Below are 72,089 nucleotides of genomic sequence, written 5' to 3'. Positions count from 1 at the left end.
TATTTATTAAGAAAACAAAGTATTCTTGTTCTTCCATTGTTCATAAGATTGATTCTAATTCATGACTATATGGTGCTCAAAAATTTATTTCCTAATGTTTAGTCCTATAAGTTAGAGGATGCTTTCCGACCTTAATTTGTGAGTGGATATGTTACTTAAGATTATTAAATAAATACAATGAGGACCACAAGCGTCATATATATCAACGAAATGAAAACAATTGAGATGGCATTTATAGGTCGTGGGTACTTATCACGAAATAAAATTAAAAGAAACGTATCACTTTTGCTGAAAGATTAGGAAATTTCAAAGTGAGTATGTTTGTTTATTTATTTATTCAGTAATCCTAATCATGATGTGAAAAGGATATTTTATGTTCTGTAAACCCAATAACCATGTGCAATATCATTCTTTATATGAATCCCAATAATTCAACATACATCATAACCTGTCCATTGAAAACGATATTTGACACTGTAGTTACGTGCTAGTATCCATGGAATACTTACATAATCAAGTCTTCATTATACATATAAAATTATATCTTTCACTATCAAAATATAAAAGTTCCAGAAAGTTTAAAATTAAAACTTATCATAATTCAATGCAACGTAAAGATTTCCTGTTTGATATATGTGTTCTGTTTCGTGGTTTAGATACTCCTTTTTCCCCCTCAAAAACTTGTGATTGGTAAAGTTGAATAGAGAGATAAATTGAGCCAGACATAAAACTGAAACAAATTAAGGAAGTTCCTATATATTATGATGTCCTTCAGGTTAAAAGGTACACATAAGAGGCTTCAAGTTCAACAAACGTACTTTTCCTAGCACCAACTTCACAGCTTTTCATCCAACAGTACTCTCACAACATTAATTTGGGTTTGCTTATAAAAGTATAATTAAAGCAAATAAAATCACCGGCATAATATTATTGGAGATAATGTAGTGGGAAATTATGCTTTCAAACCGAAATAATTAGCTATGCAGAATTAGGTGCCTAAACAAATTCGATGGTGACAACATGCTTTAGGCAAACTGCACGCACATTGGTTATTGACATAGCCATTGACTTGCTAACAATACTTTATTAGGTATTAGTTAAAGAATTGAACTTTGAACCAACATTAAACTTGTCTCTTTTCTAGTAGCTATTGCCTCCTCCAAGTCTTAATAATTAGTGTTATCAATACTAGAGGATTAGTTAAGAACCGTCCTTTGTTTTTATTTTGGTAAGTTGTATTCAACAAATGGCATTTGTTATCCTTGTTCAAGGGCCTCATTCACACACTAACAAAAATTGAAGTCCCCAACCAATCTTGACTAAAAGTTTTCCCACAATTTTTTTGTTGCATTTTTTTATACATGTTGCAAACCTACCATATCATATCTTACCAAAATATGAATAATTTTCCTTGTGAGAGAAGTTGAGTGGTCCAAAGCTGAAAAAATGCAAAGAATTTGGCTGAATTGGGACCATGCCCTTGCCTTACAATTTCATCAATGACCTCTAGGAAACACCTAGAAAATTCTTGGGGGTTTGTGCATCTAGGTGTTGTTGCGTAAAGAACTCACACAACTTAGCCTTGTTGGTAATTGTGGCTCAAGTTCGGAGTCCTTGTGATGATGCCTATAACAACCGTGTATGAGACAAGTCACTACTTTCAACCAATTTCTGAGATAACAAGTTAGCCTTCTAGTTTGGTTAATAGATTCAAAGCAATAATATTAGGACTAATTTAACTCTTACAAACTCAAAATTGTAATTGAGAGTTGAGACTAGAGTATTGCGGTATATTAAGACAAAAGATTGAACAATATAAATGTAACAAGTTTCAATTATAACAAGTTTCAATTAAGTACTATTATAGGCATGCCGGCCCTTTTAGACTGTCTATAATGCACAATAATAGAGCTGAAGTCATAGCCATTTATTCTAACTAAGAAATTTCCATTACTTACTCCCTCACTAAGATTTTTTTTTTTCACAGAGAAGATTGGACACCATGTTTAAAGAGAATCAAATATATACCACTTGAATTAGCCACCCTTTAGTTAATTATGCCTTAATCTTTTTTTTTATCCATAAGAATAAAAAATAGATATCTAAAGATTTACAATAATTTATGTATTTTGTTGAACCAATTAAACTAATCTCCCTTGATAATTATATATTAATCTAATTTGTTTTTTTGAACAGCAAAAAAAAAATTCATTAAAAAGCCAGAGTTTAACCACAAGATGTGTGATCAAACCTGCAAGAAACAATACATGTAGTTTTGTAGCACCTTTTAACAGGTAATACAGAAGCAAAGCAAAATATCTTAATCTAATTAAATTAACTGAATTTATTAATTTATGATCTTTGAAAATGGAGTAGCTAAGCAGAAACTAGAAGCAGACAAAGGTGTCTTTCCTTTGTGAAATTGTCGGAGGATGAGGTGTTAAGTTTAGTAACGACTTATCTGGAAATGACTCAGATTCAATCCATAAATCATCATAATTCGAACCACAAACTTAAAACACTAGGAAAAGATCATTTCGTTGTCACTATAAAACACATCTTAACGAACTTTGCTGGCTTTACTGTGGCCATCTGCTTAAACGGTTCCACGTCTTTTGTCATAAAGGGGTTTCATATATGTTTTGTGTTCCTAAGTAACCTTTCATCATAATCCAATACAATAGTAACCAGCCGCCCTAGGAAAGATAATTTCACACTTATAGTTGCAACTTTAATTGTGGTTGTGCTTGAATATGATTCTCTTATATATTTATTTTTCATCTTAATCTTCTACAATAGTATGTAGCCTTCCTAAGCTCGAATAATGTTCATTTTTTTTGTTCTGTTTTGCCTAACTAGCTTTCTTGTGGTTTGTCAAGGAAGTCTATCTCATTTTCAGTTATGAATCATTGTAAATCTCTAATACTATATTTAATTCTCAAGAAAAAAAAATTTCTTTGAATTTGGTGCGCGGGTAAACAGACATATTTTTCTTTCACCTCCACACCATATTCACACCTTAATAATTATTGATCATAGATATGGTCTTAGTATATGTATATGTTTATATTTGATACACAATTAATCTATATCCATCATTACTTCTTCTTTTTTTCATTTATAGGGGTATATAATCATAATTTCTTCTCATTTTATGCTTGTTGATTTGAATACGTTTTACAAATATAAAAAAAGACTTGTCTTTTACGAACTTTATCATTTTTAAAAGCTCCATTATCAGCTATATTTTTTTCCCCATGAAAATATAGATATTTAAGTGAAAGCTGCATCACTATTACAAATTTCGATGTTTGACTAGGTACTTGTATAAGTTGTATTTATCATTTTGGGCTGGAAACCGTAATGTGGGACAATGAATAAATTTGTGTTAGGTTATCAACCCAATCGTCAAGTGTTGCAACTTGCAACAACTTATCTCCGTCAACCATATCAATCTTAAATTTCTGATTAGTTAGTAGTTCCCCACAGAAGTCAACAAATAATAGTGGACCATATCATGTCCATATAACATAGAGTTAATTACAAAGATTCCCCTTATGGTTTGAACTTATTACACTAGGTATCCTTCATTTTAGAACATTACTTTCAGCCCCCTTATCTCAAACGCCGTTTAGCTTCGTTAGGTTTTTAAAAAAAGAAAAAAGAAAAAGAAAATAACTTTATGATATTCCACAATTGTCCCGGTCATCAACACCCCCTGCACTCAACAAAATGAATCACCCAACTACACTCACAAATTCACATTCACACCAACCAATCCAAAACCTAAGGATGCTAAGAACCAGGTTGCCATGAACCCGCAGAACACTGTTTTTGACACCGCGCAAGGCTAAGAGCAGTTTTCACTTGGCTTTAATGATGGGGTTGAATCTATTATAGTATTATGGATACTTGATCGTGTGGTTATGGATATTATGATAGAGTACTTGTTATGAATCTAAATTTTATTTTAGGTTGAGATTGAAATTGAGTTGTTTGAGAGTCTGGGAATTTTATCATCTGAGGCTCGAAATTATGGTATTTTCGAGGTTCTAGAAATAATCTGGTTGTGTAATGTTTTTGTTTTTCAAGAGGGAATTGAGGGCATTTGTGGTAAAATAAAAATCATTAAAACTCATATGCCTCTCACATGGTGTTTCTCCCTTAACATTTCTGACCTCCAAAACGCTTAAGGGGGCCAAGTGTAACATATTGCCTAAAATTAGGGGATTTATTGTAGGGTTTTAAAATTGGAGGGGTCTTCAAGTGTAATAAATCAAAAACATTAAGGGGAATTAGTGTAATTTACTCTATAACATTTTTATTTGTTTTTGGTTATACTTTATAGTAACATATCTTAATGAGCAAGATTATCAGTTCAGCAAGATAATGGTTTGGGAATTGGGAGGACACAATTATATCTTTGTAAAATATGAAGTGGGTACGGATTAGAAACCCAAACACTTTTCGAGAACAAACAAGGTTCTTGTTATTTGGGTCCTTGCCTCCTAAAGATTTTTCTGTGAGTACTACAAGATATTGGGCCAAATGTTTCACTAGGGTTTTGCAAGACCTAATTACTTATCGTCTTTTACTTATTGCACTCCTAATTTGCTAACTACACCCCTAAATTTTCAAAATCTCCAAATGACTCGTCTGTATTATACAACTTGCTCTCTCTCTCTCTCTCTCTCTCTCTTTCTACCCATTTGACCTACACCTTCATTCACCCCATTTCATCTTCCTAGTTCTCCCTCTCCCTCTATATAGTTTTGGATTGAATAATCTGGAATGCATTTTTTGTTCTAAATTACTCAATCTGAAATTATACTAGCTAATTGTGGAAAACATGATCCAAAATTATGTAGTATAGTTTTAGATTGAGTAATTTGAAACACAAGATATATTATAGATTACTTAAGCTAGAATTATCCTAGCATAATTTAGGAATATAGATGATCTAGGAGTCATGTAATAAAGTTATGGATTGAGAATGTTTGGATATCTAATGAGAATTGATGTTGACTCTCAAACACACTGCAAATAATTGAAAAATCAGAAGTAACAAAGAGTTACTTTGCCGGCATCGTGAAAAAAAAAGGAGGTGTGAGCACGGCATCAGTCAACCAAACACATACTTAATGTTATTATTATTATTATTATTATTTTACCGAAAGCAATGTATCGGAAGTCATATAATTAACTCTCTAGATGTATATATCAGGGAAGTGGATTTTTCTTATCTCAAGTTTAATGTGATTTGTTGATCCAAAATAGCATCTTTTTTGGTAGTGCATTATTTTACCACGACGTCTCAATGATAAGTAGATCAGCACATAGCATTAAAAGTGACACGAGACACAACCGCTAAGACATCACCGACAACATTTTACCACGGGAATTTTCTTCGTCTGTGACTAACTAAAATTTATTTGACACCCTATACCAAGAAACCACAGCCATTGACGATTGATTATTGAAGTTTATGAGAGAGAGAGAGAGTTGAAAAGTACTAAAACCTTGGGCTTAGTTCGTATAACAGACAGCAAAAACATGATTTCTCAGGTGTACCTTAATTTCAGCGACAGCGTCGAGCCTGGTATCAAACGGTACACGAGTTGTGTGATTTACAACTCGCATACGTAGCCTACCTCCTTATCGTAAAAATTAAAATATTATCATCTTTACATATTATCAACTAATTATGAAAATATATGATGATAATGTTTCAATTTAAGAGAAAAATTAAAATATTATCATCAATTAATTAAGTTATTTATACAAGGAAATTGCTGTTTTGTGAAACATGCCCGAACGTGCATGTGTTGGCGCAAAAACATACTTCATATATTTTTTAAAGTTTTAATCAATATTTACTTTAAAAAAACAATAGCCCATCCATATTAGTGTTCGTGTGTTTCGTGCGTTGTTTCTTTAGTGCTAAATAGCTCTGCTGTTTATACAAATATGCACACAAATGAGTGATATGTATATTTCAAATGAAAATGCATATGGTATTAAATGGTTTTATCTATATTTTATTTTTCTTTAACTTGTTTTGCACATAGATATTTCGTTTGGAAATAATTTCGTTCAAGATAGACTTCTCTCGATCAATGAGAATTTCAACTTTGGAGTATAGATATTCTCAGTTTTATCAGTATGTGTAATGAACTAATATTAAATTGTCCAATTGACCTATAACAAATATAAGATTTTAATTATATGATCTTAATCAAGATATTTAAATTCTTAAGGATATAGTTGTATTGAAAATTAGAAAGAAAAACTATGTCCATAACAAAATTACTAACTTTCAATCATTTTATATGTATGTAGGGCATCAAGAAACAAGAGCCTTCAGTTCGTATGGTACACGGCTCCTCATCGCTTGTCATTATTATGATTGGAGAGAACTACACACTAGACACACGAATGCTAAAATGGTTGAAGTCATAATCAAGTTTTGCGCACCTTACAAAATCAATAAATATATTAAATACTAAAATTACACTTGATTTTGAACTGACATTTACGAATGGAATAAGATAAATATGTCATATTTGACAAATCATATATTCAAACTTCTACATTTTTACAATATGAGATAATTAAATGTGTAATATAGATAAGAGATCTTTGAGTTTTCTGTAAAAAGAAAAGAAAAGAAAGGTCTTTGAGTCTAAAAAGTTTCTCTATCATAGACGAGAATACCATTCTATTATCCTAAAATTTTGTACAATAAAATGTTAGTAGTTTTAACTAAGCAGACAATTGACATTAAGATTAGTGCATGAAGAAATTAATATTCGTTTATTTAAAAACTAAAGGGTAAAATTAATAGTCCCTAGATAAAAGCTTTTTATTTTTCTTTTTTGAAATACTTCCTATGTTTACATATTATTTAATTGTGCACGGTAAACAATAAATTTGTGTTATTCATATAACAATTTGTTTAACATTTTATACAACACCACTTTCTGTTTGTATATCTCTTTATTACATCATTTATTATAAATCATTTTTTTCTCTTGTCTCTCTTTCTTTCACTTAGCTATATAATTTGTGAAACTCTAAAAATTAATTCAGTGATATAAAGTCTCTCAACGTTCAAATAAATAAAAATAATTTTTTAAAAATTTTTCTTAAATCAGTAACAATCACACAATACAAACAATATTAATATTTGATCTGAGGTGAAAGATATCCATAATTTCTGTTCTAGAAAAAAACAATATAATTTGTGTTATTTCATATATTATTTCAGTAAACAAAAGTGTTCATATTAATGTATAATTTACTCTGTTCATTTTGATTATACTCATCAGAATATATTAATTATTAGCTAGCGATTATATATACGTGTATTTTAGTTTAATTTAATTACTATGTTACAACATATGTAAGACTCTAAATCAGGATCCCTTTGTGTTAGCTAGGGAGATCACTGTCCCTATTTTATTTTATTTTTGTCATTTGATTACTAGCTTAGATGGTTCTATATACATATGAAAAATAAAGAAATGGCTTATTGAGAGTTGATGTCAAAAGTTGGGTCTGCCATTACCCCCACAAGATTCAGAAAATCTTGTGCTGCCCCGGGACCATATATATGATTCAATGCTTTTTGACAACGGTAAGTTCAGAACTCACAAGGAGGTGTTTTTATGCAACATTTTCCCCTCGCCCCACCACGAGTAGAACAAAAGTAAATGCACAGAAAAAGACAATAAAAATACAATACGACTCTTTTGATGTCCCGTAAAAAACGACTCTTTTTTCCCAAACATTCTTTCCATTGCCTCAATAGAATGTAATGCAATTTTTTTATGTACATATAGGACAAACTATAGATACTGCTCCCATTTGTTTTGTGATACATAAATTAAAAAAAATACAATTAATTTTTTTGTTTGTATAAAAATTATTATATATATGATTTTCTATTATATTTTTTATATATTATAAATAGACCTTTTGTAGTTTGTTTTGGAAGTCCCTAACCATTGAAAACCTTGGAGAGAAGTGACAACACAAGGATTAGGGATGGAAGATGATTCATCTCTCTTCTTTGTTCTTGGATTGAATGTTCTTGTTTTATATTTGTGATTTCTCGTTAATTATTTCTCTTTGATTATGATGGAGTTCTTAATTTAGTTTTTGGATTAGGCAATGCCTTGATACATTAATGTTTTTGTCACCATCATCATCTCATGTTCACCTTTTGTGCATGGTATTACCCGTGGAGCAAAAAGGTTTATGGAAGTAAGATTAAAATGGAAGGGTTAACATTTGTTTGAGAAGTGGGGTATGGGATTAGGGTTTGGAAGAGTTCAAAGATTGAGGGTTCTCTAGTTTTGGTGATTAAGGTTTAGATTCATGGGTTCAGTGGTTTTTGATTTGCTTATTCTTGCTAATTTTGCTTAATGTGAGTTGTTGATTTTGTCTTTTGGGTCATGGTTTAGTGCATCGCTGGTTTTTTATCGAGGGTTGTTGATTTTTCTTATTGTATCTCTTTTTTTTGTTTTCAAATCATTTTCTGGTAGTTTTACATTGCAAAAATAAAATAAAATTATAGTGTCTAAGAATCACTAAAAAAACATTCCAAACCAACAACATTTTACCATGGGATTCAATCTAGCAGCCTACACGTAGATGCCACATTGTTGCTTGATGGTTTGATGAGAAAGACTAAAAACAAGGACAATCATAAGACTAAGATCAGGCAAAAAATTACTAAGGGATTAAAAGTGAATTTGGTGAAAAGGTGAAGGAGTAAGACCAACCATAAACATGTTAAGGAATTAAAAGTGAATTTTATAAAAAGATGAGGGGCTACAAACTAGGGTTGGGTTCAGGTCGAATTGAATTGGATCCATGGCATTTTTTTTTATCCAATACGATCAATTTTAATGGGTTCATTTTGGATCAAATTTTGACTAGTTTAAGTATGCAATTCGACCCAAATGAATTTTGATTATAATCAAATTGGATCGGGTCATCGGATTTATTATTAAAATCATAAAAAAAATCTTTAAAAAATATCTAAGTGATTTTAATAGTATTTAGTACCTTTAACTCAAAAACTATTTTTTAACTACTAATATAATATGAAGCATGTTCCATTCCAAGTTAAAAATTAAACTATCTTATATTATAATTATGGTAATAATGATTAGTAGTCTTAAAATGAATATATATAATTGGGATAGGCTAAAAAGCCCAAACTCTAAGGGTTAAAAAATTTACATAGTAAGTACTTGGATGGATCAAATTAGATTGGATTTTCAAAAGTAAAGTTCAATATTTGATCCAAACTTATTGAATTTGTAATTTTTTAATCTAATCCAAATTAATGATTCAAACCAATTGAATTTTCTAAATTGGATTGATTCTAATTTACGAGTTATCAAATTGACCTAGATTTGTGGTCATCCCTACTAAAAACATAATTTATAAAAAAGAATACACAAATATCACATCAGACTAGTTGATGATGTAACAAATCATGTTGATGATGAAGTAATTGTCACATCATCACTTTAATAATGATAATTGATTACATGAACCAAAAATGTTAAAAGAAGAAAAGCTTAAGAACTAAGTCGATCAATAGATCTATGCTATTTATGTGACAAACCTGGATATGTAATATCCAAGTGTAGAGGAATGTCTAGTACTTATGCTAATAAGAAAAGACCCGAGTCTATTTAGATATTGAAGAAATAAATTATTTTAGTTGCATATGTGTTTGACAACAAAAAAGAAATCTAAATCATGATATTTGAAGAACACATGACTGAAAAAAAGTCTATGTTCCAAGACTTGAGTCCAAAGAATGGTGGAGTAGTTACTTTTTGAGGGAAGGCTTTAGCTTGAGGATCTAAGAACTATATGTCATGAATTTTTTGATAGAAACTAAAAAAATAATTATTATTTCATACCACCCCTTAACTCAACCCAATATTTATAGTAATTAATGAAATCATGATAGGTGAGACTATTGTGATTTTTAATGAAAAAAATATATTGTTTGAATAAATATGACTCTTAATGGAAAGATATGGGTGAATCATTGTGACCCTTCATTAATGAAGCATCCTCTCCACTTTGTATGTAAATAATGTTTTTTACTGGTCTAGTTTTATGTTAGAACAAAAGGATGTCATTTTTTCTCTCCATATTGGTGTGTATATATGCTCGCTACAAGACTTGAAGGTTTTATTTTTTTTTTTATCTTTTTTATAAAAAAAAATAATATCAATATTGGCATTTTTCTAGTAGTGAATGATTAAGAACAGACCTTTAATTTAAGCATAAACCGTGCCCACACAAATAATACAAAAAGCCCTCTACAATGCTTGTAGTAATTAATGTCGTAACTATTAGATTCGACAAATTAAAGTTTGTACTTTTGTATAAAGGTTGAAAACCTACTTGCATTCCCATAATAAGCGTTGCTATATATACTGATAAAAAAACATACCTGTTATCTGTTTTTAAAACAAGGTTCCATTCCATTCATTCTATTTTACAAATTCAGTCGAATTTTAGACTAAGTATTGTTTTGAAGTAGTTAAGAAACTGTTCCTGAGGGATCCCTCGCTTTCAACAAATTTCTTTAATCAATAAAGGATTATTATGTTTGCAGTTAACATATTCATTTGGTTAGTTAGCTAGCTGATTGCAAATCACATTCACAATCAAACACTAATAAAGCTCATGTGCGTGGAGGCAATATATCCAAAGTTTAGAGATGTACGCAAAACATTATGCTAAACATGCAGTAAAGCTGATCATATATAATCGCATAATAATAGTAAGAACAATGGTCACATTTTCAACGGAACTTGCATATACATAACTGACTCTATATTTTCATTTTCCGAAGAGCAGGTTCTATATATGTCCTACTTTGATCTCAAGTTTCAAAAATATTTTAGATGAGAAAATTAACTAATATTCCGTAAGAATGGAAGACAAGTATTAAGAAATGATTTATAACAACTTATACATTTTATTCAACTGAATTACACTCAACTAATATATGTTTGGCGGAAAAGCAATTGAACCATGCCACAATATTATATTCCTGTGAGTGACCAAATTATTGGTTAGCGATGATGTGTGACTACATTATCCCTAGCTATCATCATGTGTGTGGCTACCATATCTCTTGCATGCATCGTTTCAAGTAGTCTCATCTAGCTTGGCAGTGTGGTGTGGTAAAAAAAGAAGATTGTGCAATTAGGGCTTTTGTCATACGTATGGGGTCAGCGTAGTAGCACTCCACACTCTCCTGAATCACTTTGTCTTTTCGATTTGTCTGTTTCAGATGTTTCCAATAGTCACGTGAATGTCTTATAGTGATAGCTCTTAAGGTAGTGCTAGGCTGTAATGTAATCTCTCTTCTGTTCAAAAATGAGTTTTACCATGCCTCGTGTGCGAGAAACGTTAAGAATCAGAACCTTTTTCCTTCTCTTTCTTCTTCTCTTCTTCCTCCCAACCCCTTTTTATTATAAACTATAGACAAAAGGGTATGCTGTTGTTGCAGCTGCACCGATCCATTCCACACCCTTCTTTCTCTTCTCTCTTTCCCTCTTGGCTTGTTTTGTGTGTGTTTTTGTGTACGAGTCCATGATACCAACTTATCGTTACTCAGTGTCTTCGCCTATGCCTATAGATCTTAATGAAGATCACACCCACCACGTCTTCAGTACAAGCCATCAAGCCTCTTCTTCGTCTTCTTCTCTATCTTTTTCTATTCTCTTCAACCCGGATCATCAAGGTCAAGGAGGATCTTGTTGCCACTGGGAATCAAAGCACTTACAAAGTGATGAAGAGGTGATGCATACTTTTTTGTTGTTTTTGTTAAACTCAGGTATTCTGGTCAGAAGGACTAATCTCTCGGGTATAATGAATCCATGTAGATACAATAACAAGCCTTGTCTTATTTATAGTTATACATATAGATAGAGTATGATAAGTTGAACATGATCATATTCATGATCTTAATTTTTTTTTATCATGTTATTCATAAGAAAAATTCATTAATTTTGTCTATAACTAAATTTGGAGAACCTGATAGGTTACTTTTGGTAAAGTATTCTCTTTCAACTATGTTCTTTTTATCTACTAAACTCGAATTTTGATACTTTATTTAAAGGAATCAAGCTTAATATCACTCCAACAACAAATTGTTGGTTCATGATCTTAATTATTATTCAATTAAGTGCTTGTACGCACACATATCTTTGTTTTGATCAATTTAATCATGTGATCTGTAGGCCCAGAAGATTGTTCCTTCTAGTGAATCATGGGAGCATCCAGTATCTGAAAAGGATGAAAACAGAAGTGATCTCAAGCTGAGAGTTTGGAAGAAAGAAGATAAGTGTGAAAATTTTCAAGTTGAAGATAATTCAACTAAGTGGATGCCTTTAAAGATGAGAATGATGCGGAGGATGATGGTGTCAGATCAAACGGGTTTTGATACAGAAGGCATGATCTCTAACTCTAAGCAGATCAAGAATGAAGAGAAAAACCCACCACTGACACCTCTAGGAACTGATGATAGTAATAACTACAATTCTTCTGCAAACCACAGCAAGATCACTGTTAGGGTTTGTTCTGATTGCCACACCACTAAGACCCCTCTCTGGAGAAGTGGACCAAAAGGTCCAAAGGTATATATTTCTTGTATTTTTTTTTTGTTGTTTCCCCCTTGCTATGGATTCAACCTCAAACATTTTCTTTTTCTAGAAAAATAATTAGCTCTAAGTTTTTCTCTTATAGTCCTCACACCAGTCTACAACAAAGCAATTACATAAACTCTTTAATTTTATGGCTTTGAAAAACTCAATAAAATTTGACAGTGATACTAAGAATGCAACTAGAATATTCTCAATTAAACAATTGAATTGTTTTATTTTAAACTAACTAAATGATATCAAGCGTGTCTAACTCAGATCAGATGGTTCAACAGTGTCTAAATTATTGAACCTCTGTGACCTGTCTTTGATTCCTGCCTATAGATAAAATAAATAACTAACTAAATGATACTGAAGATTCATTTTTGTGTGACAGACACTTTGCAATGCTTGTGGAATTCGACAAAGGAAGGCAAGGCGTGCCATTGCCGTGGCTGCAACGGCAAACGGAATGAATCCAGTGGAGGCTGAGAAATCTCAAGTAAAGAAAGGAAACAAATTGCATAGCAAAGGGATGAAGTCCAAAACTAAGGGTGCACCACATATGAAAAAGAAGCGCAAACTTGGAGCGAAGTATAGAAAGAGGTTTGGTGCTTTTGAGGATTTGACAGTGAGATTGAGTAAGAACTTGGCTCTCCAAAAAGTCTTCCCTCCGGATGAGAAGGAGGCTGCAATCTTGCTCATGGCTTTATCTTATGGCCTTCTTCATGGCTTTCCCACAGATCGTTACGTCAATTACTTAGATTTATGAGATATATTGGTGGTAAAACCATAATTATTGTATGAGACCAATGCTTAATTAGTGTTGTGCTAGATTTAGTGAAGTTAATTAGTATGAAAAACTGATAATAGGGACAATAAAGTTATGAGGAGGGTGGTTTTATCAATTGTATGTTGCATCTGAACAAGAAGACAAACACAAAATACTAGTGTCTTATTGTTCATGATGATGAGTATCCTATAATCTCGATAAATATTTAATAAAATTCCAAGAGATTTTATGTTGTACTTCGCATTAATTGTTTTAATTTATTTTGTCTTCATGATCACAGGTGTATATAGTTGTTTTTTGAATGATCCAATTTTATTCATTATGAACACTTTGCTCTTTGTGTATAACTTTAGTTTATTTTTTACGGGGAAGTTATACCATATGAGGAGTGGCTTAGATTCCTTTCGAGTAATTAATTGCAAGCCTGGAAGTTTCTTAGGTACTATATTCAAATTAAAGTAAAATTGGCCTTAAGGGAAATGTTATCTTCAGAGGAGAAAGCAACATAACTCATTATATATATATATATATATATATATATATCATATATATATATCATTTTCTTTAGTCCCTACCTAGCTCCCTCATCCCCACCGTTATCTTGGAAGTTTTCAATTTCATATTTTGACTCTCAATCATGACAGTGAAAATTCGTATTTGGGATACAGCTTTTTGTGTCCCATGAGAGCTCCTAGAGGATTGTACTCCTGAGTCAGACTTTGTCTGAATTCTAATTAACATTACTAGTCTGGACTTGAGATGATGAAATGAACAGTACTTACAAGAACTCTATTTACGTTTACAACCAAATATATGAATCTTTACTTGACAATGTATATAGATTTTATTCTGGTATGCAAATTTCTGATTTCATTCCTCAATGTATTCAGTCTTACTACCTGAATGAAATAATATAAGCATCTTTTTGTAAAAAAATATGACAATTATCTCAAAATCGAACCTAAGTTCTTGATGCATTTATACATTACTTCAACCATTATTACTTGATAACATGTTTAGATACCTTTAAAAATTATGGCGATTATCTCAAAATTACGGTGCTATCATGATTTTTCCATAACAATAATGTTTTGTGTCATATTCACTTGAAATCAAAATTGATTTTGACTCACCTCAATGTCACTCTATTGAATTCAATTTTTACTTTAAGTTTGAAATTACTTAGATATTTTTTTTTATAAAAACAGGTTAATTTAGGTTGGCTATTCTTGTTATTTTAAGGTCAAGCATACACCAATATAATTATGAAAAGAAGAAAACTTTTATAGAGTACTTTAGGTACTCTTTATATTACCTTCAATTAGAATTAAAGTTTTACCTTGATAATTACGTACTAAAATTACATATTATATAGGTGTAATTATTTTTTTTGTTTAATTTAATGTTTTTTTTTGTTTTCGTTTTTGTATTTTTTTTTCATTTTAATCTTTACAAAATGTGTTTATTTTATTTTTTATTCTTAAAATATTTTAGATAATATTATTTTAACTGTTTAAAGCATTTTTTATTGTCCAATGCGTTATCCAACGCATTTTAAGGATGAAAATAAAACAAACACATTTTACAATAATTAAAATAAAAATAAATTATAAGGACAAAAATGAAAAAAATATTAAATTATAGAAATGAAAATAACATTTAACTCTATTATATGTAAAAAAAATAATGAAATATTTTACTATTTGATGGATCTAGTTCAATTGACAACCTAAGCTGAGTTTATCGGAACAGACATGAATTCATCTGGACATGTAAAAAAAATGTTTTCATGCTAACGGTTTTAACTAGCCCAGAAAATAATTTTACTTATATTTTGGAAATAATTGCAAAAGCAATTTTTGTAGGCGGGCAATACAACAAAATCAATACGTGCATGCACTACAAACTGATAAATGATAGTTCAGGCAAACTCAATATCCGTCTCAGATATCAGCAGATGCAATGCCTTATTTTTTTTATATTAGAAATGGGTTGGGTGTTTCTTCAAGACGAGATGAAGCGTAATGTGATCAGATACTAGTTACGAGGGGGCATAATTGTCAAATGAAGATAATTTCAATAAACATAAAGGGCTCGAGGGTCAAATGAATCTGTAAGAGAAAGATTCGATCTCTATAGTTGTATCAGAAAAAGCAAAGTTCATTGCCATTCAAGAATCAAAGTTATCTCAGGTGAATAAAAAGTTTTGTGAAAGCATGTGAAGAAATTCTAATTCTAATTGGGTCTTCAAGAGTAGTTATATTCATTCATCTCAAATTTAGAGTGTATAAGTAAGAGAAAAGAGAGATAGAAAAAAAATAATAAATATAATTCTACCTCAGTCATATATATATATATAAACAATTACCTAAATATTTATCATAAATTTTAATTTTATTCTAAGACTATTCGAGATATTAAATAGTTTAAGAGATGATTATTTTTTAAAAGATAATTTTATAATCAATGAATATACCTACCTTGTTTAGTGATATATCAATAAATATATTCATTTTCATAGAAAAATGAATACATGTTAGTAACAGATCTCACAATTAATTATAGATAAAAAAAATTTAACAATAAATTATTCTTATTTTTTAAAACCTAAATGTAGAAAAAAAGATGATGAAAAAAGAAGAGTAACAGAAAAAAAGATAAAAGCGAAATATGTGGGTGTCATTCATAGATTTGTAAGTCACATAAATGTCAACCGATAGAATAGTGTGAATAGAAAAAACTGTTAAAAAGTGAGTTGATAAACATTCCTCCAAGTAATAATATAGTAACAGTACTTCAACAATCCCACTCACATCTAATGTTAAATAGTAAGAGAAAGATAATAGCTATGGTAAGGGCTTACAAGTTAACAAATGAGACAAAACAGAAATTTTTCTATCAAGCTTTTATGGCTAATAAATATTTTCTTAAGGTTGCAAGGACCACACAAGCTGGTTTCATTGGATTCTAACCATATCCATTCTTCCAAATCCCATCCAAGTTTCCATCACTTAACCGACAGAGTCAATGAACTCAATGATACACAAGTTTTGCTTCAGCACTCAACCTAGATCAGAATCTAGAGTTGAGGATAGTAACTACTAACCAGTGTCTAGTTAATCTCTCTCTCTTGATTGGATATAACTTAATCAAGCTATTGTATTTATTGAATTCTTCTTCCTGCAATGCCAGGAACCATCATGGTTTCAGGTACTCACTGTCATGTAGCACTTAGCAATAATTCAAGCACCTAAGCTCCCAGATGGGTTTTTTTTTCTAACTTCTCTATTCATTTTACAGTACTGGAATTCATGGATCTTCCATTATCTTCATCAACATTCATAAGGGGTATGCAATAGATCTTGCTTTTGAATTTGCAGCCATATCTCTACCCTTCAGCACATTCCTAATAATGCCAATTATAACTAAGTTTAGTGATGAACGCATGCAGCTTCCTTGGGGAAAATAGAGTACCAAGTGAATGACAAGGGAAACTTATCCTTGTAAGATTAACTTAGAGCTTAGAAGTGTACCTTGTTTATGTAACATGTGCATCGTCATAACAATTTCTAGGTTATAATCTGTTTGTTCTGTTGTATTGTTCAGCCCCTTAACTAGCCTCCGCGATGATTTGATCTTCCAAATTCTTGATTCTGAGGGGAATGAAATATCACATACAGGTTGTTTTTCAATACTCATCCTATTTGAATTAGCCTTTTCTAAGTCAGACACAGTGAGTTTTTCTAACAGGAAGTAATAAACAAATGGCAGGTGTTCAAATAAAATTGATATTGGAGAAAGGTGTTTTGGAAGACAACTTTCCCCTTGGAGGTGGCCATCTGCGTTTGAAGTTGCAATTCATCCTTAGTGATGAAGAGCGCGACAGAATTCGTTCATTGGTACTGTTTTCTTTTCCTTGTTCAGTTTGTAATGCACTTATGCTTATAATCTTTCTCCAATATTTGAGATTAAATGCATCAGTCAATCATTGCCTTGGTACTTAGCCAATGGTATAAAAATGAAATGTATGCAATTGGAGTCACCACTCACAAGTTGATACATACAGATAGTAATCTTTGAATGTTATTAACTTATAGAGAAATCATTTGAAGTTGTGGTTATTAGTTCTTCCACATTAACTTCTCATATCTTATAACTTTTGCAGAGACAATCTGCATTAAAGAAAAAACATGATGAGCTTCTTAGTTCCAGTAGAAGAGGTGAAGAAAGCGATAGTAGAACCGTGATTGGAAATGCTGCATTGCCCTTCCGCAGAAATGATGAGGTCTCAGGTTTGATCTTACTTAACTGATTAAAGAAGCAATGAAAAATTAAAGCAGAAATACATTAATAAGAGGGGTTAATGATGAGTAAAACATACAAAAACTTAATAGTTATGAATGCGGTCCTACTACATTTCCTCAAAGGCTTTTTCCTGATGTTTTAAGTGCTCCATCTTCTCAAGAATCACCAAAGATACAACATCAACACGAAGCAGATCCCCAATCGCGAGGTCCTGCTGGTTCCGGAGACGGCAAAGAATCTGAAACTAGAAGTGTAGTTGGAGCTCAGCTTGAGCAGAAAAAGCAGCTAACCACAGTTAAGGATTAACTAATTTGTTGCATTGTCTCTTTTTTTTTCCCAACAAGGAGACCTTGGAAAATGCATTGTTGTTTGTTTAATGGTCATTTTACATGTTTTAGAACATTGCAGATCAATATAGGGAGTCCTCATACACAAAACCTGTGTCACAAAATGTTACTCTCACTCAATTACAGCAAAAGGGTAAGAAGCCTGCTTATCAGTCATCATCTCCAGATCGATCACCATCTGAGAAACATCCTCAGAGAGGTATTGGTTCGGAAGAAATTGCAGTTTTGTTTGGCTCAGAAAAAAAAGATGCCCTGACAAGTAATCTGACACAACCTAAAATAGAGGAAAGTGATCTTCAGTATTCTAAGAAGAGGACCTCACTGGGGAGAATTCCAAGTAATGTGAAGAAAATGATAAGTGCCTTTGAAGGTGGATTGGATCAGGTATAGCAGTGCAGTGCTTTTACAGCATCATCAGCATATTATTGAAAAATGAAAACTCTTCAACAAATTGAGTTCACATGAACTTGTCTTAAAACAGGATAAGAGACCTCAGATTAAACCACCTCCAACAAAACAACAAGAAAGTTCAATTGAAAGAAGAGATTCTTCCAAGACTCAGCATTTGGAGCAAGATAAGTCAAAGAACATAGACCCAGCAGACTTGCAAGAAAGGGTGAAAAGTGCCTCCCTGGTAAGAGACTAGCAACATTACACACCATGTATTGGAAAAAGTTGAGAGTAAATTAACTTGCTTAATTATGTATCACCTAAGGACATGGTGCAGTTGAAAGAATTGAGCACCTTAAATATACTGAACAGACATATTCAGATGGCAGAAATAAATCCAAAGTAGTCGATAAAACATATCAAGAGGAAGAGAAGAAATAAAATTGCTGACAACATCCACATTTTACAGTTTTAGTAAAGATGCATTAGAAACTTTCAGATAACCATCCTTACAAACTATTCATCTCCAAGCAAGGTTCTGTAAGCATAAAGGAAGAGAAAGGAGAGGAAATGGTTGTATTCTTCAGGGGGATTCACCACAAAAGCTGGATTCAGCGTTTCACTTTGATAACAAATGTTATTCTTTTGAAGTTCCGGAGTTTGTATAATAACTAATAGTAAAAGTGTAAGGGGCTATTGTGGAAAGTCTAGAAGATTGGATTTCTCAAAAATAGAAAATGTGGAAAAGGTATAAATGTATATTTAGAAGCATTTTGGATAATTATTGTCTTTCAGTAAAAGCTTTGACCATCACTTATCATTGGTGAAGATGAAATCTGTCATACATTCAGAAAAGCCCAAAAAGATAGAAACAAACAAACAAGGAAGACTTTAAGATACTATTTCTCAGATGTATTGTATGTTGTGGAGAGCTGGGGGCTCAGTATTTTCATTTTGCAAAAACACCAAACAAGATTTCTTTTTGGCATTATCTTACTTAGTTACATGTTGATTGAAGCTTCCTTATAGACTAGTATGCTAGAAGTATAAAAGTTTGGGTCAATTATCAAAGTTCTTCAGAATAATATATCCTATGCCATTATATGTCTACGCCATATTTACTTCCGTAATTGAGCTGTTTCCTTCTGAGAGAAAAAGATGAGAAGTGAATTTCAACATATAAACTAACGTATCCTAGTGCCAGAAGGCTCCTTGCTATGCAAAGGTATGGAGGAGGGTCATTGTACACAACCTTACCTTTGCATATGTAAAGAATCTGCTTCCGGATTCGAATCCATGACCAACCAGTCACCAAAATGCAACTTTACTGTTGCGCCAAGGCTCGCACTCAAGCTGATTGCAACATATAAAACTGACAATTTGATTAATAGAATCAGATAATGTATTTTTTTCATATATTTTTTGTGTAATTGAATCAAATAGAATCAATTTGATTATCTTTCTTATACTTTATTTTTGTGTAACAGAATGAAGCAAATGATGGAACTGGAACTGAGGAGAGCGAGTATGAAAAGATACAGGAAACTAAAGAATCAAAGCCCAAGACTTCTGATAATAATGGAGATGAAAATTCTGGAGGACCATTTAATCAGGTTATAATCTGTCAAACTAAAAGAGAAGAACAGAACATAAGAACATGAGAAACGATAGCAACATAAGAACATGAGAAAGCAACATAAGAACATGAGAAACGATAGCAACATAAGAGCACACAACAGAAATTGGTGGAACCGGAAGTGTATTTTCATTCTCTTGTTTTCAGCTTACATAGAGTGACTTGCATTTGGTGAAAATACAAAGTCACAAGCAAAAAGTACAGCTACTGCTGACATAGCTTACCCACTTCCATAAAACATGGTTTTTCACCCAATTCCAACCACTACAAGATGACTAAACTGACATATATCAGAAACATGACAGCAACATATTTTATATCTATAATAACAAGAAAAGTGTCAATTCTAACATAATCTACTTTAAATTCTGAGAATCACTATTTTCATATTTGCATCACTGCCCCAGAGTAAGCAATGAGTTTCTACCAAAAAATGTTGCATTTATCTATCTTGTCTAACAACGTTGGTGTTCAGTCTTAAATATAAATTAGAACTGGTTGCTATATCTCCTCTATTGTACAATATGCTTGCCGCTATTGTTATATAATATGCTTAAATGTCCTTTTCTACATCTTCACCTTTCAGGTAGTAAAAGTTGCAATCATTATAGGATTTGGATTACTTGTTCTCCTAACCAGACAAAGAAAAAGAAGGTAGGAACATTAGGCAATTTCCTGGTTATATTTATTTACTTTGATCCTGTTAATTTTGTTGAAATAGAACTTTGATCCTGTTAATTATATCATATCATGCATTAACCTCCTTGTCAAGGAATCAAATGCACTTCAAAATTGAAATAATGTAAACCTTGTGCATCTGTTTGATAATCTATATATTTCCAATTAATCCATGTAGGTGTGATGTTTCATTGATGTTTATTTGACATTAATGCTTATTTAATTCCTGAAGAAGTTTAATTTTAATGCTAGTCTTTCTAGGAAATATTTTCTGATTTATTTCAACATGCATTATTCCTCTACGGCTCTACCTTTACTACTGGCTATAATTCTATGGACACTACCTCTTAGTATACAAAACCCTAAGGCCGTTATGTCGTAACTGGTTTCTAAATATTATGTTACCTTTTTTTTATCAGCAATAGTCTGGTATGCATGTGTATTGTAGAATATTCATTTGATGAGATTCAAATGTTATTTACATGATCTTTTGGTCAAATTTATTTTACCAAAAGCAAAAGGACACTTGAAAACTTCTATGCTACATCATTCCTGTGCATGTAAAGCAAGCTGTGTAAAAGTGCCTTGTATCTTAAAGACTTATCCTTTAGGCTAGAACCGCTAGATTCTTAAAACAGATATAATTTATTATACTGCAGATAGGACCTTGTGGGAAATTTACTAGTGGCATCAGTTGTCACACGTTTACAAAATACTAACAAGTTTTCTTTAGATGGTCATGTAGATTTTAATTCTATTATACCCCGGTGTGAATTCGCTAGAGTCAACTCAATGTAATAATCACCCCAGCACCTTTGCTGCATTTGCTGGCATAATTTATGGATTTTGTTAAAGAATTCTTGCTTTATAGCATATTATTGTGGTCTTGGAGCATCTTTTATATGACAATTGTTTCTAGTTATGCCAGCATGGTCCAAATTGTTCTGCTTCTTCTTTTATGTATGCAAGGAAATTCTAATAAAAACTAAGCAAGAATTATGGACTTAGGTTTAAAATCATCCTACAAAGCTAGATTTAGATAATCACAGCAAAAATCCTAGATGTTTGAATCATTCCTTTCTAACATCCATATTGGCAAAAAGATCTGTACAGTAAGTTGTTTTAAGAAAGTTGTTCCTATTCACAAAGAACTTCTAAGTGCCTGTATGTCTGTATTATGTAGTAATGGAGACAGGCAAAAGGATGTATTTAACTTTCTGAATTTACCAGAATGAAGAAGAAGAGTTCCTGAGAATCAGTTCAACAAATATCAATTCCCAAATTCTTCATTTGATGAAGCATGCACAAGCATCTGCATGTGACAATCAAGTCAACAACTTTCAAATTTCAGATAATTGGCCAAATTTTAATGCAATCTTATCCTGGTTGTTGAATATCTTTCATGAGCCGAATCTCTGGCATTGCTGAGACAGTTGCATCCTTAGCAACTAAATCTTACAAATGTAACATAAAGATTAATATTCAATTATGCTGAGAGGCTTAAGGAAAGTTAGGTTGATTTTCAACTTGGATGGAGTAAAACTTTGTAACATTGTTCTTTTATTACTTCTATGTGCAATAAATTGGAAAAAATCTGTAAAGTTTTCCATGTTAAGGATTGTAGCAACTAATTAACCTATGTGTTTTCTTGATAAGATAACAACCAGCAGAATTTGTCAATTTATGAAATTCATGACATAGCGTATTAAACAATATGTTGACATTTCTAACTGATGAAAATAACCTTGTACTATTAAAAACAAAGAACTCGCATGGAAAAGAAAGAGCAATATGTTCACGTTTCAATATACAATTGATACCCATAACCTATACATTGAAAGTCAAATCTGATGTCGAAAGACCAATATGCTCATGTTTTTTTTATGAATTTCAATATGTGGGAATAGTTTGTTCAATCCATGCTTACCACATTTTTTTTATTATAAATTTTTATATTTTTACTTTTTTTTGGGTTAATATTCAAAAATTGAGCCTAAATGTTATATTTTTACCTTTGAAGATATTAAATAAGCATTCATCATATAATTTATACAGATTAAAATTTAAAATGTTATATTTAAGTTGATAAAAAAAGTCTTGGACCTCACCACAAAAATTATATAATGATAGTCCTTTTTTCCATTCAATTTTTTCATCTCTGGAGGGAACTTACTCCTCGACCTATTATCTCCCTCTCTCACACACAAACTCGCACATAACTTCAATTTTATATTTACTTCTAATATATATATAAACTGTAGCAAACTAAAAGTTATGTCATAATTAAGATACTGGTGCTTTGTTTGAAAAGCAAAAAGGCATATATTTGAGATACACATGTAAGGATAGTTCAGTTGGGAGAGTGTGAGACTGAAAATTTGAAGGTCGCGTGTTTGATCCATGCTCATTGCATTTTTTTATATTTTTACTTTTTGTTAATTTTCAAAAAATAAGACTAAATGCTTTTATTTTAAAATAAGAAAACTAAACTTACAAATGGGATAAAATGTGGCTATCAAAGTTATATTTTCACCGATAAAGATATAAAAATAGGCATTCATCATAGGATTTATACAAATTAAAATTTATAATGTTATCTTTAAGTTGATAAAAAAAGTCTCCAACCCCACCACAAAAAGTATATAATGATAGTCATTCTTCCAATTCAATTTTTTCATCTCCAAAGGAATCTGACTCCTTGACTTGCTATTTCCCTCTCTCTCGTGCGTGAACTTGCACAAAACTTCAACTTTAAATTTACTTCAAAATTGAATTGTTGAGAAACATCCTTAGAAAATGTAAGGAGAAATAGCAAACTAGAAGTTATATCATAATTAAGATATGGTACTTTGTTTGAATAAAAAAGGCATATAATATGCATGGAATCATAACATGCATGAATGAAAGTTAAAGATAAGATGACAGAATCCAATATTATTGTATTAAAAATTTAATAGACAAAATATTTAATATGTAGGGATAACTTGGTTGGGAAATTGTTAGACTGAAGATCTAAAGGGTTGTGTGTTTGATCCATACTTATTGTAATTTTTTTTATAAATTTTTATATTTTTACTTTTTTTTGTTAATTTTTAGAAAAAGAGAGACTAAATGCTTTTATTTTAAAATAAGAAAACTAAACTTACAAATTGGATAAAATGTGGGGATCAAAGTCATTTTTTTATTTATGTAGATTATAATTTATAATGTTATCTTTAAGTTGATAAAAAAAGTCCCCAACCCCACCACAAAAATTATAAAATGATAGTCATTCTTTCAATTCAATTTTTTTCATCTCGAGAGTGAACCGACTCCTTGACCTACTATCTCCCTCTCTCTTATGCGCGAACTCATACAGAACTTCAACTTTAAATTTACTTCAAAATTGAATTGTTTAGAGACCTTCCTAAACGAAAAAATAATGAAACAGTATAAGAAAACTTACCTACATTATATGTATAAAACGTATCAAACTAGAGGTTATATCATAATTAAGATTTTGGTACTTTGTTTGAAGAAAAAAAAAGCATATACTTGAGATACGCATGGAATCATAATGTGCATGAATGAAAGGCACAGACAAGATGAGGGAATCCAATAATATTATATTTAAAAATTAATAGATAAAAAATTTAATATGTGGGGATAGTTCAGTTGGGAGAGCGACAAATTAAAGATCTAAAGGTCACTTGTTTGATCCACGTTTATTGCATTTGCTTTTATAAATTTTTATATTTTTATTTTATTTTTGTTAATTTTTGAAAAATGAGAGACTAAATGTTTTTATTTTAAAATAAGAAAACTAAGCTTACAAATTGGATAAAATTTAGGGATCAAAGTTATAATTTCACCTATAAAGATATAAAAATAAGCATTCATCATATGATTTATACATATTAAAATTTATAATTTTATCTTTAAGTTGATAAAAAAAGTCCTCAACCCCACCACAAAAATTATATAATGATAGTCATTCTTCCAATTCAATTTTTTCATCTCTAGAGGGAACAAACTCCTTGACCTACTATCCCCCTCTCTCTCGCGTGAACTCGTACAAAACTTCAACTTTAAATTTATTTCAAAACTCAATTGTTTAGGAACCTTCCTAGAAAATGTGAGGATAAAATGAAACAGAAAACTTACCTATATTATATATGTGTGTATGTATGTATAACATAGTAAATTAGAAGTTATATCATAATTAAAATGTTATTTCGTTTGTAAACAAAAAGGAAACAAATTCAAAATACTTGAGATACGCATGAAATCATAACGTGAATGAATGGAAATCACAAAAAAGAAATATTAGATAATTCAATAATATTGTATTTAACAATTAATAAATAAAATATTCAATATGTGGGAACAGTTGGGAGAACATTAGATTAAAGATCTGAAGGCCGCGTGTTTGATTCACGTTCATCGAACTCACAATGAGCTTTAACTTGAAATTTACTTTATAACTGAATTGTTTAGACTTTTCTAAAAAATGTAAGTAGAAAAATAAAAAAATATAAGGAAACTTACCTATTATATATATATATATATATATATATATATATATATATATATATATATATATATATATATATATATATATATAACCTAACAAACTAGAAGTTATATCATAATTAAGATACTATTACTTCGTTTGAAAAAAAAAAACTCATACTTGAGATATAGATGAAATCATAACATAAATGAAAGTCACATAAAAGATGAGAGAATCTAATATTATTGTATTTAAAAATTAATAAATGAATAATTTAACATGTTGAGATAGTTTAGTTGGGAGAACGGCAAAATAAAGATCCCAAGGTCACGTTTGCAAGTAAGACAAAATGAGAAGATCAAAGTTATATTTTCACCTATAAAGATATAAAAATAAGCATATATCATTTGATTTATATTGATTAATATTTATAATGTTACCTTTAAGTTGGTAAAAAAGTCCTCAACCCCACCACAAAAATTATAGAATGATATTCATTGTTCTAATTCAATCTTTTCATATCCACCAAAGGAGTCTAGCTCACTTGGTTGTAAAATCTCTGGTATTATAGTCAATTCCTACGAATTAAAAAAATATTTTCATGTTCATTTGGAACTAACTCTTTGACCTACTATCTTCCTTCTTCTCTCTCGTGCAAACTCGTACAAAACCTAAACTTTAAATTTACTTCAAAATTGAATTGTCTAGAGTCTTTCCTAAAAATTGTAGGGAGAAAAATAAAGTAGTATAAGGAAACTTATATTATAGATTAAACTATGTTTTCAATCCCTAGACTTTTTGACATTTATGGTTTTGATCCCTACACTTTTTGGCGGTTGGTCATGTTAGACTAAAATTTTTAACCTGTGATGTTACAAACTATAAAACGAAACACAGGTCATTAACAAATGCGGAAAACAAAAATTAAAATATACATCCAGTCATTGTCATGAAAGAGTTGCATTATTTTGGTTCTTCCAAGCTCTCATTCTCTCAATGTAGATGGTGTATCAGATGAAAATTGAAAGATGTGAGCTCAAGGACCAAACACATGTGATATATATAGGCATTCTACCATAAAAAATGTATTTAGTAGCCATTACCACCAATTAGTAGCCATTATCACTTATTAGTAGTTATTACCACCTATTAGTAGTCATTCAATATTTGGCTTTTCAACTCCAAAATTGATGGAGCAATTGACATTCCAAAACTTACAAACCAAAAATTATTACATTCTCCCATTTGGTATAAAATTTTGACTCATTGATTAAAATAAGTCAATGTTCAATCTTCTTAACAAATGAACATACAAATCATAGCGATAGTTCCTCTTATAACGAGTAATATCATCCATGTATTACAATATGCTTAATTTACCAAGTAACATACTCAAGGTGGTAATAAAACTTAATGAATAAACCCAATGTTTATTCTTGGTCCAAAACATAATTTTTCTCAAATAAATCAATGTGCGCTTGAATATGAGAAAATATCACAATATAAAAGTTTCAACTTTAACCTGTATGCATAAAATCATAAAGTAGAACCAAGTCACATTCTCTCTACATGATCCTTGAATTTAAATGGTGGCATGCCCTTAGTCAAAGGATCAGCGATCATCAACTTAATGCTTATATGCTCAATGACAACTTTCTTGTCTTTTAGTTTTTCTCTAATGACTAAGTACTTAATGTCAATGTGCTTACTTCAACTTTCACTTTTGTTATTCTTAGCCATAAAGACAACAACTGATTTATCGCATAAAATTCTCAAAAGCCTTGAAATAGTATCTACTATCTTCAGCCCAAAAATGAAACTCTTAAGTTATACACTATGTGATTTAGCCTCAAAGCAAGAGACAAACTCAGCTTCCATGGTAGAAGTAGCATTCAAAGTATGCTTAATACTCCTCCACGAAATAGCTTTACTAGCCATTATGAAAATATATCCAAATGTTAATTTGTGAGAGTCAACACAGCCAGCAAAGTCTGAGTCTAAATAACCAATCACATCTAGATTGTCTGTCTGTTTATACATAAGCATGTAATCTTTGGTCCCTTGAAGGTATCTCATCACTTTCTTTGCAGTTCTCCAGTGGTCAATACCTGGATTACTCTGATATCTTCCTAACATTCCAACTGCAAAAGCAATGTTAGGCCTTGTGCATACTTGAGCATACATGAGGCTTCCAACAACTGAAGCATAAGAAATGTTTTTCATTTGTTTCCTCTCAAAGTCATTCTTTGGGCATTGGTTCAAATTAAACCTATTACCCTTCACAATGGAAGTGATACTTGGTGAACAATCTTTCATCCAAAACCTCTTTAAATTTTTATTAATATAGGTTTCCTGTGATAGACCTAAAATATCTCGAGGTCTATCTCTATGAATCTTAATGCCAATGACATAAGATGCATCACCCATATCCTTCATGTCAAAATTCTTAGAGAGAAATTGTTTCGCCTCATGTAGCAAACCCCAATCATTGATTGTGAGTAAAATATCATCTACATATAAATTAAGAAAACATATTTTACTCCCATTGACCTTGTGGTATATGCATTGATCCATGGGATTTTCATCAAAACCAAATGAATAAATTATCCCATGAAACTTAAGGTACCACTGACGGGAGACTTGTTTTAAACCATATATAGATTTATTAAGCTTGCAAACCAAATGCTCACCACTACTAGAGGAGAAGCCTTTAGGTTGTTTCATATAAATCTCCTCCTCTAAATAAATCACTATTAAGAAAGGTTGTTTTCACATCCATTTGTTGCAACTCAAGGTCAAAATAAGCAACTAATGCCAAAATGATACGAAGAGAATCTTTCTTAGATATAGGAGAAAAATTCTGTGTGTAGTCGATTCCTTCTTTTCGAGCAAATCCCTTAACAACAAGTCTTGCCTTGTATCTCTCAACGTTACCTAATGAATCTCTTTTGGTCTTAAAGACCCATTTACAACCAATGGCCTTTGCCTCATTAGGCAACTCTACAAGGTTCTAAACTCTGTTACTCTGCATGGAATTCATCTCATTCTTCATGGCATCATACCATAAATTTGACTTTTTACAACTCATGGCTTGATCAGAAGTTTCAGGATCATTTTCAACTCCAATATTATAGTTAGATTCTTACAAATATACAATATTCTCACTAGGAATAATTGATTTTCTTACTCTAGTAAACCTCCTTAATGTTGCATCAATATTTTCTTGGGGATCATGTTGTTAAGCTGGTTGTTTATCATTTTCAGGAATTTAATGATCAACTTGATCTACTAGATTATCAACAACAGGTTGTGGAATGCTAGTCATGTGTTGTTCATCATCCCTTTGAACTTGAGAGGTATGAATTACAACCAATCTTTCAATTGATGTGGAAGGTTGAGACTCTAGATGATCAATTTCAGAACCTAAGTCCCTTAATTAATCACTCCCACTAATCAAGTCATTTTCAAGAAACTTGACATTTCTTGATTCCACAATCCTATGATATGGACAGTAAAACCTATAACCTTTAAACCTTTTGACATATCCAATTAAATACCCACCAATAGTCCTCGTCCTCAAGTCAAGTTTCTTTTCTTGTGGGTTATATATTCTCACCTCAGACGGACAATCCCAAACATGCATATGTTTCAAACTCGATTTCCAACCTTTAAACAACTCAAAAGGTGTCTTTGGGACAGTCTTAGTTGGAACACAATTTAATATATACACTGCCATCTTTAGTGCTTCGGCCCACCAGGATTTAGGAAGATTGGAGTTGCTAAGCATACTCCGTACCATGTTCAATAATGTTCAATTCCTTTTTTCTGCCACACCATTCAGATTTGGAGAACCAGACATAGTGTACTGGGCAACAATCTCATGTTCTTGAAGAAACTTTGCAAAAGGATCAAGTGCTTGTCCACTCTCAGTATATTTGTCATAATATTCTCCACCTCTATCTGATCTCACTATGTTTTTTTTTGCTTGCCACATTGGTTCTCAACTTCAGCCTTAAAGGCTTTGAAGGCATCCAATGCTTCATTTTTGTTATGAAGCAAATAAGCATTCATATTTCATGAATAATCATCTATAAAAGTGATAAAATATTTCTGACCACGTGAATCCATATTTGGATAATAAATATCAGTATGAATTATTTCTAATATGCTTGAACTCCTATTAGCACTTTTCTTGGACATGTTGGTCTGCTTACCCTTAATGTAGTCCACACAAGTCTTAAGGTCAACAAAATCTAGAGTATTGAGTACCCCATCTTTCACTAACATTTTAATCCTCTCAATGTAAATATGTCCTAATCTTCGATGCCATAACATAGAGGAATTCTCATTAATATTACACCTTTTAATACCAGTTTGAACATGCATTGAACTATAAGTGGCATAATTTTGTAAACCAAAGACAATATATCATTCCCAACACATTCAAAATTATAAAATAACTCAAACGATGTGTCTTTAAAATTAAAGGAATATCCAAAAGGTACAAGTTTAGAAACAGAAATCAAGTTTCGAGAAAAACTTGAGACATCAAAGGTCTTTTCTAATTTCAAAATAAAGTCACTACTTAAAGTTAAAATGCAAGTTCCAATAGCCTTCACAGGTGAGCCTAGCTTATTGCATGATAAAATGTTTTGCTCACTTCTCACTAGTTTCCTTAGGTTTTGCATACCCTGTAAATAATTTGCAATATGGATTGTATATCTAGAATCAATCCACCAGGTATTAATATTAACACTAGCCATATTAGATTCATAACATACTAATGAAATTGATTTACCTTTCTTCTTAAGCCATTTCTGGAATCTGGGGTAATTCTTCTTCATGTGTCTCTTCTTCTTACAAAAGAAACACTTTGTCACCTTCTTAATATCAGTTTGAGGTGGTATTTTACCATTCCTTTTCTGATTAGCTTGAAACTTAGTTGTTTTTTTCTTCCCACAAGAAATTGTCAGCAATGCACTCTCACCCATCTTCATTATAAGTCTTTCTTCTTCTTGAACACATATGGTCATTAATTCATTAATAGACCATTTGTTCTTATGTGTGTTGTAGGAATTTTTAAATGACCCATATTCTGGCGGAAGGGTGTTCAAAATGAAGTGTACCAGGAAGGACTTAGACACATCAACCTCTAGTTTCTTAAGTTGAGCTGACATATCTTGCATTTGCATTATATACTCACGCACACCTTTCACACTGGTGAGTCGGAGAGAGGAAAACTTCATGATCAAGGTGCTTGCTAAAGCCTTATCAGAAGTGATGAACTGGTCATCAATAGCCTTAAGCAAGTCTTAGACCTTTTCATGCTGGTTGGTAGAACCATGTATCCCAATCAAGATTTTGGTTTTAATGAACATCACATTGAACCGGTTGGATCGCTCCCGCCACTTATATAGCACAACAGCAGCTAGGCTACTTTCATCAGTCATTGCAGGTGATTCGTTTTTCCTTATAACATGGTCTATGTCCATCCACCCCAATTGCAGAAGAATTATCTCCTTCCATATCTTATAGTTATCTCCTACGAGTTTGGAAACATCACATTGAATATCAGAACAACTAACAGTTTGAGAAGCTGCAAAAATTCAAAGGCTTAGGTCAAAATTTAAGGAATATTAATTTTAACTGTATGTTTTACCAATGTAAACATACAAGAAAATTGAATCTTGTAACATAAAAATTGCATGTGGGCTAAATTTTTAATTCAATAAGAAACAATTAAAATTTATGATAGAATAATTAAATTACATACTCAAATTCATGTTTTACAATTACAACATGAAAATAATATGATTTTCTATCACAAATATTCTCTTTATGATAAAACTGACAAATTATACATACCTCATGATCCCTATGGGTAAACCATGAAAAATAATGTCATTTTATCCCAATTAATTATACAAATATAATAAAAATTCATGTGGATAAAATTCATTATATAAAGTACAATTAATCACAATATTATGTCTAATTCCTTATATGATCTTTAAACAACTTAATATATAATTTTAATCAAATTATAGGTGTTGTGGCTAATCCATAATTAATCAAAATTATAAAGATCGCTTAGACAAAAAACTTAATCATATGAGAATAAATCATGTTATGTACTTAAAGGTCAAAATATAATACAATGATGAATAAAATTCTAATATATAATTTCATAATTAAAACATAATATTATGTATTTGATTTCATATATATATGCACAAGATAAATTTTTCCCCGAATATATTCATACATAAAATAAATCAAAATTTCATAAATTGCAAAGGTAAACAGAAATGCATAAGCATATAGCATATGAAAAACAAATAAATATTAAAGAAACTTCAACGACCCAATAGCTTGTGTGAATTCTAGAAATCTGTAGATCGTTGGTTTGAAACCTAGCCAACACAAAAAATTGTGCATTTTCCTTCTTCTTCTTTTTTTTACGAATAAAAATACTAAAATCTCTAACATGTAATGTTACACTTTCATTAAAATATTTATTTATTCTAATATTTTCTTTTAATAATAATTTTAATGGTCAACTAATTATCCTAAACAATTAAAAATATTCACGGATACTTCTTAAAATAAATGAATAAACAAAAAAATTATTTTGTGGGTTCCAAACAAAATTATCTATAAAAAATATTCTCTAAAATATAAGCTTAAATAAACTATATGAGTCCAAATAAAATTTCACTCTAAAACATAAGTCCAAACAAATTATACTTCAAAATATAAGTTTAAATAAAATTATTCTTTTTAAATTAAATAGCTTAAATTACATAAGATTTGTAGTAATATATGGCGATGAGAAATGTATATGATGGAAATTCATCTTTGACTTTTGCCACTGGCACGTATCTTACTGGCAATTACCTTATTCTAATTTTTAGAGGCAATTACCTTGCTCTTATTGGCACATATCCACTATTATATTCACTATTATATTGCTCTGTTAAGGCTAGCTACTGTGAATATTTAATTATTTTATTTACTACACCCACACCCACAAGCAAGTTGTGAAAATGTGTACTCGTATTCATTAAATATATTCTTTTTCTATTATTTTTATCTACAAATATTTGTGAGTGCATATTATTTTGTCATCTTTTAGGTTAATGAACATAGAGGTTATCTACTACTAAAGTTGTCAAATGGATCAATTTTAATTGATCCAAAAATTGATCCAAATTTCTCATAAATCATATTTTTCTTGGCTTGGCTTGATCTATAGGTTTGTTTGACTAAGTCAATTTTATCTCTTTATTTATTTTTCTTAAATTAATACTAATTTTTATATATTTGATTTGACGAAACTCATCTATTAAACTAGGCCAAATTAGTCTATTTTGTTAAGGTTAACATTTTTACATGCCAACCTAGTCTAGCTTGACTGGCCATCAAGCTGGCTCATTTTTTACAACTCTATCTATTAACAACCTCATCTTAGTGGGAAAAGTAGGGTAGTCTTTGGATGTCTACCATCTTGCCTAGGATCAATGATCATGGTTAATTGTGATATGTCTCCCTAGATACATGGTGTGGTAGTGCAACCGGTTAATTTTGACGCTTCTAAAAGGACATTATCTCTTAAAGGCAATTAAACTAGGCTCAAAATACATGTTTATATGAAATGGAATGTTAGGTGAACCAAAACCATCACAGGACACATCAATCTAGGACCAAGATGGTCTATTGGGAAGCCCCAAAGGCCACCTTTGATGGCTTGAGATTGGCATGGTTATTCTATCACCAAATTAGGCATATGCAATGCATGCATGTAGATTGAAACAGTAACCTTAAAGTTGTGGAAATTCGTGCACTTTAGTAATCTCATGACCACTTTAAAACTGATGTAAATAATGTAATTTCATAAAATTATATTTATTTTTTCTAGTACTTTTTTTAAACATTGACAAAGCAAATTAAATTACAAAACAGAACAATTCACCTTCAAAAACAATATCTACCCTCGACTTAGAAGTGACTATTCCAATTAGTATTATGAATCCTAATACCTTTGATTATATACTTTTGTCGTCTGCACTAATTAATTTAAATTATTTGTTCCATTGTTTAGGTTTCCTTAATTCCTGCTGAATTGTTAGTCAAGATAATCAGAATTTCCTCATGATTTGTACGCTTGCTGTCATCAACACGTGCCTCAAAGATTGCCAAATAGATTAATGTGGTTCATCCCCCTATATGTCCTGCTTGTTGGATTTTGCTATCATATGTTTATTGCTCCAAACTAATTATAATAAAATGACTTTCAACTGCAATGTTGACATCCTTCTTTTCAAATTGTTCGCTGAAGAAAAGATAATCTTGAGGCATTGATTTGTTAATGCTTTCATTAACTAAAAAAAAAAAACTCTTCCCGAATTTCAACTTCTGCTTTTATATTGTGTGGTTCATCTTCATTCCTCATTTTATGTCACTATTATCATTCCATGTTGAGACCACACTTGGCCATATTTGAGAAGACCTTCTTCATTATAGGCATGTTTATCTTCACAATAATATAAGATAATATCTTGAATTAGTAATTATTGAGGATATATTATAGGGTTCTAAATGGAACTCAAGGCATGCTTATAACCCCCATTAATAGAAAGTATAGAGGAATTACTTTTATTTGCCACGAGGCGACGCAACTTATATTTAGTTTTTGGAATTGTACTTTTGCGTGAGTAGTGTGGCTCTATGTTAGGGCCTCCACTTGGTGTTTTATATATGTGAAAGGAGGATGAGGGTGATAGTTCATTGCTTTGCATTATTATTGTGATTCGAAAGATGTTTCTGAAGATTGATAAGGAAGTCCATAGGAATTAAAAGTGTCAAAAGGGTGAAGAGTTTGTGCCATGATAATCACCCAATGTACATATCTGTTGTGGTGTTTGAATGTGTAGGTCATTAATATTTCTCTTGGCTTAAAAAAATTTAAAAAAATGATAATTTTATAATAAAAATATTAAATATTTTCTCAAATCAAACAACCTTTATTTTTTATGACAATAATAATTTTGGTAAAGATGGAAATTTTATTTATTTATATATTGTGAGGAATTAAAGTAATGGTAATAAATCATTTTATATTATATTATTATATAAGAGTTCTTTATACTTGAAAATTGAATAAATGTATATGTTTACTATTTTGGTCTAAGTGAAACTAAGATAGAATATTTGGATCTATTCAACATGATCTTGGATTAGAGTTGGTTGAGAGGAAGACCTACTAAAGTGATTAATTGGATTCTTTAATAAAAATTAAGCATAAGCAAAGTTAATAAATATTTCAAATATACAATATGGTAGGAAAAAAAAGAAAATAATATATACATATTCAATTTTTTATATTAATTAACTAATTTAATTTAATTTTTTTTTGTAAAAAATAGGAATGGCACACATCAAACTATAGATAATTATATTTTGTTATGGTCATGAACAAATAAATTATTTTAAACCTTATGTGAACACATTTGAATATTTTTTATTTTACATCTGACCTTTGAAGGAGGAGCTAGAAGGCAAAATAAGAAAATCCAAATCGAATTGTGAAACTCCATAAACTTTTTAACTCCAACAATTTTATTAATGAAGATACTTTACAATTTCAGCACATATACACGGGCATGAATATAATTTTGCAGGCTATAATCATCTTTTGTGATCACAAACAATGGAGTAGTGCTCAACAAATTAAAGCACAAACCAACCAACAATAATCATAGTTTTAGTTACATTAGTTTATACAAGAAAGTAAATCAACGTAATAGGCATACACGTGTCACGTATATGGGGACCATTTTTTTTTTATATATAATAATATGCAACATTGAATTGAATAATGAACATTCTCAAGCAATGGAACATTCTGGAGGGAGGCCTTGTGGGAAACGTCTAATATCAGTGCAATAGTTGTAAATCATGTAATTCTTTTGCACCCAATGGATCTTGGCCAGCCCCGTGGCGTCCAGTGATTGGCCAGTGGAGGAAGAGGTTAGGGCATTGAAGTTTCTGTATGAGGCTGTGAATGGGGCCTTGCTCCAATCCGTTTTCACAAGCCCACCCCTTGTGGCCCAATCCTCAGCGTTCCAAAGGCTAGAGTATATTCTCATGGGTTGGTTCTTTGGGAAAGGAACCCCTTTTGTCTCCAAATTCTTGAACTCCCTTATTGGTGTCCCGTCCACAGAGAATCTGTTACAATTCAAAAATGATTAATTGTGAATAAAGATGTTAATGAATTGGTATATGTTTTGAATTTAATGATAATGCAGTTTAAAATTGTTTTGTAATGTCATTTAATTTCAAATTATTCTTATATGATTTTTAAGACAATTATATAAAAGTTAACAAATGTAATATACATGTGATAATATGTGATTAGATAATCGTTTAAAATAGTTTTATATTGTCATCCATTAATAAAATATCATGTATGATTATTCTATTAACTTTTATAATAATTATTTTAAAAATTATAACAATAATTTCTAATTGATTGATAATATAAAAGATTTTACACTAAAAGTGCATGTAAAGGTATTAAACTCATTAGTTATGGTTAATTAATTTTGGGAATGAAATATTATACGAATATATATAGAATATGTACATGATGCTTGCAGGATTCCATTGGACGGAGTATGTGTGGAAGTCCTTGGTGGGGTCGAACCATAGATGGAACTGTTGTTCTCTGTTCCCTTTCCCTTGGCTGAATACGTTCGTGTGGAGAGTATAAGGATCACCACTCAAGTTACCCAAAAACTCGAAGTCTATTTCGTCATGAGTAGGCCCCAGAGAAGATAACTACATCAATCACAATTTATTAGCTTATTACATTTCATGTATTCAATAACACTAATTATTGATTCAATTTGAATGTATTCAGTGTCATGCAAAAGTTAATTTGTTTTATATATCCATGCATCGTCACGATAATTATAAAGTGTTTTTTTTTTATTGTATTAATATTTCAAAAGTTATCTTTTAATGACGTATGATAGAACTTACATATATACCGTTGATTTGAATTTATGAAGTTGGGTGACTTACCAAGTGTTATACATATATAATAAGCTTTAATTGATCTACTTTAATAAAGTTTAAAGAAATCTTATGAATTTGAATGGAATGAATGTTTGATTGATATGTTTATATCCCAACATGACTGCATAAATTTTATACATCAACTCAAAATAAAGGTGAGTCGTGAGAGAGTTTAATTCAATTAATTGAGTAAGATAGTAAATTATTATAAATCTTCAAAGACCATCTCCATTCTTACAAGATAAAAAAAAAAAGAGTAACTTACATAATAGGCAGTGACTGTTCCAGCAGAGTTACCAGGCACGAGCTTGAGCTGCATGTCAATTTTTCCGAACAAGTATTCTTTTTTGGAACGAAAGCCAGAGCCAGAGGCTCTGTCTAGGGAGAGGGTGAGAAGATTTCCATTTTCATAGATTTTGGCACGCTCACCACCCCATGTTATTTCAAAGTCTTGGTAAAAGCTACCAGCTGTGGCTGCCACCACAAAAGTAGCCACCACCACAAGAAGAAACAACCCAATATTTTTCATCATTTGGAGATGATATGATATGATATATCTTTGTTAATTGTGTTAAGAGAGGGAAATAGCTAGAAAGAGGGAGGGCACAATATGCCAAGAGGAGTATTTAGTGAAGACTAAGGTGCATGCAAATGCTATATTTATAAATAGTACTAGGGGTGTTACTAGGAGGCCAATTATTAGTGTAATGGAAAGGACTATTTGGATTTGAATGTGGTGGAAGTGGTTGTGAATGAAAAATTACGAGCGTGTAATATGTGGAGTGAAAGAGAGAGATGATATTGGTTTGGTTGACTTGGCTAGCTGAAGTGGGTCAGTGACAGCTAATGAGGAATAATATCCAAGTCTTGTCCAATCAATTTGGCTTCTCACCTTTTTAACGAATTGTTAATATGTTATGTATATATAATATTAAACTTGGTGAATTAATTGTTATAAAATTATTTTAGTAAGAATTTTAAATTTAAATTTTGATATACAGATTCATTAAATATTTAAAAGAATTTTATTAAAAAAAAAACACGTACATGTAATTTAGATTAAAAAAATGTTGTATATATTTTTGTCAGCAGATATGTTATGTATATATGTGGCTCTGTGAGGTTATATATAAAATACTACCTTCCAATTTGCGAAACATCAAATCAAAGGGCTTCAAACATCGAATCGAATTGGCTGCTATCTAATATTTTGTAGTTATAAATAATAATCTTCTCCGCAGTTAATTGTTTCATGAATCAACAAATTATTACTAGCTTGCTGTAGCCTATATAGGTCTGCAGTTTTAGATAAACACCATTGTTCTTTAATTAGAGTGAGACTAATTAAGTACGATCTATTTATCCAAACATATCCTATAACTCTAACGCATTACGCACTCAAGCTTTTTTATTGGCTCCAACTTTTTTTGGTACAAAAAATTTAACTACAGAAAAAGCTGTCACCTTTCAAAGTCAGGAAAAGCTAATTTCTACACGGATAGAATTATATGTTACCTATCAATTCATCGTTCTGAAATTAGGTTCAGGTTTGTTTTCTTTTTAAAAGATACTAGATATTAATTAAAGCTTAAAGAATACTGAAATTAGATTTAAGTGTGTGTTTGGATATAAGTAAAATTAAACATAATTGATATTTAAACAAAAGTAACACTTATATAATTTTTGAATTGAAACACATGATTTCTCAATTCAATGGAATTTGAACGGATTTTCAAACATAGCCTAAGTCATGAGTCACTTGGGGCGTGTTGACCAAACTGAATTCTGAAATACACTAACTCAAAGCATGCATAATAGTACGTAGTTTTGACAACTGTTTCTTAAAACTAATTAAGTAAAAATTAAAGATTGAAAGGGAAGGCGGAATCTCTTAATTATTAGTAAGTAAAATATTAAACTTTTGTTTGTTTTTTAAGGTTTACTTTAAATAGAATTCAATGATATCAATTGGTTTGTGTTGTCTATTTATTTAATCTGCATATGACTGCTGTAGAATTAAAATGAAAACGGAAGCTCACGCTTCACGGGTTCTCGACCTAGGAAAATAAAAATGGCTGCATGCATTTGTTGTTCGTATTATGGCATAAAGTTGTGACTTGTAAGATAACTTCTACACGTGGATCGAAGTTTCAAACATGCCGTATGGTCGTGGATTAAATTTTGGATAAAATATGTTACTGTAGTAGGCTTAATTAAGATTTAAATGTCTTGAAATTTTTATCACTGTTAATGTTTCTTACTTTTATCAAAGAGGATTTTTTAAAAAAATAATTAAATAATATTTATAATTTCCATTTTTTTTTAGTTTTTCTTAATATTTTTTATTTAATTTTTAAATATATTTAATTTCAAACATGAGTTTTTATATTTAAAATATGTTTTTATTATCTGAAAAATTATTATTTTTATTTTTGGTCCTTAATAATTTTTATTTTGTTTTTTTCTCCATAAAATCCTATCTATTTCATTTTTTTTTATTTTTCAAAGAACTGTCTAAACAAATTTAGAGACCAAATTTTTTTAAAAAAAAATATTAGAAACCAAAAATAAAATTTTAAAAATTATCATGGAACAAAAGTATATTTAAGCCTTTTTTATTTAATTTTTTTTAAAAGGAATTGAATTAAAAATTATAATATTTAAAGTGACTAAATGATGAAAAAAAAGAAGAAAAAAATGGAATAAGATTTTATTGTGAAAGATTCATTTAAAAAAAAACTATAAAAGAAGAAAATCAAGAGCTTTTTTCAGAAAACTGTAGCTTAATTAAATCAATGTGTTATATAATTTCAATAGGAACGTTTAAGTTTGTGGATACGTGTTATGAAATGAGAGGAATATCTGGCTCTCTTTTTTAGCAGGCTCTTCTTTTTTATATTAATATCTGGCTCATTTTGTGTTTTGTGGTAATGCAATATTTTATATTTAAGTGTTCGTCGTTAAATTGTAACTACCTTACTTGCTGCCAAAATTTGGGTCTTGCACTGGTCATGTGTTGCTTTCATTTAAAGCTGGTTGTGAATTGTCACCAGCTAGTCATCAAAACTTAAATCCCATCTGGACTTAATGTAAAGTGTGAGGCTATGCTTTTTCGTTTTATTTGTTGTGGCAATGTGCATTTTAACTTTTAAGTATTAAAAGAACAGAAATAAAAGTAAAATTAACCCATATTTTTTTGGGGTAAAATAAAAGTACAAAACTAAACAGATTTGAGATTAAAAGGTAGATGTGTAACTATAAAAGTGGATAATTCAGAGCAAGTGGTTGCCTTATAAAAGAGTGTGAGATGTATGAATAGAAAAGTTCACTTAATATTATTATCGATATTATTATCGATATTATTATCATATTATTATCACTTCACCTATTTTGGCTTTTACCCTTTAATGAATAGAAAAGTTCACTTTTATCATATCTACGAATCAGTAGGCTCCGGTGCAGCAAATAAAGAAAAGGGCAACATCTCTCTTCAAACGGATGAGATGGGGTGCATGTAGTTTTAAACTTTTAATATCCTTACTTAAACAAGTTTGTTTTTATTTTCATTTTTTCTTTACATTTTTCAATTGAGCTAAATTAAGGCAATAAGTAGAATATATTTTTTCTTTTGAAATAAGTATAACTATGGCCTTATTCAGATTTCATTTTCATTTGAATCAAAAGCATGCAGATCGAGAAAACCATCAAAGAGGCTGAATTTCTATTTTATTTTAATTATTTAAATATCTACAATAACTTATAAAAAATATTTAATAAATAATGACTTTTCTAAAATTATTTTTTAGTTTTACAAATAAAATTAAAATTATTTATTTATTTTCAAATGATACAACAAAAAAAATACACGTGCTTATACTTTATAACTCAAACAATTTTTTTTATCAAGTTTTGAAAAAGATTTATCTCAGGAACACAATAACAATTAAACCGATCTCACAATGAATAAAAACAAACACATTAAATATAATAATAATTAAAAATGATCAAATTTCTTAACAATTATATATTATATATATAAATATATTTATAATAATGTTAATAATTAGATATATAGATAGATAAATGAGACTTATAATAATACACAAAGTATAATTAGCATAAATAATAATAATTCATGGGAAGTCATACACAAATGTCATTTTTATTATATCTATTAATTAGTATATATATATATATATATATATATATATATATATATATATATATATCTTTTGGGTTAAATTATAGTAGTAATTAGTGATAATATATATTATTCAAAAGATTGATATTTTTCAGTATTAAAAACATCAGTATATAATCAATGATATAACATATATTAATTATAAGATTTATTAATTATATATTATTTAGCTTTAGTATTGCCAGAAAAGTATATTCATTATTAATTATTATTATATATTATTAATGATAATATATATTATTTTAAAAATATATTGTTATAAATATAATGAAAGAAGTTTGAGGGAGGAGGGGCTGAAGCTCTGGCTGTCCCCCTTCTATCCGTCTCTGTGCAACACATATGTCCTAGAGCAGTGAATAACAGTAAATTTTTTCCTTAATTTTAAAGTACTTAATTAGTAAATATTGAATGACAGATATTGTAATCTCTTCGGTTACTTTTATATTGTGACGACTAGTTCACAAAACTTAACGAAAAGGATTACTTCAGTTTACAGAATAAACGGTGTCACTATTATAAATTTTTTATATCGTATTTAATTTTTATGGATAAAAAAATTCATAAAAATTAAAAATATATAAAGAGAGAGAGTTTTTATTATTATTATTATTATTATAAAAAAAAATTAACGTAATTAATAAAAAATTGTATAAATGCATAACTTTATTATACAGAAAAGTAAAGTAACTACTAATGTTTGGCCTAATAAAAGATATTCCCTTCACCTTTAACTGTATGGATTTACTTCAAATTAATTTGGGATTCCCCACTATATATCAACAAACTGTGGTCGGCTATTCCTTCCATGAACAGCTTATTAAAATTGAGTCTGAAATTCTAGTTAAAAAGAAAAAAAGAAAGTGCTATATGAATCAACAACGTCATTGGTTCGCATCAGACATCAATATCGTTGTCTTCCATTTTGACGACTCGGTTTAGCAAATTAATTGGATGACAACCACAGTACACCATGCACATTAGTTCCTTTCATTTCATTATCTGAACATCTTGATTTTAATTTGCAGCCAGCAACTTTATATATATTATTCATTTAAGAAATTATATATATTTCTCTATCAATTGACAATACCCTATAACATATTTTATTGTTATAATTACTTAGTCTAAAATGTTTGTGCTAATTAACATAACATTGTGTTATTACTTAATTTTATAGAGTCAATAGAAATAAAAATTATTACATAAGATTTTATTTATATGTCAATAAAAACTTAAATTGGCTTAATTGTTTTGCATCAAATCAATAGTAATATATGTACTTGCATTATTTTTCAAAAAGTGATGCAATGTTGGTTCCAAAGGTTGTTTGGTGACGGGTCACTTTAAAACAGTAGTTCGTGTTTATCTTTGCTTGACAGTGTTTAGATTAGGCTGCTGGTTCATATATAAGTTTTAATATAACGCAATTATTGCTGTAACGATCAAAGAATGCATGCATTTATATAAGGATTAGGGATTAGGCATGCGTTACTAAAATGCTGTCTACAATGATTGTATACATGTAACAAATCCAAAGCAATCCACTTCACCATCGAAAACCAATCACTTTCCACCACCAAGATGAAGTTGTTCTTCTTTAATCGTTTTGGGGTCTTGTTAATTAACGAATGGTCGTTTTTGGTCTAGTTAATTAACAAATGGTCCCAAGCATATCTAATTGCCAAATGTTCCTTTTTCTTAAGCGTTTATGGCAGTATATGTATAATTCAACGTAAAAAGATTAGGGTTTTGTTTGGAAAGATCGAGACCACACTCTAATTTTACGTGCGGAGTAGCTTTATTGGTGATTGGTAGCCTAATTTCGGCCATGGCATTCACAAATGAAGTAAAATTAAAATTTTCTCTTTGTTGTTTCTATATTTTTCCTGTTTTACAAACTAATGTATCACTTTCAGAAGAATGCATCACCCATCAAGTGAAGCAACATCCTTTGACTTATCATGATTAAAAAGGAGGTTATGTTTTTTTTTCTACACCACAAGGTATATCCTTCATCAGAGTTAATTTTTGTTCAAGTCACATAAAATTGTTATAAAAGGCAAAAAAAAAATTCAAGTATTTAAGATAGTTATATGCCTAGGACTCAATTTCAAGATCTCTAATTAAATTAAAATAACCTTATATTAGTTAATCCACTTACTTGGCAGTTAAGAATGTTATATTTTTTAATTAGTTGAAAACCTTTATGACGATTTCTCACTTAACTTATCACTCTCCTAGAGTGTGATGCCTTATTTCTCATTTCTCATCTTATTCCATTTTTTTTCTATTTCTTTTGTTATTTTATTTATCTTGTTCTTGTTTGTGCCATTATTTAATTGTTTGATCCTTTCACTAATTTCATCTCTTTTATATTCATCTTTTGTGTTTATTTCTTTACTTCTTTGTTTTCTAAACTTTGCGACATTGGCTACATGTCTTTATCTTTGTGTTAATTTTCATTTTCTTTTATTTTTGTCTTTAATACCTCTAACATGATAACTAACTCAAGGATAATCCATAAAAATAATACGATCATATCAACTTTCAAATTCAGAATTTTGGAATTATGGTTTTGCAATTCCAGGTTGAGTAATCTAGAAAACATTTATATTTCATATTACTCAATCCAGAGCATTGTTGGTCAGCTTCTGGATTCAGAATTCCACAGTGGCGACAATGCAAGGAATGAGAGGCGTAATATGACATACAATGCTGAATGCTATGCAATGGCCTAGTCACGGCAGAACGAGGCTTGGGTTGCAGAGGCACAAGAGGGTGAGCGAGGGGAGAAGGGTAAGTTGGAAATATTAAAAAAAATTGGGTGTAAAGACTGGGGTGCAGAAAGCAATTGCCTCAAAACGACCAAAAGAGGGAATGCAATTAATGATTGGGCTAGGTCTCAGTTTTTTTTTTTTTTTTCTTCTCATGTATTTTATTTTTATCTAAAAATAATACGAGAATTCATGGACCTAACAAACACACACCTATTTTTTAAAAAGAAAATCACAATAAATACTTTGACCCATTATTTATATCTTTATTCGCCTAATAAAATGTAAAATAGTACTAAATATTAATTGCAAATACAACTAAGAAATATTTACTAATTTAGACCGAAGAATTTAGCAGGCTAGCTAGCAACATGCATCGCATTGCATAATAACTACCACAGTCCATAGGTGACTTTCTAAAGCCTAAAAAAATTATTAGGTTTAGGGTTGTCTTCAATTATCACACTTCTTCTGATTAATCTTTATGTAACATGTATTCAAAAAATTTCACTTATATTTAAAAATAAGTAATAACACATGATTAAGTGTCATATAAAAATTAAATAAAAATATAATAATTCTGAACTAGCTACTTAATAATTTTCTCAGTGAAAGGGTAAGAGGAGAGTGAATCATCTCAATCACAAAATAATTAATTTGCAAGCTAGTAATTTGTCACTTTCATCCTCCATTTAACAACATTCATTCACACAGTTTTAACAAATTTCAACAAATGTAAAGTAGACACAAAAAATGTAAATTCCACCAAAAGAAACAAATTTCAACAAGTAATAAAAAGTATATTAAAAAATGTGTGAAAGATTCGCAAGATTCCTGTAATTAATCACTACTTGGATGTTTCTGGCCGAACAGCATAACCTTCGCCTTGTTTCGATCAATTCCAAGGGACAACCTTCGAATACTTCTCCCTGTCTCTTGACATTTGCAAGTGTCAAGCTCTTTCTTTTCTCTAACCAAAGTATAATTTTCTTTGTCTTAACCCTCCACTTCATCTGAAGAAAGAGAATATAATTAATCTAGAATTTGATCGATAATTAAGTAAAATCTGAAAAAAAAATTATTTCTACTAAAATTTGAATTCTGACAATATTGAAATATTGAAATGATTCAACCGTAACTTTAATATATTAATCACTTGTGTCAATCATTTGTTTATCACAAAGTACAAATTAAGAAATAGAAAAGCACACACAAAGAAAAAAAAATCAGAAATTGGTTGAAAAAAAAATCAGAAATTGGTTGTTGTTGTTGTTGCCAGGTATTGTTGAACTCGCTTATTCATATCTTTAGGCTGAAGTTGAACCACAAAGTTTACTTTCCTCCCCAACAATGCCTCTTCGAGTACTCCAAGGTTTCATTTTCTCAAGTTGTTTCTGCACCATTATTTTCACTGTGATATTATCACACACTACTAATGGGTCAAATTTGTTTTTGTTATAGCAATTGCAAATTCATGCATCATATTATACATGAGCATAATTTATTTTTATCATCAAAGCTAGAATGCTTTGGGATTATTTAGTAGCATTTAATTGATTCAATTTGCAAACCACTTACAGTCACATGACAAGTTATACAGCTTAGCCAAAGATTTATGTAATGAGTGCTCATTATATTAGCTCATGTTGATAAGTTTCATTAACCCATGAACCACTTTTATAAGTTTGATCAAACATTGTAACTACTTATATGACAAGATAAATTCAAATGAGCTTTGTAGAATCTCTTCTTGGCCAAGATGTAGGTTCTTTAATTTTACCAAGTCTCATCATTCATATGATATTTGATGAAGTTTATGATTGATTGCAGCAGAAGTTACTTCACCCTCTAATGAGTCACATGCACCACCGCACCAATCCGAATCATTGTTTTACATCCTCGGAGGAATAGTTGTGCTGGCCATAGTGTTGATTTTTTTGTATGTAGTTCGCAAGCGAATTAAACGGCCAGCACAGACGATGACAGTTGCAACTAATGAGCAGCAAGGTAGTTTGAGAAATGAGAAAAGTATCACAAGTAAAACCACAACACTATGAATAATTTGTTTTATTAAAAGATACATGTGCTTATGTTGTGTATTTCTGTTTGTGATTAATTAGAGTTTGGGGGACACAATGAATCGGCAGAGGTGATGAAGATGATATTTTCATCTAATCAACACTCAGGTAACTGAAAAAAAGCATTACATTTACATGACCTTATAATTAATATAGTGTATCATCATGGGAACTCAATAATGATGTTAATTTCTATATGTACAAAGGATCAAAGGAGTTCTTTAGTGGGAACCTTCGGACTATTAGCTGCTTTGACTACCAGACATTGAAGAAAGCAACCAGGAATTTCCATCCTGATAACCTTCTTGGAAGTGGTGGATTTGGACCTGTTTACCAGGTATAAAGTAAGGATATGATATCTAACAAACTTTGTTTGATAGAAAATTTCATTTATTAATACGAGAGTTGAGGACTAGATCCTGTATGTGGGTTAAAAATAACATGACACTGGACTCGATTAAAAGCCAAATTCTAAGAAACATTTTTACAACCTGTATGACAAATTATAAGGTCTTTTATCTAGATGCCAGCAAAAATGGCCAACCTGTAGTTTTACAGTGACTTGGTTAATATATATGATCAACAAATTAACTAAGGAAACAGGTAAGATAAGACAACAATTTTTAGTGCTTCAAGTGAACCGATTAACATCATTTACAAGGGTGTTGAACAACCCATCTACTAATGTTGAGATTCATATTTATACATTTTCTCCATTTGTAGAGTAACATTGCTAAACTTTAGTTGTGTTTTTTGATAGGGAAAGTTGGTAGATGAAAGGCTAGTTGCTGTTAAGAAATTGGCTCTAAACAAATCCCAACAGGGAGAAAAAGAATTTCTGGTAGAGGTGAGAACAATCACTAGTATCCAACACAAAAATCTGGTTCGCCTTCTTGGATGCTGCCTAGATGGGCCTCAAAGGTTACTTGTCTATGAATACATGAAGAACAGAAGTTTGGACCTCTTTATACATGGTATCCCTTTTCTATAATCTCTTTGTCCCTTTAATTATCTACTATTGATATCAGACTTTGACAAGTGAATCGATGTCGCTCTAAGTAATAAGTATATGAAAGTCCTAATAAAGTAATAATGTTCCTACAAAGACAAATGTTACCAAATAAATACTAATTCATTAAGACAATGCAACATGTAAGAACATACTCAAAATTACTCAAGAGTATAAAAGAAACATTACTCTAGAGAACTTAATCAAAATGTATCAAGAAGCCTCAATCTCAGATTAATTTAAGAGTTTTAATCAACATTTTACTTGGGGAAACATTTGTTTGATCATGATTATCAACTATCTCTTTCATTTATGTTAGCCTAAGATCATTCTAGACTTCTAGTTATCGCAGAACTATTTTCTTCATATAGTTGAATATGCACCTAGCGTATACTCAGTCCATTGTTTTATGAATGTTTGAAGGAGCTTAGGATTGGTTTGATAGAAGAATTCTTTCTTTGACTGTTCCTTTAATGCAGGGAACAGTGATCAATTTCTGAATTGGAGCACAAGGTTCCAAATTATTCTGGGAGTAGCGCGAGGACTACAATACCTTCATGAGGATTCACACCCAAGAATTGTTCACCGAGACATCAAAGCAAGCAACATTCTTCTTGATGACAAGTTTCATCCAAGGATTGGAGACTTTGGGCTAGCTAGATTTTTCCCTGAAGACCAAGCTTATCTTAGCACACAGTTCGCTGGAACTTTGTATGTCCTTTATTGAACAAACAAATTAAAATGATATCCTTATAGAAAGAAATTGCTTAGTATTGACTGAATGAAAATTGCTAAATATACTACCTATAGCATTATTATGTTCATTATATGGTTCAGAGCAATGTGGTCATGCTAAGAAGTCTTAATGTTTGCACACATTTCAACGTCATCATATTCTTAGCAGTATATCATTAAAATCACTATTTTTGACAGCTGCATAATGATCTCAAGAGCTTAATGTCATTTTTATTTTGCTTTATGTATAAAATTACCAGTGAAAGAAAACAGGATGTTTGATAAGATGTTCCTAACATTGTATGTTGTCACTTTTATATTGAAATGTGAATCATTTTAAGGCGGGAATTAGTACATGTTTGGTTTTCATGTGAAAAAGTACTTTTAAGGTAAAAGTAATTTTTCCTAAGGATCAGGACCCTTGTTTTTGTTTTCATTTTGCTTTTATCCATTGAATTTGAATTGGAACACGCACACAACATTTTTAACATCAATTCAAATATGCACATAGACATCCATGAACTCAGTTTCCAAACAGCTTAACTATCCACGGTTTAGAGGTTTCCATTGTTGATGTTTCTTTTTCTTATTTTCTTTCTAACCAGAGGTTATACAGCTCCTGAATACGCTATTAGAGGAGAGTTGTCAGAAAAGGCAGATATCTATAGTTTTGGAGTTCTGGTGCTTGAAATAATATGTTGCAGGAAAAACACAGAGCATACTTTGCCATCAGAAATGCAGTACCTCCCAGAATATGTAAGTTCCCTAATTTCCCCACAACACAAATCTCTATTATTATTAGAGTAGAGCTAATAATACACTTTATTAGGACCTACATGAATTTTGCCTAATAGAAAAGAGTGTTGAAAAAATAGTGTTAGATAACACATTGCTAGAATTTCTCATAATTACTAGAGGAATGCTGGTCATATTTCTCCTTGTAACACTTTTTGTATGATCGATTGAAATTTATTAAAAATCTTTAATTTTGGGGTGCTACTTCTTAATAAGGAAAGTGAATGATTAAATGAGAAGAGAAACCAACCAAAATTAATTATTTTCGATAAATTCCAACTAATTATAGAGAGAGTATTAGAAAGAGAGTCTCAAAAAGAATATTACTAGCATTCCTCGTTTTACTATACATACTCTTTCCCTAGCATATTTTGTGAAATGTGTAAATTAATCTTCGTGATATAGGCATGGAAACTGTACGAGAATGCAAGGATATTGGACATTGTAGATCCAAAGCTGAGACAACATGGATTCGTAGAAAAGGATGTCATGCAAGCAATCCATGTGGCTTTCTTATGCCTGCAGCCTCATGCACATTTGAGGCCTCCCATGTCAGAGATCGTGGCATTGCTGACATTCAAAATAGAAATGGTTACAACACCAATGAGGCCAGCCTTCCTCGATCAAAGGCCGAGAGAGGATGGTGAGAACCATCCTTTGGAAGCATTATCCCAGGGTTTCACATCTCCCATTTATGTAAAAGCATCTGATTGAATTGGTGAGATAAGGGGCCATAATCTTAAAGAAGAAAAATTAAAGGAGTTTAAACAATACTCAGCTAAGCCTTCCAAAAAAAACGAATACTATGCAAAGTGTATATTTCATTTGCTTCAAATTTCTCTATATGTGGGGTATGAGCTCTTCAAAACTAAATATGGTATACAACTGCAATGAATTTAACAGTAGTTGAGCTCCAAATTATATATGACATATCAAATGAAAAACTTTTTAGTGTTTATCTGAGTCATGAGTAGGGTTATCTAGGTAAACCATCATTTTAGTCCCTATGTAAAATATTATCACATTAGTCCTTCATAGTAAGAAAAATCAAAATAAATCCTAATGTTATCACTTTAGTCTCTAAATTTAACAATTTGTTATAACTTTAGTACTAGAAAGTAATATTATCACTTAAGTTACAACTTTTTGAATGTTAGACTATAGTGAGCAACAAATGGTATTTTCCGATTTTTTTTTTGTTACCTTCGGGACTTAAGAGACAATGCTTTACACTTTTGAAGAACCAATTTGGGTGTTCACTTGGGTTAACTATTTTTGGGTTTGATATATTGAATAAAGTGATTTATTTTAAGAGGTCTAAAATATGAAGTCCATTATTTTGCCAGAATGAAAACATTTTCTTGCTGTCAATGTCTAATATGGATTTTCAGAAGAAATTAATAACCTTTTTCTTCTAATCTTCTCTTATATACGAATCTTGTTCTGCACATGAAGAGACCTTCTTTCTAACCATTAGAATTATACAACTAGAGCTAGTTTTTAAAGAAGCAAAGGTTAAGGAGTAAAGACGGAGAGAAGGTAACTGCATTTGAAACAAATGTCTAAATTTTAGATACCAAGTTGTTAGGTGGTTATAAGTAAAATGCAATCTTCTTAGAGGGTATGCCCACCAGATACATTAATCCAATAATTCTAAAAGAAACAATATTAAACACTAATATACGAACGAAAATTCTATTATGATGGTGAAAATGACACTGAAAGCGAGAAATACTGCAGCTTGCCAATTATGCATCAAGAAACAACCTACACCAGAGAGGGGCACAATTTCATGCACCTTAAGTGCATTATCTCACAATTTCATTCACTTATATACTCATATTATATCTAACCAATGCTAGACTCAACACACCTCTCTGTCACTGCTACCTGTCACACCTAAGGTGGGCTAAGAGTGAGTACAACTAAGGCAGCTTTCCAACTCTCCCTCAATGGTTACCCGCCTAGAACATTTCTCTTGCTCCCTGAAGGCTACCCTCCGCAGCATGATAAACACAAGTAATTCATCAATGAATTTAGGATAGACTCTGATATCATGTTACAATCTAGGTTTTATAAGGTTGAATTAAGCCAAAATCACATTGATCATCTCTTACAATTTCATGTACTAAATTTATTAAAGAGGGCGAGCCCTGGTGCAGCGGTAAAGTTGTGCCTTGGTGACTTGTTGGTCATGGGTTCGAATCCGGAAACAGCCTCTTTGCATATGCAAGGGTAAAGCTGCTCCCTCCCCCAAAAAGAGTAATGTTAGAAACATATACTTAGACACGTTTTTATTGATTGAAATTTATTGAAAGCTACATAAATTTATGGGTCTTAGACTATAGTTAATGATCCTTTTTTTAATTTTGTAGTTTTCAATAACTTTTAACTAATTAGATAGAAAGTGTTTGAAGGAGTGTGTTAGAAAGTATGTTTCTAACACTCCTCTTATTAATAATGTAAAATTTTAAAGATCATTTTACTATTTCATTAATTTGTTTTTACCAAACTACTTTATCAATTTAAGAATTAATTCTATTAACTATTACAATTTCAAGGACTTAAAATTATCATTAGTGTTGTAATTATTTCCTAATTTTTTTAATAAAATAAATATTTTAAAAATTAATAATAACTTTCTTAATTAGTTAGAGGTAATCTTAAGACAAACATTAATACCTTTGTTATACGTAATTAATTCCAGAATCCAATTTCTGATTTTGATAGATTTTTTTAATGTTTTCCCAAATAAAAATATTGGTGATGAGTTTACTTTTAACAAACATATATTGTATTGAGTTTTCGTCCTCTACTTAATGCATTTACTAAATTTAATATTGTAACTTGACTAGCAAATCATGCTATTCAAGTTAAGATCTTATTTAAAAAAATTTAAATGACTTACAATGGCCATGTCTTCATCTCAATCATCATGACCTTGTAAACTTAGTTATAAAAAAATGATTTTCTATACATATCTCAAATGATATTACTATTAACATCTCATAAGGTTAATTACTAGCCAATATTGAATTATATTTGTATAAACTGAGGTCTAATCACAATCAACTATAAATATGTCACTTTTTAGAGTTTAAGGAAACTAGGCATTGAAAACAGCAATACATGATGTGAAAACAAAACAAAATTATACACTACTACTAATCTTGTCTTCAAGGATGTCTTTGGAATCTTCAATAAATAAGTTTCAAATTTTTCTGTTATATAGGTTAAATTAGTTTGTAGTTCTTAAAATATATATTTTTGATCAATTGAATCCTTCAACTTATATTTATTTTAATTGAGTTTTTCCTTCAACTTATATTTATTTTAATTGAGTTTTTCCTTCAACTTATATTTATTTTTTAATTGAGTTTTTCCCGTCATTACAAAAAATTAATTGCATGACACTATGTAAGTTTGTAGTAAGATTGTTGTAGAGTGATCCTAGAAAGACTTCTCAAAGAATATTTGGGTTGAGTAGATATGCAAAGGTGAGAATATTGGTTGAAGAATAAGGTTGGGAATCTTGGGTTCAAAACCTACACTGGTGAGAATATTGGCTCTACAGATAAGGAAAGGTAAGAATACTTAGTGCAAACATATACTACCTAGGATATAGGAAATGATATTTGAATGGAGTTTTGTGTTCACTTTTGTCTTGTTAAACTGATATAAAAATGTAAAACAAAAACAATAGAAAACACGCAATCAGGATGACTTCTCTTGTCACATGACAAAAAGTGAGCACACAATTTCATTTAAAATAAAGTTTTCTGTTATTTTAGGTGGCAAAATAGTTTTCTCATGTCATGTAAAATAGTTTTAAAACCATTCTACTTTGACAATAATTTTTTTATTACTTGTTTCATGAAAAAGTCAATTAGGTTTTTTGGTTAATTTTTCATAATGACAGCTAGACGGAAAAATCAATCAAAAACAAATACAAGTTCAATAACCATTAAAAAATAGTTTAGAAGGATATAATTAAAAATTATCAAATAGTTAAAGTAATTACGAATTAATTTAGTCAATTGTTTAAATAAAAATTAATTCAATTGTTACATTGTATCTATTATCTTTTTTTATGATTTGTTCACCAGTTCAATTATTATATTTCTCCAAAAACATATCAAAGCTAGAAATGCTTTAATGCTTTTTACACACACACATATTACTTTTTGAGTCATTGAAAGTTGAAACAGTATCACAAATACTTTGTATTAACTAACTTCAATATTTGATCATTTTTGCTTTTGCAGATTGCAGCAGCTTCTCTTAGCGGATGCCATGCTTCTGCCTGTTTGAGATTGTAGTTTTTGCTTTTGCTGTTTCTTTACTCTACAATGACCAAAAAAAAAAAAAAACTAACTTCACTTGATCATAGTAAAAAAAAAAAAAAAAACTTCACTTGATAGAAAGTGACCAAGTTCAGTCAACAAAAAAAAAGAAGAAAGAAAGTGACCAAGTCATTATAAGAAGAAAAAAAAAATTCAAAATAATGATTAAATAATATTAGAAAAAATCTAGCAATCCGTAAGTCAACACAGGTAAATAACTACTTATTTATATGAGGAGTACTAGAAAGACACCATGTATTGATAAATTAAATATTACTATTTTTTAAAAAAAACTTTTCATTTAAGATAATTATTTTAAAAATAAGAAAACATTAAAAATTAATAAATATATTACCATAAATTGTACATGCAGAGAAATGTGTTTTTTAAACTTTTCATGAATAGATTTCTTTAACTCAAGATCTCATGCACAAAGCAATATCAATTAAATCAAAGGGTGAAATATTAAACAACGAATCCTTATTACCCTCTCATTTGTTTAGACTTCCGGTTAGGTTATTCACCCAAAAATGCAACAGATTCATCATTTTTATCATTATTAAGGTCGTCTTTTTCACCATAAGCATTAAAAAGATAAACAATAGATATTATTATGCCCCGCGTAATGTGTTTAAGTTGCACGAAATTGCCCATTTCTCAATTTTACAAAAGTGATCAGAGGGGGAGGGACGATGTTGAGTGTTATATGAAAAGTATTTTTTTAGTAAAAACAATTTAGATAAACACACACTAAAAAATATAAAATTATTTATTTTATTAAAATAAATATTTATTTTTACAAATAAATTTAAACAAATTGGTCCCCTTCAAATCTAACACGTGTGTGTGTGTATATATATATATATATATATAGTATAATTATATTAGATTAATATTAATTATAATTACAATAATATATATCTAGAAAAGATATTGTACTTCTTTTTTAAAAGGGACATACGAAAATCACGACAAGGATTTGATATTATATTTACTTAAAGAAGATATTACTATCTTTTAAAATATTACATAATCTTGTAAAAAAAATTTGAAGATAACGTAAAATTTGGAGAAGATATTACTATACATTTTCTTTGCCCATTACTTGTTATTACTTCACGCAGTCTTGCTTTCTCACTTGTCACACCTCCTTTATTTTTCACACAATTGTTTTGCTAATTTCTTCATGTACGCTCGACGCTTCTAACTTTGTTATGCCATTACTTTGCTACAATTTCTTTAGGCAAGCTACAAAGTTTGAGACTTTTTTTTTTTTCAGATTTCGCATTGTCTTCTTATCAATTTTTCTTCTTTTTTCATTCTTAGATTTTGGTTGAATTTGTCCAATATTCAACATTGTGAACAGATCTGTAATCTTTGTTTGGAAGAAACAGTGTAATATTAACTTTTTTTCTTAATGAGTGCCTACTATTCATTTTTATTAAGATGACAAAAAATTATCAAAATAAATATATTAATGAATCTCTTTATTTTAGTTTAGACATTATTTTATTTTTGTTTTGCATTCAAAATTCTTGTTTTGTTGTTGTTATATGATCTTGTAGAGGAATTTTTTAAAACGTTTAGAAATTAGAACATATATTTTTTTAACATACATTCAAAACGTATATGGTGTTTAGTTTAGAATTTTTCTAACTGTCATTATTAAGAGATTTTCTGTTATAAAAATTATTATAAATAGACTAAAAAATAAGATGAAAGATAAATGTCTAAATAGATTGTCTGATTACATATATTAAAAGAAGGATTGTTAATTTTTTTTAATACATATTATATTATATCATTTTTTCAGTCTCTCTTGTCCCTTGTATACGGATCAACTAATATAAAATATTATTTTAATTTAGCAGTAGTTTAGAGTTTGAATATAAATATATGCCGTTGTGTTAAATATTCATAATAAAAATTTATCACTTATAATAATCTTGTAAATTTTGAGTAAAATCATCTCCCATAATATATATATATATATATATATATATATATACACACACACGATGATATATGAAAAAAAGAGTCGGTCAATTAATGTTAATCATAAAGGTTGATATCAAGGTTACCTCAAGCAGGATTAACTTTTTCAACATCATATTAATTATATCAAGTAATTAATTAAGGAAACTTATTCTAGCTACCATTCAATGTCTTCACGTGGTTAGAATTTCACAAGTAGTGTTCACATGTAAAATTAAACAAAATACTACTAAAACTGTGAAACGCAACCTAGACGTAAATTAAGGTTTGAAGAGTTGGAATTAGTGACAGTAATTAACTCATATGAGAATCAGTCTAGCATCCAAGAGGAAGGGTAAAATGTATTTGACTTGGTAAGTAGACATTGATCCGTGAGAGCCAACCAAAAGTTGGAGACTAGAGAAAGTCACTCGTTGAAATTTTTTACATAATTCACGACTACACGTTAAGCTTATATGAAGTGAATTTTATTTATTTTACAACTTGGATAAATTTTTAGATAAACACCTATATATAAACGAAGAAATATATAAAATAAATTATGCTTCTTTCCGAAGTTAAAAAAATTAATTAACTTGTACAAAAACTAACATTATCTTTTTCAACAAGCTAAACGAGAAACATTTTTATAAAAGTTGAAGTGCACAAGTTAGTTTTTACTTATGAATTTCTTTTTCTTCTTCTTCTGTAAATTACCATGTTTATTAAGAAAATTTTCTAAATAGGACCTAAGTCAAATATAAACTTTTTAAAAGATTATTTAGTTAAAAAGGGTAATTTCTAAACCAGTAAAAATTAAGTTTTTAATTTTAATAATTTAATTTATTTAAATAACAATAATATATATATATAATTATAATATTTTGAAACTAAATATTTATTAATATATTTAAAAGTTTAAGCCTATTATTTGTTTAGATCATTAATTTTTAAAGGCAAATTTTCATTTACAAAGTGATATTATAAAATAAGCTTTTAAGTTAAGTCAAACTTAAAAAAATATATATGAAACTAAGGTTATATTTAGTGAAACCAATTGAAAAGTTAGTTGAAAATTCAAAAGTTAATTAGAAATTGAAAAATTAATTTATTAAATTAAAAATATTTGATAAAATTAGAAGCTTCTAAGTAGCTTTTAACATTTTTAGAAAATACTTTGAAGTAATATTTTTTAAAATATTAATTTTTAGTTTTTTATATTTTCTTTTACATTTATTTTTTATATATCTATTGATTTCCTTGTTATTTTTTTTAAATAAATCATGATATTATTGTTTTTTTTATTTTATATTTTTTGGCTACTTCAATAATTAATTTTATCCAATATTTCTTATTCAATAAATTAACTTTTGCGGTTCAAGCTATCAGCTTAAAAATATTGAAGAGCATGTATCAAATAATTAAATAAAATTTATGCTTAAATTTAAGGAACAAGAGCTAAGTTGGATCTCTATAAAACTTTTTCTAGCTAAATTTATTTCCAACCTTATTGGTGAGACTTAACAAGTGCCAATTTTACAATACTGTAACTTAGGATCTTAGACTTTTTTCTTTGGATTACATCAATTAAAATTTAGTTAGGTAGAAATTTATTATATCCCAACACGTTTTCTCACTTTCACCTAATGTTCAAGTTTTTTTTTTAATATTATTATTTATGGAATTAAAAACCATTATAAATTATAAATTTATAATCGAATTAAAAATTTAAAATAATAATGATCTAAACAAAATTTAAAATATTTTTTTAATAACACCAACCTACGTTATTTTTTATTTTAAATTTTAAAATATTATCTATGAAATTAAAAACCATTATAAATTATAAAAAAAATGCAATGATCGCTTGAGAAGAGCCAAGCCAAAGCCCTATCCCTATCCCCTAAGTCTGAAATCCCTAACACCTAAATAGATTAAATCAGTACAGTAACACTCAGATAATAGGGATTTTCCACACCGACAGAACTGCTATAATACGATTAACACCCTCCAGAGTGATCACTTCTTACTTGTAAACGGTAAAAATAGTGTAGCATTGCACGATCCATGCTGCAACCTGCAATCACAATGATTATTGGTAATTAGAGTGGTGAACCTAACTTCAAGAAGAAAAAAAATGAGACATTAAAATTTTAGGAGGACGAAAAAAGATGAAACATTTTGTAAGAATTAAATCTGAATTTTATCAATTTTACACAGATGAAAAATACATTTTAGTACGTAAAAATTGATATATGCATGATAAAAAATAATAATATTAATTTATTCAACGGTTGAAATGATTAATTTGCCATTAAATAAAAATTGTTGTAGCTGCACAATGAAACACAAGGGGTGTTAAATGTGTTTCTTAAAAAAACTTTGCAAAAAATCTTTCAAACATGTGAACAAATGGATCATCCTAGGTAATAACAACTTGTTTATTATTTATATTTATAAAAGTATCCGTGGGTATAATAAGTCATTCTTCTTGTTAGACTTTATATATTTTTATTTTTCAATTTTTACTTAAAGGAGGAAACAATGTTTTTTTTAAATTTTTCTTAGCCTTTCACCCCAAGGAATCCCTAGACCCTAATAAATCAATTAAACATTATTGCTTATTTATTTATTTTATCGTAACAAAATGCGTGACTCACATTATATTATCAGAAAATGTTACACAATAATTACAACCTCTATTTTAGTAAAGCAATTAAACCTTTTATTAGGTTATATCAAAGTGTTATATCATTCAATGTGTATCATCCTAGCTACTCATACTATTAAAATAAAGATATAATTAAAACACGTCATGACTAAAATATTAAATAATAAATAACAAAAAAAATTGCTCTAACCTAATGATTTCTCTCGTAGAATAGCCTTTTATTTACCTTGGATTGCTTGCTTCTTCAATAAGCTTCTTTTTTTTTTAGAGGAAACTTCGATCTTCTTCAATAAGCTATTTCTCACACATCGAGATTTGCAATCTGGCAGTGTTTTATTTGTCCATAAATTAAAGGTGGATACACGCTAAAAGGAGAAACAATAAACAGATCAATATAAATATATATTTGTGTGTAAAAGATGTGGACTACTTTACTATTTGTATACTACTTACGGATGGTCAAATCTTTAATTAACAATTGCATTTAAGGAGAAAGAAAGGTCAAAAATAAAAAGGTGCTGATTAAGTTCCTCAAGGGTACTAGTTAAAAAATTGGAAGTAATTTTAAATTTTTTTAATGTATAAGTAAAAACATTTTTAAAAATGTTATTAATGCATCTTATATATCATAATTTCGTCTAATATAGTACTAGTATCTCCCAATGTCATTTCTAATAAAATCTTCGTACTATTGATTCTTTAAAGTGTTCTAAGGAGGTTAACAAGACCTAAAGTAGAGCATCTCTCATTAGTGACTTATTCAGTTCCTCTTTAATATTTAGTTAACCTGTTAAACCAATAATAACTAATGAATAATAACATAACAAAAACAGTCATTTTCATGACTTAATTGGTTTTTAAAATTTGAATGAATTCATATGATATATGTAAAAATATACATATATTGATCTAAACATGTAAATCAATTAAAATGACATATTTAGATCAAACAACGGAAATTAAAATTATTACGAGCATACCTCCAGTCATTGCAAATTGAACGGGAAGCGGCACACACACGAACTTGAAAGACAGTTTTGTTCTTCCAGACCCTTACTCACTCTGAATAGATGGTGTATTTTTCTGAATAGAGAAGTGGGTTTGGTGATACAAAACTGAAAGCACCCCATCCTATTTATAGAGTCTGTCCATCACAGAGCTCTCAACTTGTTATCAGAACGTGAGATAGGAAGTTATCAGACGTGAGATATGAAGTTATCAGTACGTGAGATAAATGATGGGTACGTGATTTGTTACTGAAGGTGATTGCAAATATATTGCAAAGATATGGGTTGAATGTAGATGGAAAATGGACCAGATTCAAAATAACTAATTTTTTCAAAAATAATAAAATTAATTAATTAAAAGAACGTGGAAGTGAACGTGCGCTTCCAACCTTCTCCCACTTGGTCCATTTAACCCAACATCAACCGTAACAAGAAACATAATATATGAGTCATGGCGATAGGTCCTCTGATGATGAGTAGTATCTTCCATGTACCACAATATATCAAGTCTCTCAACACTAGCTCTCAACTTAATGAATAAACCATATGTTTATTCTATATCTAAATCGAATGATTTTTCTCGAAATAAATAAATATGTGCACAAAACAATATGAGAAAATATCTAACTGAATAAGAGTTTCATTGAAAATAACAAATGTACGTACAATGAAATTACATCATGGAACCAAGTCCCATTCGTACTACATGATCCTTAAAATTCTTTGGTGGCATGCCTTTAGTTAAAGGATCTGCAATCATTAACTCAGTGTTGACGTGTTCAATGACCACTTTCTTTTCTTTAACACGTTCTCTTATGGCTAAGTACTTAATGTCGATGTGCTTACTTCGACTTCCACTTTTGTTATTTTTAGCCATAAACACCGCAACAAAGTTGTCACAATACAACTTTAATGGCCTAGAAATAAAGTCCATAACTCTAAGGCCAGATATGAAACTCTTCAACCATACACCATGCGAGGTAACCTCAAAACAAGAAACGAACTCAGCCTCCATAGTGGAAGTAGCAGTCAAGGTTTGTTTGGCACTTCTCCAAGATACAGCTCCACTGGCTAACATAAAAATATAACATGTTGATCTTCGTGAATCAACGCAACCAGCAAAGTCTGAGTCGGAGTAGCCAATCACTTCCAGACAATCAATTTGTCTGTACATGAGCATGTAATCCTTTGTTCCTTGAAGATATCTCATCACTTTCTTTGCAGCTTTCCAGTGGTCAATACCTGGATTACTTTGATATCTTCCCAAGACTCCAACAGCGAATGCAATATTAGGTCTAGTGCAAACCTGAGCATACATAAGGCTTCCAACTGCTGAAGCATATGGAATATTTTTCATGTGTTCCCGCTCAAAAATCATTTTTGGGGCATTGACTCAAGGCAAGTTTGTCACCCTTCACAATGAGAGCTACACTTGGTGAACAATCTTTCATATTAAATCTCTCTAAAACTTTGTTGATATAGGTTTCTTGAGACAAGCCTAAAATGCCTCGAGATCTTTCTCTATGGATCTTTATGCCTATGACATAAGATGCCTCTCCCATATTCTTCATATCAAAGTTATTTGAGAGAAATTGTTTCACCTCATATAGCATACCCTTATCATTAGTCGCAAGCAGAATATCATCTACGTATAATACAAGGAAACAAATCTTACTCCCACTGACCTTCTGGTATATACAGTGATCCATGACATTCTCTTCAAAGCTAAATGAAGAAATGACCTCATGAAATTTTAAATACCATTGGCGGGAAGCTTGTTTCAATCCATAGATGGACTTATTAAGCTTGCAGACTAAGTGCTCACCAACACTAGATAAGAATCCCTCAGGTTGTTTCATGTAAACCTCTTCTTCTAGATCACCATTCAGGAACGTCATTTTCACATCCATTTGATGCAGCTCAAGATCAAAATGAGCTACTAATGCCAAAATTACTCGAAGAGAGTCTTTCTTAGATACAGGGGAAAAGGTCTCTCTGTAATTGATTCCTTCTCTTTGAGTGAATCCTTTAGCAACAAGTCTTGCCTTATGTCTCTCAATGTTGCCTTCTGAGTCTTTCTTTGTTTTGAAGACTCATCTACATCCGATGGCTTTTACACCAACAGGCAACTCAACGAGATCCCAAACTTGGTTAGATGCCATAGAATCCATCTCATCCCTCATAGCATTATACCACAAATTTGATTCCTTAGAACTCATGGCTTGTGAAAACGTCTTAGGATCATTTTCGGCTCCAATGTTGTAGTCTGATTCTTGTAGGTACACTACATAATCACTAGGAATTGCTGTCTTTTTTATTCTAGTAGATCTTCTTAATGTTGTTTGGTCATCTTGCTGAGGAACTTGTTCAACTGGTTCTTCACCAGTTTGTTCAATATCATCATGTTGTTCCTCACAAACAACTTGATCTACATGATCACTTTCAACAGCTTGTGGAACTTCAATCACTGGTTGTCTAACACCCATTTTAACTTGAGGGGTGGGAATGACTACCAACCTATTACTTGTCCCAGAAGGTTCAGCTTCATAGTGATCCCTTTCAGAATAAATGTTCTGAAATTGATCACTCCCACTGATCAAGTCATTTTCAAGAAACTTTGCATTCCTTGATTCCACAATCCTAGTGTTGTGGGATGGACAATAGAACCTATACCCTTTAGACCTTTCAGCATATCCAATGAAATACCCAGTAATAGTCTTAGGGTCTAGTTTCTTCTCTTGTGGATTATAAATTCTTACTTCAGACGGGCATCCCCAAACGCGTATATGTCGCAAACTTGGTTTCCAACCCTTGAATAACTCAAAAGGTGTCTTTGAGACAGCCTTGGTTGGAACTCGGTTTAATATATACGCAGCCGTCTTAAGAGCATCAATCCACAATAATTGAGGAAGCTTTACATTACTCCTCATGCTTCTCACCATGTCTAATAAGGTTCGATTTCTTCGTTCTGCCACACCATTCTGATCCGGAGAACCAGGCATAGTGTATTGGGCAACAATCCCATGTTCTTGAAGAAATTTCGCAAATGAACCTGGTGCTTGTCCATCCTCTGTGTATCTACCATAGTACTTCCCACCTCTATCTGATCTCGCAATCTTAATTTGTTTTCCACATTGTTTCTCAACTTCTACCTTAAAAACTTTAAAGGCATCTAAAGCTTCATTCTTAGAATGAAGTAAGTAGAGATACATATATCGTGAATAATCATCTATAAAGGTTATGAAGTATTTCGGACTATTTGCATCCATGTCTGGACAACATATGTCTGTATGTATGATTTCTAATAAATTAGAACTCCTCTTTGCACCCTTTTTAGACTTGTTAGTTTGCTTACCCTTAATGCAATCTACACAAGTCTCAAAATCAGCGAAATCCAAAGTACTAAGTACTCCTTCATTTACTAATCGCTTGATTCTCTCAATAGAGATATGTCCTAATCTCCGATGCCACAATATAGAGGATTCTTCATTCACAATACATCGTTTTAACCCAACAGAAATGTGCATAGAAGTAGCGTCGTTTTTCAATTCAATTGAATATAGACCATCAACCAATTGACCACAACCAATATTTTCAGATTTATTTAGTAAATTAAAACCAAAGTCTATAAAATTAAAATAAAATCCCAAAGGTGCAAGTTTAGAAACAGAAATTAAGTTTTTACAGAAACTAGGAACATAAAAAACTTTCTCCAAATGTAATTTAAAGCCACTACTTAAAACTAAGACGCACGTTCCAATGGCCTCTACATGCGAGCTCATTCTACTCCCTGAGTAGATGCACTGCTCACTTCCCACTGGCTTCCTTAGGCTTTCCATACCCTTTCTTCTCAAACCAACTTTTAAATTTGGGGCAGTCCTTCTTCATGTGTCCTTTCTTTTTACAGAAGAAACACTTTGACTCCTTTTTAATTGTTGGTTGAGTCGGAATCCTTCCTTTATTGGTGCCTACATACTTCTTCCTATCCTTTCCAGAAGTAGAAGTAGTCAAATTTACCTTCTCACCCTCTTCCATTATCAATCTCTCATCTTCTTGAACACACATGGTCATCAATTCATTAATAGACCATTTATCCTTATGTGTGTTGTAGGAGATTTTGAAGGGTGTATACTGTTGAGGTAGGGTGCACAAAATGAAATGTACCAGGAAGGATTCAGACATGGTAACTTCCAAGGTTTTGAACTGAGCCACTATGTCCCTTAAGCGCATGATATGTTCACGCACACCCCTCGTTCCAGTAAGCTTAATGGAAGAGAATTGCATAATGAGTGTGCTAGCAAGCGACTTCTCAGAGGTCGTAAATTGTTCATCAATGACTTTCAATAGATCTCTGACCTTATCATGCTGGTCAACTGAACCCCGAATACTAGCGGATATGTTGGTTTTTATGAACATAACGGAGAAACGATTAGATCTCTCCCACTTTTCATAAAGGTCGACAACATCAGGTTCGCTAGTTTCAGTAATAGCCGGTGGCTCATCCTTCCTTATAGCATAGTCAATATCCATCCAGCCCAAATGAAGGAGAACTCTTTCCTTCCAAACCTTATAATTATCACCTTTCAAAATGGGAAGGTCACAAGAAATATTCATAGATTGTGAAACTACAAACAAACACACATGCTCATTAAGAAAATTTGAGACTAAACAAATGTCATGTTTTGCCAATGCAAATCATGTCTCAATATATGAATCTAGTGACACAAAACTTGCTTGTGGGCTAAAGTCCTACTCAATTAGATTCATCATGCAACTTTATGATAAAACTATTAAATCATGTTCTTTTCCTTAATTCATGTGGGTAAATTAAGAAATATAATTTAATATTTTATCCTAATTAATCATACAAATATAACAAAATTCATGTGGGTAGATTTCATCACATTACATATGATTAATCACGATTAATATTTCTAATGTGATTATAAATTTAGCATATAATTTTACTCAATTAAAGATGTTGTGGCTATTCTCTAATTTAATAAAATTATATTAATCACTTAACATTCAAAAATAATTTTTGCATAAACATACTTAATAATGCAAATATGCTCAATATTGAATCATAAAAATTATATGTATACCAATTCAAAATAACATTATACGTATATTCATTCAACATGTAATAAACTTTAAAGGATTAAATCCAATGCATACCAGTATTTAACATAATATTGCATGTTCAGCATAACTTAAGAGACACACAATTTTAAACAGTTTGTGCATAAATGATTTATCCTTCAGAAGTTATAAATACACATGAACTGTAATTAATAAACAATTAAATTACAATAGCTTAGCGGTAAAGGGAGTCCTTTCATGCTTGTAGGTCATAGGTTCAAAACCATCCCAAATATAGTAGCGAATATGGCACCAACAGGTTGATGGTTTCATCACTTCAACGCATGTTCATATAAATTGTCAAAGTATATTAATAGGAAGAAATTTTGGTATAACGTACATATATATACTTCTTAATAAACATGTTATAGTTATAAATAGAAAGCGTTCGAATAACGTGACAATAAGTGGAAATTAAATGACAATAACGTGATGAGCTTAGAGTATTTTTTTTAACCATATTTTGGTATGAAATATTTGATTAATCTTGTCGAAGAATCTGGCTAATTACTTTTAATAATTTTTTTTTTCAATCATGTTTTTTTATCGATAAGTCTTAGATCCAAAACATTAATTAAAAAAATTGAGTTTAATATTACTTGAATCAACTAATTATTGGTACTTAATGCATCTTTGGTTAACCATTCAAAAATTATTTTAGAGAGTAAACTCAATTTTATATATGACATGTTTAATCACCCTAAAAAAATAAGTTTATACACTAATACTTTATCTTGAAATCCAATTTTGTAGAAGGAAGACTTTTAGTTGTTTTTGCTAACTGAGTTTGCAAACTTTTAATTAATACAAATGTGCACTTAATTTTATTGCTAGGGAAACGGAGATCGGACAAAAACATCCATGATGCACCCATTATTCTTTATCCTACGTGATTCCAGCATTGGACTAGGGTATTGGGTGGAGGTACATTCTAAATCCATATTTTTGTGCAACTACGAGAAACACGCTACCAGTTTTTCCATATATATTAGAGTAATGTTATAGTTTTCTTATGATATTTTAGAAAAGATAACTAAATAAAAAATAAATAGATTTAATACTATCTTCTTTATATAAGAAATAAAAGGATTAATAAGAACATATTGTGGGAAAATTTAAAATCATCGTTTCCATTATTATTTTGCATGACGTGTGGGGTATAATGTCATTATATACGAACGCACTTTCCCGGTTCGTAGTGATTTCTAGATTATAAGGTCTTCATAACACTTTCTAGGAAGATGGTAGGAGATTGTGTCTTACTCTTGTGACTTATCAATACTTTGCATATTTCCCGAATGGGCGATGCCCTATTATGATTTGTGACCCCTCGTGTTGTTGGTTTGGTCCATTGACTAAATTATTAATTAAAGAACACGAAGAAAGAGACAGAGATAAAATCAAAATTGTTCCTTATTGGTTCACATGGAAATCTTGAGTCTCGAGACAATTGACTAGTTAGAACTAATATTCAAAGATATAGTAGTAGGGATTAGTAGTAGATTAGGATTATTGAGAGATTATACTAATAATTAATATCATCTATCTAACATAACTCTTTCTTTCTTTCTCCTTTTTAATTATCATTTCGGCTTACTAAAGACGTTTTCTAAACGCATAAGATTTATTAATTATTACTACTGTTTAGTTCAAAATTCATATAGTAATTATAATTATAATTATAATGACGATGAAGAGAAGTGTATGGTAAGTTACATTAGATATGTGAATGTGACATTATAAATTAATCAACCAGGTATTGGAGAAGATTTCCGTACTACAGATATTAAGAAAGAGATATTTAAAAAATAAGTGTTTCCATATAAATTGGACTCGGACTCATGCCTTGTTCCTTATCAACGTGTTTTCCTGGAGGGGAAGTTCTTTACAGTTTACATTAGGAATGCAATATTGAATTTGCTAGTGGCATGGGTCATATAATTAAGAATTTGAACGCCAATCCCATCTTTCACGTCATGGAAAACAAAATCAAAGCTTAATTTTCATGTCGTAAATTAAATACCAATTAAATAAAAATTAGTTTAAATAAAAGTTTTAAAATAATCATTATAAAAATATTAATCTTATCATACATACAATTTATGAATAAATAACAATATATAAATTATATTGTCAAAACATTCTGATTAAATTCATAAAACATTTACACTTTTTCCTCTAAAAACATTTGCTGACACATTTTCTTAGAAAATAATTATTTTTAAGTTGTTTCAAAGAATTAATATTTTTATGTCCAAAATAAACTAAACAAAAATAATACCGATACATAAATATTTCAACATTTCAAATTAAATACCCATTTAATGTCTCTCATTTATGTCTTATCTCTTTATCTTAATCATGTTATATCACATATCACATTAATTCTTTGTTAATTTATTTCTTTTTCCAAATATAAAAATCCACAAAACATTATTCAAAGAAAAAAATTATTTAAGTTTTCATTCTCTCATGGATATAAAAAAATTTATGTGATAAATTCAAGATATATCCAAAAACTCAATAAATATGTATAAAAAATACTTATAGATCATGTATAAATAAAATTTTATCTCATCGATAATGAAATTTAACTTCACATCAATGTGAGATATGAGTCTCATCCTTATTTAAATTAATCTTTATTTGTTTAGTCTTTATTTTATTTTTTATATCTAGACATTTTTTTTGTTGCATTTAGCTTTTCATTAATAAAACTAATCTCTTTCGGAGGGAAAAAAATCTAGTTAAAAAGAAAGGAGGAAAAAAAATCTAGTAGTGTACAATAAGTAGTGAATCATCATCATATTTGTCTCATCCTAATTCAATGATTCAAATCCTCATATTTTTGTCCGTACACATCAGCACATCTTCATTTAAAATTTAAGCCAAACAAAACCAAGCAAATGGGGTGGGTTATTTCTTAATTTTGATTAATTTGTATTTGAATGAATAGAAACTAGAAAGAGACACCAAGTTAACTTAACTATCTAGATTCTAGCCTATAATATACCACACGCAGTCCTACACGGCTATACAAATTATTCGATGTGGGGACTGGTGGTGTGTACTTTTCTTTTTACTAAACTATCCATGTTTCATACTAATTGCATTCTGACATTCCAATATCCTTCACCAAATTATGAGTTCCTCATAGTTTCTAGATACCCCCTAACTCTATGCTGTTCTTCAATTTGTTGCTACTGTTTCGGATCACATTGGAAATGGCTCCTTTGTTGTTCCCTTCATTTGGCTTCAACAGTTTCTCACAAGATGAACAAATGGTCAAGGTTGTGGCCTTGGAGAGTTGAATGTATAATGGTGTTGGTCCAATCTTTTGTGCACGCAGCTCTTGCAACTCCTTCTTCAGCCTTTGATTTTCATCTGTTAGTTTCTCACAACATTTCTTCAGGAACTCGCAATCCACCTCTGTTTGCTTCAGCTTGGTCCTGAAAAGTCGATGTAATACATAGTTTAATTATTAGCATAGCCAAGTCAACACAAAAAGATTTAAAAAATGACAAAAAGAAGCTCCTTTTTTCATGGTGAATTGAGATAGGAATGGAACCAGGATAATCAAAGGTGTAAACTTGACAAAGAAGAGAAAAATTTAAGGTAAAACCAAAACTAATTACACCCCCAGAAACTGAAACACTCGTGAAAGGATGAAATTAATTAATTAATTTAACCAACCATATATCACATTCACACACCATACCTTGCTCTTCTGTTCTGAAACCAAACTTCAACCTGTCTATGCTTTAAATTCAATTGCTCAGCAAGTGCCTGTTTCTGTGCCTGCATGTGAAACCAAAACCAACCCACAAATAAATATTTTCCCTTTAATTAATTGCCTTGTGGATTACAATTACAAACCCTTAGATTTCTAATTAAAAAAAAAACACAACACAAAACTGATACTAATAATATAATAATAGCAGTCAAATACATATTCTATCACAATTCAACGTGCATCAGTTTAATTATTCCATAAAATTAAAAATTAGCATCCAGATTTCTAACAAAATTGTGAGGAATGAAGGGTAAAGAAAAATCAATACGGGGTTAAGAGTGCTATGCAGCTTGAAAATATCTTCAAGGGTGGCTGATTGCTCCTTTGTGAGCTTCAGTTTCTTTCTGCTACCGTTATTGCTATTGTTGCTATCAGGGCTTGTTTCATCATTAGGGTGCTTCAAACACAACAACCCTTTTGCCTTATTAGCATGTTGTTGTTGTTGTTGATCCACGTCAATGGCTTCTTCTACTTCTTCTTTCCCTTTTGGACAAAGCTCAAAGGATAGGTCCAAGCAATGAACTTTCTGCTCATTCTCCTTCTTTTGAGCATGCCCTCCCATTATTCCAAGTCCAAGGCTCAGACTCGTGATGCATGCCTCATCATCTTCCATGGCAGAGAAAAAAAAAAGAATGAATGGAGACACACAAACAAACAGAGAGAGAGAGAAAAAAAAAAGGTCAAATAATATATTGGGAAAGTTAATTGGTTGGGGGGTTTTGTTAAAGGATGTGAATGACCACTTTTATTATTGGGGTTTGGTCTTTGTAGTATTCAATTTTCTTGAATCAGTTATTATTATTGGGGGTACTATATTTATATTTGAGAAAGAATAAAAAAAATTGATGATGAAAAAATGGTGCATGAGAGAGTGGTTTTAATTTATTTATTTTGTTGGTACTAGTACTAAGAGGAGAGGAGGAAGACTTGGATGCACTAAAGGCAATAATAAAAATGGGGGCAAAAGGAGTAAAAGCATGCGTTAGAATTCTGACTCCTTTGAGGAAACCAAAACTTCCTTAACATAAATATGTTTGACTTTTTCGATTTTTTTAATTTCAAGCCTGTTCACCAGGTCGTATCTTTCCCAACACTTTCCTATGATAGTTCTCTGTCTAGTCAGATGTGGGGGTTCCGTAACCCAAGTTTCAATCCTCAGTTTAATGGGTTTTAATAATTTAGTTTTACTATTTTAATCATTTTACAACTTTAATACTAGCAGTAAACATTTTTATTATTTAAAGAAGAAGTTATGAGAAAAAATTGTTTTTTGAAATGTTAAAATTAAAATTTTATATTTTCAATTCTAGTAATTATGAACTGTTCAAAGACTTGGTAAAATAATAATAATAATAATAATTATTATTATTATTATTATTATTGTACTACTTTTACAACAACTTGTCCCCTGGAAGTGAAACCGAAAATAATAAAGAATAAAACTTACAGCATTAATTACTAGTATTCATATCTACAAGAAAAGTATTGATTTAAAAGATTAAATATTTTTATTTTATATATTGTTTATGTCACAAATAGATGGAATAATTGTCATTCTGTCAAAGGATCATTTATTGTGCCGAAAGATCTTCTTCCTATAGTTCCTTGTTGAAGTCTCAGGTGAGTGAGTGTCCGAAAGAGCGGGGGATACTTGCAAAAGACACTCTAATGTTCAAGTGAGAGTTCGACTCAGAGCTGTTAATAGTATATAGTGAATATTTGAGGATGAATCAGTCATCTTACCTAAGAGGTTCACCCCTTTTTATATTGACCTTATTGGGTCTAGGGTTTATGAGCTTGCACGTCCTGATTACCAATTGTGTGATAGACCTTCTAACCATGTTTAGGCATTTCTAATCAAGTAATTACCCTTAAGTAGGTTTATTGGTGATAACCACTGTCGAGTGGTTCCTGTCATCCGTATATGTTGATGGCCGAGACGTCTTGCATGAAATATGCAAATACATGGCCGGAAGGAAGAAGGGTAGTCGATTTAGGTATGTCAAGTGTCCCCTCAGCTTGATCAAGTACTTTATCTGGCATACTAGCCCTCCAAGCCTTTCTTTTGGCATCAGCCAAAAAGAAAGGCTTTATGATATGTCATAATGGTTGCTAATAACTCCCCTGACGGTTATGTGCCTTTATTGCCACAAAGTAATTGTTACATCATGGATGTAACAATTACTTCCCATGTATGTTCACCTTCCCACGTTGGGTACCGAAACGTCATAGGATCTCAATCGTAAATTTTTGTTGATCAAATGATGGGGACACGTTGATGGTTGGGCCTAGCCTCAGGCCCAACTCCTATAAATAGGGGGAGGACCCCTCTTCAGTTTTCGTCCCTAATATCAACTTCTTTGCTCTAAGCCGAATAATATTCTTCGCTTTCAGTCTAGTAGTGTAATAATCAATTCTTTTTTAGGTCCATAATAATGATGTTGGTCAAAGGTTCGTCATTGAGGGAGTCATTTGGAGGCGAGTCTGAGATTCGTGGGTACGATGACATAGATTTTGAAGTATTGTCCAACTCCCACTCCTTAGGGTTGGTTTTTTCTAGTTTGACTGATCGTTCAGCATCTACGAGGTCTAGCGACCTTTCGACTTTTTTGAGCCAACTACTGGCAAATACGGCTGAAAAGGTTGGTGAGAGCATTGCAACTCTAGTAGTGGTTGTCGTTGCCGAGGGAGGGACATCCCAGAGGGTTGCTTCTCGGCGTAAGAAGCACCCAGTGCTGAAAGAGAAGTGTCTGCCTCCCCAATCATGCTTTTGAAATACACGTGGGTTGACGGAGAGGTAGGCACCTACTTCTCCCGATACAACCATGAATCAGACTTGACCAACCTCATAAGTTGGTTGTTGATTAGCACTATGATGGATCCAGAGACGTGCCTGATCACTCTCCGCATGGTCTAGTCGAATGCGACACCACCCACGAAGTTCATGTTCATGAATAGAGAGAATGAAGAGGGATTTATTTTACAAGTATGATTGCTTGTTTTACTATATGCATGTGAGAGTCCCTTTTGACGACTTCACGATGGGTGTGCTCTAGATACTCAATGTGGCTCCGATGTAGCTTCATCCAAACAGGTGGGCGGCCATGTAGGCATTCCACGCACTTTGCTCGTATAGCTTGGTGTCGGCAATGCCTGGGCTCTTCTTGCATTACTTCAGCAACCGCTCGCAGGAAATGGCTCAGTGGATATCATTGATTTGGCTGTCGAAGCATCCTTTTTTCGCCCTTTTTACTTCCTTTTACAAAAATTTCAAAACTGGTTACTCAAAGTAACAATAAGGCTTGGCATTTGTTCAGGTTGGCATGTATTCCCCGAGGAGGTGAGCATGAATGCCAAAAACTTTCCCCTTTTTACCTCGAAGACAAATTTCTCAGGGTTCAGGCTTATGTTGTGCTTTCTGAGCTAGCGGAAGACTTCTTCTAGACACACCAAATGGGTTGTCAAGTCATCGGATTTGACCACCATGTCGTTCACACAGACTTCCAGGTTTCGTCCAAGTTGACCCTAGAAATCTTTTTGCATCAAGTGATGATACGTGGCTCTGTCATTTTTTAGTTCGAATGGCATGACTTTGTAACAAAAGTTTGCGGATTCAATGATGAATGTCGTTTTCTCCTCATCCTTGGGATCCATCCTTATATGATTGTAGCCAGAATAAACATCTAGAAAACCCACCATCTTGTGTTCGCCCGCTTGATCGACTAGGTAGTCAATGTTTGGTAGTGGGTACGCGTCCTTGGGGCACACTCGATTCAATCGTGTAGTTCGTGCACATTCTCCACTTCCCGTTCGGCTTCTTGACCATGACAACTGTGGAAAGCCAAGTGGAGTAGTCAATTTCTCTGATGAATCGGGCAATTGTCAACTTGGCTACTTTTTGCCACATTGCTTAACACCTCTCTTCTCCCATCTTTATTTTGCTTTGGGCAACTGGTTTAACATCCTTACATATAGCTAGCTTATAACAGTGAAAGCTATTGGATCAAGTGGCAAGAGACATGGAAGAGAGGTCTTTGCTTTCAGAAATAGTAGTTACCTTGGGCTGTCATTCCCTACTTAAACATCTTAAGACTTTATTAATTAAATCTTCATTAGGAAAGATTTTTCCTAATGATGCAAGATGGTTTACTATATGTGTAAATCTTTTTTGCAAACTATGGATATTTTCATTTGGGTTCATCCTAAATAATTCATATTCATGGGTAAGGGTATTTATTTTGGACCTCTTTACATCTGTGGTTCCTTCATGGGTTAATTGGAGAGTATCCCACATCTCCTTGGCATTAGTACAATTTGATACTCTAAAGTACTCATCTATTCTTAGGGCTGAAGTGATGATGTTTTTGGCTTTGAGATCATATTGGATTCTTCTCCTATCTTCTTCTGTCCACTTATCTCTAGGTTTTTAGGTTGTAGTGCTTGTGCTTACATCTACTATAGTGGGTATGTGTGGTCCTAATTCTATTGCTTCCCAAATATTTAGATCTATGGCTTCAACGAATATCTGCATGCGGGTTTTCCAATAATGGTAACTCTCACCATTGAAAATGGGTGGTCTGTGAATGAAATTTCCTTCAGGAAACAAGGGATTTGAGGAGGCCATTTATCTTGAAGTGGTTAGACTTTCTACAAGATACCTGCTTTGATACCACTTGTTGGATCAAGTGGCCTCAGAATAATTAAGAAGGGGGGTTGAATTAATTATTCCTAAACCTTTACTAATTAAAAAATTACTCTTCTAAGGTTTTTACTAAGTTGTTAAGAGAATAAGGAGTAGAAGATAAACTTAACAGAAAGTAAAAACGGAAATTACATGCACAGCGGAAATTAAAAGAGTAGGGAAGAAGGAGACAAACACACAAGAGTTTTTATACTGGTTCGGCAACAACCCGTGCCTACATCCAGTCTCCAAGCGACCCGCGGTCCTTGAGATTTCTTTCAACCTTGTAAAAATCCTTTTACAAGCAAAGATCCACAAGGGATGTACCCTCCCTTGTTCTCTTTGAAACCCTAGTGGATGTACCCTTCACTAGAACTGATCCACAAGAGATGTACCATCTCTTGTTCTTAGTCAAACCCAAGTAGATGTACCCTCCAATATGTTAAGACAAAGATCTCAAACTGTTAAACCTTTGATACT

General features: G+C 30.8%; 5 protein-coding genes across 13 annotated transcripts; 3 read left to right on the top strand and 2 right to left on the bottom strand.

The window, feature by feature from the left end:
- Window positions 1-11,172: 11,172 nt before the first annotated feature.
- LOC100792098 (GATA transcription factor 21) lies at window positions 11,173-13,715 on the top strand. Its single transcript, XM_014761966.3, has 3 exons — window positions 11,173-11,844; window positions 12,288-12,683; window positions 13,084-13,715. Exons 1-3 carry the CDS (start codon window positions 11,638-11,640, stop codon window positions 13,456-13,458), a joined length of 978 nt encoding a protein of 325 aa, XP_014617452.2. The 5' UTR covers window positions 11,173-11,637; the 3' UTR covers window positions 13,459-13,715.
- Window positions 13,716-16,337: 2,622 nt separating this feature from the next.
- On the top strand, window positions 16,338-22,450 carry LOC100791568 (uncharacterized). Of its 3 annotated transcripts, none has more exons than XM_003534864.5 (12): window positions 16,338-16,689; window positions 16,780-16,827; window positions 16,931-16,982; window positions 17,086-17,159; window positions 17,251-17,378; window positions 17,645-17,771; window positions 17,945-18,078; window positions 18,183-18,515; window positions 18,613-18,765; window positions 20,009-20,134; window positions 20,744-20,811; window positions 22,066-22,450. In XM_003534864.5, exons 1-12 carry the CDS (start codon window positions 16,665-16,667, stop codon window positions 22,085-22,087), a joined length of 1,290 nt encoding a protein of 429 aa, XP_003534912.1. In that variant the 5' UTR covers window positions 16,338-16,664; the 3' UTR covers window positions 22,088-22,450. The 3 variants fall into 3 exon arrangements, with proteins under 3 accessions (XP_003534912.1, XP_006587006.1, XP_014617451.1); XM_006586943.3 differs by having other exon boundaries at window positions 22,019-22,450; XM_014761965.2 differs by lacking the exon at window positions 22,066-22,450 and having other exon boundaries at window positions 20,009-20,170; window positions 20,218-20,801.
- Window positions 22,451-34,927: 12,477 nt separating this feature from the next.
- LOC100778237 (xyloglucan endotransglucosylase/hydrolase 2) lies at window positions 34,928-37,170 on the bottom strand. Its single transcript, XM_003533702.5, has 3 exons — window positions 36,672-37,170; window positions 35,973-36,166; window positions 34,928-35,554 (listed from the first exon to the last, which is right to left on the bottom strand). Exons 1-3 carry the CDS (start codon window positions 36,936-36,938, stop codon window positions 35,215-35,217), a joined length of 801 nt encoding a protein of 266 aa, XP_003533750.1. The 5' UTR covers window positions 36,939-37,170; the 3' UTR covers window positions 34,928-35,214.
- A 6,086-nt stretch (window positions 37,171-43,256) lies between these two features.
- Window positions 43,257-48,916, top strand: LOC100791042 (probable LRR receptor-like serine/threonine-protein kinase At1g56140). 7 transcript variants are annotated; one of them, XM_041005400.1, is made up of 9 exons: window positions 43,257-43,403; window positions 44,661-44,753; window positions 45,215-45,388; window positions 45,502-45,567; window positions 45,666-45,796; window positions 46,220-46,433; window positions 46,948-47,179; window positions 47,809-47,959; window positions 48,404-48,916. In XM_041005400.1, the coding sequence occupies exons 2-9, from the start codon at window positions 44,732-44,734 to the stop codon at window positions 48,710-48,712; spliced, it is 1,299 nt and encodes a 432-aa protein (XP_040861334.1). In that variant the 5' UTR covers window positions 43,257-43,403; window positions 44,661-44,731; the 3' UTR covers window positions 48,713-48,916. The 7 variants fall into 7 exon arrangements, with proteins under 7 accessions (XP_040861334.1, XP_014617449.1, XP_014617450.1 ...); XM_014761963.2 differs by having other exon boundaries at window positions 45,212-45,388; XM_014761964.2 differs by lacking the exon at window positions 43,257-43,403 and having other exon boundaries at window positions 44,419-44,753.
- Window positions 48,917-65,890: 16,974 nt separating this feature from the next.
- LOC100790522 (homeobox-leucine zipper protein HAT22) lies at window positions 65,891-67,709 on the bottom strand. The gene is made up of 3 exons (XM_006586942.4): window positions 67,197-67,709; window positions 66,854-66,933; window positions 65,891-66,584 (listed from the first exon to the last, which is right to left on the bottom strand). Exons 1-3 carry the CDS (start codon window positions 67,539-67,541, stop codon window positions 66,296-66,298), a joined length of 714 nt encoding a protein of 237 aa, XP_006587005.1. The 5' UTR covers window positions 67,542-67,709; the 3' UTR covers window positions 65,891-66,295.
- Between the last annotated feature and the right edge of the window lie 4,380 nt (window positions 67,710-72,089).

Source organism: Glycine max, chromosome 9 (assembly GCF_000004515.6).
Source record: "Glycine max cultivar Williams 82 chromosome 9, Glycine_max_v4.0, whole genome shotgun sequence".
Lineage (NCBI taxonomy): Eukaryota > Viridiplantae > Streptophyta > Magnoliopsida > Fabales > Fabaceae > Glycine > Glycine max.
This window is presented reverse-complemented; position numbering and strand designations above follow the sequence as displayed.

What these genes read in the sequence shown, in the direction of transcription:
- LOC100792098 (XM_014761966.3), top strand. Translation starts at nt 11,638, where the DNA reads ATGATACCAACTTATCGTTACTCAGTGTCTTCGCCTATGCCTATAGAT. An exon ending in ACTTACAAAGTGATGAAGAG is followed by an intron (nt 11,845 to 12,287) that starts GTGATGCATACT and finishes TGTGATCTGTAG; the next exon opens with GCCCAGAAGATTGTTCCTTC. An exon ending in GTGGACCAAAAGGTCCAAAG is followed by an intron (nt 12,684 to 13,083) that starts GTATATATTTCT and finishes TTTGTGTGACAG; the next exon opens with ACACTTTGCAATGCTTGTGG.
- LOC100791568 (XM_006586943.3), top strand. Translation starts at nt 16,665, where the DNA reads ATGCCAGGAACCATCATGGTTTCAG. An exon ending in TTCATCAACATTCATAAGGG is followed by an intron (nt 16,828 to 16,930) that starts GTATGCAATAGA and finishes GAACGCATGCAG; the next exon opens with CTTCCTTGGGGAAAATAGAG. An exon ending in TTGAAGGTGGATTGGATCAG is followed by an intron (nt 18,516 to 18,612) that starts GTATAGCAGTGC and finishes GTCTTAAAACAG; the next exon opens with GATAAGAGACCTCAGATTAA.
- LOC100778237 (XM_003533702.5), bottom strand. Translation starts at nt 36,938, where the DNA reads ATGATGAAAAATATTGGGTTGTTTCTTCTTGTGGTGGTGGCTACTTTT. An exon ending in GAACAGTCACTGCCTATTAT is followed by an intron (nt 36,167 to 36,671) that starts GTAAGTTACTCT and finishes TGATTGATGTAG; the next exon opens with TTATCTTCTCTGGGGCCTAC. An exon ending in TGGAATCCTGCAAGCATCAT is followed by an intron (nt 35,555 to 35,972) that starts GTACATATTCTA and finishes GAATTGTAACAG; the next exon opens with ATTCTCTGTGGACGGGACAC.
- LOC100791042 (XM_014761963.2), top strand. Translation starts at nt 44,732, where the DNA reads ATGCCTCTTCGAGTACTCCAAG. An exon ending in ACACAGTTCGCTGGAACTTT is followed by an intron (nt 47,180 to 47,808) that starts GTATGTCCTTTA and finishes CTTTCTAACCAG; the next exon opens with AGGTTATACAGCTCCTGAAT. An exon ending in TGCAGTACCTCCCAGAATAT is followed by an intron (nt 47,960 to 48,403) that starts GTAAGTTCCCTA and finishes TTCGTGATATAG; the next exon opens with GCATGGAAACTGTACGAGAA.
- LOC100790522 (XM_006586942.4), bottom strand. Translation starts at nt 67,541, where the DNA reads ATGGAAGATGATGAGGCATGCATCACGAGTCTGAGCCTTGGACTTGGA. An exon ending in TGCATAGCACTCTTAACCCC is followed by an intron (nt 66,934 to 67,196) that starts GTATTGATTTTT and finishes TTTCACATGCAG; the next exon opens with GCACAGAAACAGGCACTTGC. An exon ending in TTTCAGAACAGAAGAGCAAG is followed by an intron (nt 66,585 to 66,853) that starts GTATGGTGTGTG and finishes TCGACTTTTCAG; the next exon opens with GACCAAGCTGAAGCAAACAG.